Source organism: Bubalus bubalis, chromosome 9 (assembly GCF_019923935.1).
Source record: "Bubalus bubalis isolate 160015118507 breed Murrah chromosome 9, NDDB_SH_1, whole genome shotgun sequence".
In the NCBI taxonomy this organism is placed as follows: Eukaryota; Metazoa; Chordata; class Mammalia; order Artiodactyla; family Bovidae; genus Bubalus; species Bubalus bubalis.
The window spans coordinates 97,484,591-97,544,022 of NC_059165.1; the positions used below are offsets into that span (position 1 = coordinate 97,484,591).

The following is a 59,432-nucleotide window of genomic DNA, read 5'->3' on the forward strand; positions in this document are numbered from 1 at the left end:
ATAAGCAGGGTGACAATATACAATCTTGACGTACTCTTTTTCCTATTTGGAACCAGTCTGTTGTTCCATGTCCAGTTCTAACTGTTGCTTCTTGACCTGCATGCAGGTTTCTCAAGAGGCAGGTCAGGTAGTCTGGTATTCCCATCTCTTTCAGAATTTTCCACAGTTTATTGTGATCCACAGAGTCAAAGGCTTTGGCATAGTCAATAAAACAGAAATAGATGTTTTTCTGGAACTCTCTTGCTTTTTCAATGATCCAGCGGATGTTAGCAATTTGATCTCTGGTTCCTCTGCCTTTTCTAAAACCAGCTTGAACATCTGGAAGTTCATGGTTCACGTATTGCTGAAGCCTGGCTTGAAGAATTTTGAGCATTACTGTACTAGCATGTGAGATGAGTGCAATTGTGTGGTAGTTTGAGCATTCTTTGGCATTGCCTTTCTTTGGGATTGGAATGAAAACTGACCTTTTTCAGTCCTGTGGCCACTGCTGAGTTTTCCAGATTTGCTGCCATATTGAGTGCAGCACTTTCACAGCATCATCTTTCAGGATTTGGAATAGCTCAACTGGAATTCCATCACCTCCACTAGCTTTGTTCGTAGTGATGCTTTCTAAAGCCCATTTGACTTCACATTCCAGGATGTCTGGCTCTAGGTCAGTGATCACACCATCGTGATTATCTAGGTCGTAAAGATCTTTTTCGTACAGTTCTTCTGTGTATTCTTGCCACCTCTTCTTAATATCTTCTGCTTTTGCTAGGTCCATACCATTTCTGTCCTTTATTGAGCCCATCTTTGCATGAAATATTCCCTTGGTATCTCTAATTTTCTTGAACATATCTTTAGTCTTTACCATTCTATTGTTTTCCTCTATTTCTTTGCATTGATTGCTGAGGCAGGCTTTCTTATCTCTCCTTGCTATTCTTTGGAACTCTGCATTCAGATGCTTATATCTTTCCTTTTCTCCTTTGCTTTTCGCTTCTCTTGTTTAGGATCATCAAATCTAAAAAGTTAGTGCAGGACTTCCCTGGTGGTCCAGTTGATAAGAATTCACCTGCCAATGCAGGGAACATGGGTTTGATCTCTGGTCCAAGAAGATCCCACATGTTTCAGCACAACTAAGCCCATATGTCACAACTGCTGAAGCCCTCATGCCCTAGAGCTCATGCTCCACAAAAGAAGCCACCGCAATGAGAATTCCACTCACTGCTACTAAAGAAAGCTCCGTGAAGCACCAAATACCTAGTGTAGAGAAAAACAAACAAGTACATTTTCTAAAAAAAAATAATTAAAAGTTAAAAGCAACTTTGAAACTTAGAGATAAATGGTTCATTCTCGCTCTAAAGCAAAAGTGGAACATGAGGCCCAGTGAAATACAGTAACTTGTTCTAGATTATTTACCTTGTCTGGCACCAGAAATGAGTCAGTTAACCATGCCTCAGAGGTGAGAAAATTTGAGAGAATATCTCAACCATCTAGACAGAGTACTGTGGGATGAGTAGAATTAAGGTTTATTTCTTATGTAAAAATAAAGAAAATATTTTCACTAAATAATAAAACACATTTACAAATGTTTAGGGGCTTCCCTGATAGTTCAGTTGGTAAAGAATCTGCCTGCGATGCAGGAGACCCTGATTCAATTCCTAGGTCAAAAAGATCCGCTGGAGAAGGGATAGGCTACCCACTCCAGTATTCTTGGGCTTACATTGTGGCTCAGCTGGTAAAGAATCTGCCTGCAATGAGGGAGACCTGGGTTCGATCCCTGGGTTGGGAAGACACTCTGGAGAAGGGAAAACCTACCACTCTAGTTTTCTGTCCTGGAGAATTCCGTGGGCTGTATAGTCCATGGTGTTGCAGAGTCAGACACGACTGAGCAAGTTTCACCTACAAATGTTTAATGCCTGGTATGACAAGGACATTGAGAGCAGGAGGAGAAAGGAGTGGTAAAGGATGAAATTGTTAGATAGCATTATTGACTCAATGGACATGAGTTTGAGAAAATTCCAGGAGATGGTGAAGGACAAGGAAGCCTGGCATGCTGCAGTCCATGGGGTCACAAAGAGCTGGACATGACTGTCCAAACAACAACAAATACCAAGATGATCATTATCTCGTAGAAACAGGGCTATATGCTTCCTGGACATTTGTCACGTGATGAAACACCCTTCACCTGGGAAGTTAAGGGACTGATTTAAATGTCCAAGGAAGCTTTTCCGGTAAGCGGCCTGAGGTGACCCCTAAAAATGGTGCGCTATTCACTTGACCCAGAAAACCCCACAAAATCATGCAAATCAAGAGGTTCAAATCTTCGTGTTCACTTTAAGAACACTCGTGAAACTGCCCAGGCCATAAAGGGTATGCATATCCGAAAAGCCACCAAGTATCTGAAGGATGTCACTTTAAAGAAACAATGTGTACCATTCCGTCGTTACAACGGTGGAGTTGGTAGGTGTGCACAGGCCAAACAGTGGGGCTGGACGCAGGGTCGGTGGCCCAAAAAGAGTGCTGAATTTTTACTACACATGCTCAAAAATGCAGAGAGTAATGCTGAACTTAAGGGCTTAGATGTAGATTCTCTGGTCATTGAGCACATCCAAGTGAACAAAGCCCCCAAGATGCGGCGCAGGACTTACAGAGCTCACGGTCGGATCAACCCCTACATGAGCTCTCCCTGCCACATTGAGATGATCCTTACTGAAAAAGAACAGATTGTTCCTAAACCAGAAGAGGAGGTTGCACAGAAGAAAAAGATATCCCAGAAGAAACTGAAGAAACAAAAACTTATGGCCCGGGAATAAATGCCGCAAAAAATAAATGCAAATAAAAGTAAAAAAAATAAAAAAATAAAAAAAATAAATGTCCAAGGAAAATGTGTCCATCAAGTCTTAAACCATTTCAGTACCATTAGATACTAGAATGGTCACAAACAAAATTTTGTTCTCTATGCTGCTGCTGCTGCTGCTAAGTCGCTTCAGTCGTGTCCAACTCTGTGAAACCCCATAGGTGGCAGCCCACCAGGCTCCCCCGTCCCTGGGATTCTCCAGGCAAGAACACTGGAATGGGTTGTCATTTCCTTCTCCAATGCATGAAAGTGAAAAGGGAAAGTGAAGTCGCTCAGTCGTGTCTGACTCCTAGCGACCCCATGGACTGCAGCCTACCAGGCTCCTCTGTCCATGGGATTTGCCAGGCAAGAGTACTGGAGTATGGTGCTCATTAAATATTGGGAGGAAAGAAATTGCACCAAGATATTTACACATGAACCTGAAAGGATGAGTTGTATGTGGCACCCACATTACAGTGATGCTTAGAATGGAGCTAAGAAGATGAGGACACTCATCTAGAGTCCGCCTGCCCTGATTCTCACCACCCCTGGTCCTGAGGGTCTTTTACCCAAAGTAATAGATCCTATAACCAGCAATTAGGGATAACATAAGATCATACAATGATTGATACTGAAGGACAGGGAAGCCTGGCATTCTGCAGTCCATGGGGTCACAAAGAGTCTGACACAACAGTGACTGAACAATATAATGACTGTCAGTGTTCTGTTTGCCTTTTACAAGTCTTTCTGCATACTTGCTATTCTGTAATGCACCTAATTACAAAGGAGAAAGACTACCATTGGCTATCATCACTGTCAGTCTCCTTTGGTATTAAAATCCAAGTCCCCTAAGTTTCCTTAGGAGGATGAAGGATGGGTCAAATGGGTGAAGGGGGGTCCAAATGCGCAAACTTCCAGTTATGAAATAAATAAGCCATGGGGTTTTACTGTATAACATGGGGACTATTTGCATATTTGAAAGCTGCTAAGAGAGTAGAATTTAAAAGTTCTCATCACAAGAAAAAACTTTGTAATCTTTTTCTTGAGTTTGTGATCTTGTGACTTGGTCTTAACTGGCTTCTTGCAATCATTTTGAAATATTGAGTATTGAATGTCTTCAAATATTGAATCATTTTGGTATACATCTGAAAATAATATAGTGTTATATGTCCATTGTCAGTCAACAATTTAAAATAACTCAAGGCAGATAGTGTCTTTGGAAAGATAAAAATGACCATATCATATGCAAATTGTTTAACTACACATGAGTATCTTCATTCTATCTGACTTTGGGGAAGATGGGCAGTTTGTAATTGTCTATAAGGGCTTCTGATCAACTGAAAGGCAGTCCAAATTCCATGACTCATATTTGAAGTATGATAGTTCGTAAAAGAGTCCCATGATTTTTAATAAATGTAGATTGTTCTCTTGCATTCTGACTTGCTTTATTCAGCAAAGTAGTAGAGAGTATATGAGAATGCCTGAGATTCTAGGTATTCCCTGGAGTGTGCTGTGTAAGTTAATGGATCAACTGCCTTGAAAGAGAGGAAAGTAATTTTGTCTCCTACTGATCTGTTGTGGGCTTCCCAGGTGGCATTGGTGATAAAGAACCTGCCTGCCAACACAGTATATGTAAGAGACCAGGGTTCAATCCCTGGGTGGGGATCGCAGATCTATCGCAGACTTCTTGGCACACAGAAACCCTTCAAATGACTACAATGAGTGAATTAATAAGCAGATGAGTGTACAAACCAGTATTTCTCCATTTTTGCTCATCAAAATCTCTGGGTGTCTATGACTCCCAAACCTTCAGCAACTCTTGTCCTCAAGGAAGTTACTATGTGGAAAGAAGATAAAAGAAATAAGATGTTAATATTAATAGAAGAGAGATAGAAAGAGAGGCAGAAAAGGAATATAAACTTTCTGCACATTAAATAACCAAGTCCAGACTTCCCTGCTGGCTCAGTCGTAATCAATCTGCCTGCCAGTGCAGGAGACAAGAGTTCTATCCCTGGTCTGGGAAGATTCCACATGCAGTGGAGCAACTAAGCCCATGCACCACAACTACAGAGCCCATACTGTAGAACCTGGAAATAGCAGCTACTGAGCACCTAGAGCTCATGTTCTGCAACAGAAGAAGCCACCACATTGAGAAACCCATACACCACAACTAGAGGATACCTGCTGCTCTTTGCAATCAGAGAAAAAAGCCTGCACAGCAACAAAGACCCACATAGCCAAAAATAAATTAAACGGGCAACATGCTCACTCCCAATGTTGAACCATCCCTAGTTCCAACAATTTAGCCTATTTGCTCTAGCCATGATATTTACTTATTCTTTCACTTTGGATCTTTCTTCCTTTCAGTTTTCATTTTTTATTGAAGTAGAGTTGATTTAAAATGTTGTGTAATCTCTGCTGAAGAGTGAAATAATTCATTTACACATATACATTGTTTTCTATATCCTTCTCCATTATGATTTATCACAGGATGTTGAATATAGTTCTCTGTGCTATACAGTAGGACCTTGTGGTTTGTCCATTCTGTCACCTGGGGTCTTTATCCAGGAAAGTATCAGCAATTGCTCTTCTAGTCCTTCTCTGAAATACCATCATACGTGTCTCTGACTTCCTGTCCTAATCATCTAAAGGTACAAACTTAAGGTAACTGAGAGACTAAATAGGGAAATTCCACATTTGCAAGAAATTTCACAAAGGATGAATTATCACACAGCTATTTTTCTGTGATGATAAGTAAAGATACTCAGCATCTTCTGATTTCCCTTTCTGGAATTTCTTCAACATTTATATTCCGAGTTCTTTCACTTCTGCTAAATACCTTTAATCTCTGAATGAGGAGATCCTTCCTTTTTTGTGCTCTCCCTTCAAACACTTGAAGACCTCCTTCCAGGACAGAGCAATGGGGTGTGTGTGTGAGCTTAGTCTTTTGACTGTTTGTGACCCCGTGGACTGTAGCCTTCCAGGCTTCTCTGCAAATGGGATGTTTTCCCAGCAAGAATACTGAAGTGGCTTGCCGTTTCCTCCTCCAGGGGATCTTGCCAACTCAGGGATCGATCCCTCATCTCCTGTGTTTCCTGCATTACAAGTGGATTCTTGACCACTGAGCTATCTGAGCAATGGCAGGTAAGAGGATAAAGACACTCATTCCTTTACCTCTGGTTACAGGGCCTAAGAAACTGGAAAGGAAAGAGTCAGGGAGTAGGCAGACACTAGACAAATGCCCCCTCTCTCCGTCTTCTCAGCATCACCTCATGGGTGACCCTCATCCTTTCAGGATCATACACAAACATCCTGGTGCAATTTTTCTCTTCTTATAAGTATTTATGAACACCAGGGAGGATAGTACTTTCCCAGGTAATGCTAGTGGTAAACAGCCTGCCTGCCAATGAAATGTGGGTTCGATCCCTGGGTTGGGAAGATCCCCTGGAGGAGGGCATGGGATCCACTCTAGTATTCTTGCCTAGAGAATCCCATGGACAGAGCAACCTGGCAGGCTGTATATATAACTGTATATAAATATATATAAACTCCATATATATAAATAACTGAGGTGAAATCTCACTCTGTTGTGGTAACTTCACACAAGTAGTGTAGCCATTCACCTTCCCAAGCAATTATCCTCTAGAGCTTTTTCTCCATAGACATCATAGGATTTTCTTTGCCTTGTGCTTAATAAGTCAATGCCCTTTCCACTCAATCACCTGTTTTTTCTACTTCCCACAACACTTACTGGGATATGCAGGCTTGCCAATATGGGATCACCACAGGGGCCAACTTCCCTGAACCCTGTTCTCTCATGGAGTGTGGGTGATGAAGGCAGAAGGTCTCTCCCACCAAAAAACAAGGATATAGGGCCAGACACATGGTTTGGGGTCTGTTGATTTCTCCTGGAGAAGGTATTAAGTGTCTTTGGTCTCGCACATGGAGGCCTTGGTGACTATAAGTTGATGTGTTACAGCTTTTGTGCCCCTAGAGACTGAATGCCTTCTGAAGCTTGTTAGACAAATTGATCAATGGATCTTCCATTCCCTGTTCAGTTTGACTCCTTAAGGACAAGGAGCACACAGGAAAGTATCTCTGACCTGCCCAGTTCCTTGTCCCTGTGAGACTTACAGAGGGTCTACCTGTGATTCCTCTATTTTGGGTCTGTTTACTCTGGGAAGAATTACTCTGGTCTCCCTTCAATCTCCTCTTTGAGACAAGTGTCAGCATTTTGGATTTGTATTTTCCACATTAGAAAGATTGCAGAGTACCAGAGGGCCCCAGGATTCACTAGGGTAGTTCTCAAACTTAAGCCTGCATCAAAATTATCTTGAGAATGTGTTACATCACACACTGCTGAGTCCTACCTGAAATTTCTGCCTCAGTAGATTTGGGGTTGAGTTTTTTGGGTGGCACTTAGTGATAAGGTATCCACCTGCCAACACAGGAGACTCGAGTTCAGTCCCTGGGTTAGGAAGAGCCACTGGAGAAGGAAATGCCAATCCACTCCAGTACTGTTTCCTGGGAAATCCCATGGACAGAGAAGCCTGGTGGGCTAAAGTCCATGGAGTTACACGAGAGTTGGACACAACTTAGGGACTAAACAACAACAACGTTTGGGGCTTAGCTCTAATAGTTTAGATTTTTTTTAAGTTTCCAAATTTTTCCAGTCCCCACGACAATCTTTTGAGAACCACTGTCCTGGGGTTCAGTTCAGTTCAGTTGCTCAGTCGTGTCCGACACTTTGTGACCCTATGAACCTCCAGCACGCCAGGCCTCCCTGTCCATCACCAACTTCTGGAGTCCACCCAAACTCATGTCCATTGAGTCGGTGATGCCATCCAACCATATCATCCTCTGTCGTCCCCTTCTCCTCCTACCCTCAATCTTTCCCAGCATCGGGGTCTTTTCCAATGTGTCAGCTCTTCACATCAGGTGGCCAAAGTATTGGAGTTTCAGCTTCAACATCAGTCCTTTCAATGAACACCCAGGACTGATATTCTTTAGGATGGACTGATTGAATCTCCTTGCTGTCCAAGGGACTCTCAAGAGTCTTCTCCAACACCACAGTTCAAAAGCATCAATTCTTCTGTGCTCAGCTTTCTTTATAGTCCAACTGTCACATCCATACATGACCACAGGAAAAGCCATAGCCTTGACTACATGGACCTTTGTTGGCAAATTCACATCTCTGCTTTCTAATATGCTGTTTAGTTTAGTCATAAGTTTCCTTCCAAGGAGTAAGCATCTTTTAATTTCATGGCTGCAGTCACCATCTGCAGTGATCTGGGAGCCCAGAAAAATAAAGTCAGACACTGTTTCCACTGTTTCCCCATCTATTTGCCATGAAGTGATGGGACCAGATGCTATGATCTTCGTTTTCTGAATGTTGAGCTTTATGCCAACTTTTTCACTCTCCTCTTTCACCTTCATCAAGAGGCTCTTTAGTTCTTCACTTTCTGCCATAAGGGTGGTGTCATCTGCATATCTGAGGTTATTGATATTTCTCCTGGCAATCTTGATTCCAGCTTATGCGTCATCCAGCCCAGCGTTTCTCACGATGTACTCTGCATATAAGTTAAATAAACAGGGTGACAATATACAGCCTTGATGTACTACTTTTCCTATTTGGAACCAGTCTGTTGTTCCATATCCAGTTCTAACTGTTGCTTCCTGACCCGCATACAGATTTCTCAAGAGGTAGGTCAGGTGGTCTGGGATTCCCATCTCTTTCAGAATTTTCCACAGTTTATTGTGATCCACACAGTCAAATAATTTGAGTATTATCCAAACTACCATAAAACTAATGGAAAAGAAGAAAACTTACACAAACATATACTTACATATATAATTTTTGTAAGAAAACTTACACAAAATTATATTAATTGTGGGTATATGTGTGTGTATGTATGTGTGTGTGTGTAAAAAATATGTATGTATAGAGAAGAGACTGGTAGAAAATGAAATGAAGTGTTGACAGTGAAAAATAATCCAATTGACTGAGGTTTTTCTTAATATATAGCTTCCCATCTTATCCCAGACTTACCTACTCAACATCTCCAGGAGAAGAGTTTGAGAATTTACTTTTTAAAAATATTTATTTATTTGCTTGCATAGAGTCTTAGCTGTGGCACACAGGATCTTCGTTGCAGCCTACAGATGCTCTAGTTGTAGCGAGAGGGCTCCGGACCTCAAGGGCTCAGTAGTTGTGGCATGGGGGCTTAGTTGCACCCACATGACACATGCATCATAGTTCCCCTTCCAGGGATACATCCTGTATTCCCTGAATTGCAAAGTGGATTCTTAATCACTGAACCACCAGAGAAGTCCTAACTGAGGGGTTACTTTTGAAAGAAAATACAATACATGTGAGAGTTGAATGGCAAAGAAGGCTGAGTGCCAAAGAATTGATGCTTTTGAACTGTGGTGCTGGATAAGACTCTTGAGAGTCCCTTGGACAGGAAGGATATCAAACCAGTCAATCCTAAAGGAAATCAACCCTGAATATTCACTGGAAGGACTGATGTTGAAGCTGGAGCTCCAATAATTTGGCCACCTGATGGGAAGAACTGACTCATTGGAAAAGATCCTGATCCTGGGAAAGATTGAGGGCAGAAGGAGAAGGGGATAACAGAGGATGAGATGGTTGGATGGTATCACTGAATCAGTGGACATAAGTTTGAGTAAACGCCACGAGATAGTGAAGGAAAGGAAAGCCTGGCATGCTGCAGTCTATGGTGTCACAAAGGGTCAAACACTATTTAATGGCTGAGCAACAACAGTTTTACTTTATTTTATGTTTATTGCATATAGACTCACAAGCTGGATCAAGATTGCCAGGAGAAATATCAACAACCTCAGATATGCAGATGATACCACTTTTGTGGCAGAAAGTGAACAAGAACGAAAGAGCCTCTTGATGATGGTGAAAGAGGAGAGTAAAAAAGCTGGCTCAAAACTCAATATTCAAAAAACTGGGATCATGGCATCCGGTCCCATCACTTTATAGCAAATAGATGGGGGAAAAGTGGAAACAGTTGCAGATTTTATTTTCTTGGGCTCCAAAATGACTGTGGATAGTTACTGCAGACATGAAATTAAAATACACTTGCTTCTTGGTAGGAAAGCTATGACAAACCTAGACAGTGTATTAAAAAGAGGAGACATCACTTTGCCAGCAAATGTCCATACAGTCAAAGCTATGGTTTTTCCAGTAGTCATGTACAGATGTGAGATTTGGACCATAAAGAAGACTGAGAGCTGAAAAATTGATGCTTTTGAACTGTGGTGCTGGAGAAGACTCTTGAGAGTCCGTTGGACAACAAGGAGATCAAACCAGTCCATACAAAAAGAAATCAATCCTGAATATTCACTGGAAGGACTGATGCTGAAGCTTCAATACTTTGGCCACCTGATGGGAACCACCAACTCATTGGAAAAGACCCTGATGCTGGGAAAGAGTGAGGGCAGGAGGAGAAGAGGCCAACAGAGGATGAGATGGTTGGATGGCATCACAAATTCAATGGATACGAGTTTAAGGAAACCCCGAGAGATAGTGAAGGACAGGGAAGCCTGGAATGTTGCAGTTCATGGAGTTGCAGTCAGAAACCACTTAGCAACTGAACAACAACAACATATAATATAAACAATATTCATGTTGCATATTTTATATTGTATATGTGTATATATAATTAAATTCATCATTTTAACCATTTTTATGTATAAAAGTTCTGTGGCATTGAGTACATTCACAATGTTGTGCAACCATTATCTCCATCTATTTCCATAACATTTTCATCATTCAAACAGAAGCTTTAAATCCATTAAACAGCGACTCCCCATTCTTCTCTCTGATTAGACCCCGAAAACCTCCTTTCTACCTTTTGTCTCTGTGAACTTGCGTATTCTAGATATATCATGTAAATGAAATCATATAACATTTATCCTTTTATGTCTGACATTAAAATACTTAATGGTAAACATTTCATTTAGTAAAATGTTTTCAAAATTCAACCATGCTGCAACATCTATCAAAATTTCACTCTGTTTTAAGATTGAATAATATTCCATTGGGTGTATATATCCCATTTTGTTTATTCTTACATTATTGATGGACACATGGCTTGTTTTTATCTTTTGGCCCCTGTGATTAATGCTGCTCTGAACACTGGTGTGAAAGAATCTGTTTGAATTCCTGCCTTCAATACTTTGGGGCATATACATACACAGAATTGATGAATCCTGAAAATATACCTTTAAAAGGATTTCAAGGGGCCTGAGCAGCTGTGGGGGCAACATTATTTAGCAGCAATGCCAGCAGTTCCAGCCTACTGCTTTACTTTTTAGCTGCATGAGCATAGGAACATAGTCATTATGCCAAAGAGAAAATCCCCAGAGAATACATAGGGGAAGGATGGATCCAAAGTAACTGAATAGGGGCCCACTAGGCAGTTTGCCAGGTTTTCAGCAAAACCTGCTTCTTCAAACCCTGAACCTAAACCAAGAAAAAAAATCTGCAAAGAAAGAACCTGGAACAAAGAGTAATATAGGGGCTGATTGTTGTTGTGTAGTTGCTAAGTCATGTTTGAATCTTTTTCAACCCCATGGACTGTAGCCCATCAGGCTTCTCTGCCCATGGGATTTCCCAGGCAATAATACTGGAGTAGGTTGCCATTTCCTTCTTCAGGAGATCTTCCTGACCCAGGGATTGAACCTGAGTCTCCTGCATTGGCAGGTAGATTCTTTACCACTGAGCCACCTGGGCAACCCAATGCTGGCTATAACCTGAGCCATATGCTTGAGTTGTTTTGAACATATTTGAACCCCCACCAGATGGTAGAATTTAAATGCATGCCAACTACAAGCACAAAGAGCCCAGAAGACTGGTTGGAACCAGAAGGTTGATGATGCTGACCCTCAATTACTCCATCACCAACCAATCAGAGAATTGTGTACCAGCTGATCATGCACTCCACAATCCTCTTCCTCACCCTGTCTTTAGAAACATTTCCTGGAAAGCCATCAGGGAGGTCTAAGCCATTTGAGCATTAGCTGCCTATACTCTTTGTTTGGCCTTGCAAATAAAGTCTGCACTTTCCTTTACCTGAACCTGAAGTTAGTAGATTGGCTTTTCTGGATGCAAGCAAGAGAACCCAGGTTTGGTTCAGTAACAGGATGGCTACCCTGAACACTGTTATATCTACTACTGAGAGATCTGTATGTAAGTTAAGAATAACAGCTAGAACTGGACATGGAACAACAGACTGATTCCAAATAGGAAAAGGAGTACGTCAAGGCTGTATATTGTCACCCTGCTTATTTAACTTACATGCAGAGTACATCATGCAAAACACCAGAGTGGATGAAGCACAAGCTGGAATCAAGATATCTGGGAGAAATATCCATAATCTCAGATATGCAGATGACACCACCCTTGTGGCAGAAAGTGAAAAGCAACTGAAGAGCCTCTTGATGAAAGTGAAAGAGGAGAGTGAAAAAATTGACCTAAAACTCAACATTCAAGAAATAAAGATCATGGCATCCAGTATGACCACTTCATGGCAAGTAGATGGGGAAACAATGGAAACAGTGACAGACTTTATTTTGGGGGGCTCCAAAATCACTGCAGATGGTGACTGCAGTCATGAAATTAAAAAACTTGCTTCTTGGAAGAAAAGCTATGACCAACATAGACAGCATATTAAAAAGCAGAGACATGACTTTGTCAACTGTCTAGTCGAAGCGATGGTTTTTCCAGTAGTCATGTATGAATGTGAGAGTTGAACTATAAAGAAAACTGAGTGCTGAAGAATTGATGCTTTTGAACTGTGATGTTGGAGAAGACTCTTGAGAGTCCCTTGGACTACAAGGAGATCAAATCAGTTCATCCTAAAGGAAATCTATCCTGAATATTCATTGGAAGAACTGATGCTGAAGCTGAAGCTCCAGTACTTTGGCCACCTGATGAAAAGAACTGACTCATTGGAAAACACCCTGATGCCAGGAAAGACTGAAGGCAGGAGGAGAAGGGGATGACAGAGGATAGGATGGTTTGATGGCATCACCAACTCAATGGACATGAGTTTGAGCAAGCTCTGGGAGTTGGTGATGGACTAGGGGGCCTGGTATGCTGCAGTCCATGGGGTTGCAAAGAGTGGGACATGACTGAGTGATTGAACTGAAATGAACCCTGAACACCCTTCCTTCCAGCATGCAGAACCTATGGAAAGTACAAATTGGTCTCAAGCAGAGGCTAAGTTCCATTTCCTATCTCTCTCCAAGAGTTTAATCTCTTAGGACTGGGCAGAGAGAAGGGGTAACTAAATATCTTTTTTTTTTTTCATTTAGTACTGGGGTGTGGCCAATTACAAATGTTGGGATCATGAAAGGTGAACAGAGAAGGCATTTAGCCATACAGATACATGTATTCATTCTCCCTCCAAACTCTCCTAGGATGCCACATAACATTGAGCAGAGTTCCATGTACTATACAGTAAGTCCTTGTTGGTAACCCTTTGAAATATAGCACTGTGTACGTGTCTATACCAAACTCCCAAAGTATCCCTTCCCTTCTTCTCTGGCAACCATGCATGACTGGTTTCAGTTGTGTCTGACTCTTTGCCACTCTATGGACAGCAGTCCACCAGGTTCCTCTGTCCATAGGATTCTCCAGGCAAGAATACTGCCATGCCCTCTTCCTGACAACCATAAGGGAACTGAATATCTTGAGTCATGGAGATTGTATCTTTCTCTAAGTCAATGCCTTCAAAATGGCAGGACCTTCAATTGGAGTAACTTGATGCCAGTTGGGACAAGAATAAAATCAAGCCCTGTGGTCTTGGAGACAGTTGCAGTCACACTTGGAAGGGATGGATGCATGTTCAGGGGAGCCGCAGGTGCCATAATGCACAGAAACATGGAACACCATCTGCTTCATGGATTGAAAATAAGGAGAGTGGAACTGGGTGAGTGCCTTGCAAAAGAGGTGAACAGTTTACCACCTTCTTTCTCTCTGTGTCTTTCCATGTCTTACTGATCTAAGAGCTTTGCAGGAACTCTGCTATTCTCCATGTAGCTCCTTCAGTAAACCCATATTTGACACAATTTGTGGCAGTTTTAAGACACGGTTTGCAAATTCTTTTATATTCCTCTCCCTGGTGGCTCAGCAGTGAGGGAGGTCTCACTTCAATCCCTGGGTCAGAAAGATCCCCTGGAGGAGGAAATAGCAACACACTCCAGTATTCATGCCTGGGGAATTCCATGGACAGAGGAGTCTGGTGGGCTACAGTCCATAGTATCACAAAGAGTTGGACATGACTAAAGCGACTGAGCACATGTGAAAGTGAAGTCCATAACCCCTCTCTTGAATCAACTTGTAATTCTAAGTATGAATTGTAGTTAAAACTATTAATATCTACTGTCTCTAAAGAGTTTGTTGCTCAGTCTATTGAAATGTCAGTTTCTTAGTTTTAAAATAGGGCCAGTAAGAATCACAATTTTCCATAATACTTTTAGAATCAAGAATCAAAGATCCCAGCTCTGTGTTCTCACATGCTCCTACATTCAATGGCACAGGTATAAATCTCTTTCCTTATCTCTGTTGACTCTACCCAATTTAATTTTTATTTCATGCAAGCAGTTTCTCCAGGGACTAAGGGTGCAGCAAAGGGGGAGATACTGGTCAAAGGATCCAAACTTCCAGATAGAAGATGAATAAATTCTGGAGATCTAACTAGAGTCAGGGCTTCCCTAGTGACTCTGACAGTAGAGAATCTGCCTATTTAGAGAATCTGAAACTGCCTATGCAGAAGACCCAAGTTTTATCCCTGGGTCAGGAAGATCCCCTGGAGAAGGAAATGGCTACCTAAGCCAGTGTTCTTGACTGAAGAAGTGCATGGACAGGATTACAGTCCATGAGGTCACAGAGAATCAGACACAACTGAGGGACTAACACTTTCACTTTTTCAAATGGGAAGGGAATTCAAAAAGAGGATATATGTACGTATGTGTGTGTGTATATATATATATATATATATATATATATATATATATGTCAGATTCTATATCCGATTCACTTTGCTATATAGTGAAAACTAACACATTGAAAAGCAACTATACTCCAATAAAAATTAATTTTTAAAATGTATTTATTCATGTATAACAGCCGTTGCTGCAAAGGGCAATGTGTACATGAATATGTGGAAGGGAAGGTTGCAGGATCTCAAGCTAGAAAAATAAAGATGTATCTTTAAAATAATAAATTTTGATCTTTAAATGAGAGATAACATTCCATGGCAGGTGGAAGCTTTGCTGCTGCTGCTGCTGCTAAGTCGCTTCAGTTGTGTCCGACTCTGTGCGACCCCACAGACGGCAGCCCACCAGGCTCCGCTGTCCCTGGGATTCTTCAAGCATGAACACTGGTGTGGGTTGCCATTTCCTTCTCCAATGCATGAAAGTGAAAAGTGAAAGTGAAGTCGCTAAGTCGTGTCCAACCCTCAGCGACCCCATGGACTGCAGCCTTCCAGGCTCCTCCATCCATGGGATTTTCCAGGCAAGAGTACTGGAGTGGGGTGCCATGTGGAAGCTTTAAGAAATGGCAATTAGCAAACATGCAAAAATTAACTGCTATAAACCACAGTATTTAATATTATTTTGAGAATTCAAACAAATGCATAAAATGAAAACAAGAAAGGGAGATAAACATTTTAAAGTGACAACAAATGTATCATCATTTGTTGATCAGATGTTGGAGGTAAAGATCTTTCAAATCTCTGAAGATGCAGCTTTGTGAGGGTCCTTCATCACTCATTTCAACAAATCCCTTAAGGCAGTTGTTTTCAAATTTTAGTCACCCATAGGATCCACTTGGGCGGCTTGTTAAACACAAGTAGCTAGGGCTGACTCTGGAGTTTCTGACTTAGCATCAATAGATCTAGAATGAAAGCCAAAAATGTGCATGTCTAACAAGCTCCCAGGTGATGTTGATGCTGCTGGTCTGGAGACAAAACTATGAGAAACACTATTCTTCTTTGTGTCCCTAGGACTCTGTCTAATAAGTTTTCCCTCCATTGCTTACATCTCCCTCCTCTATACCACCCCCAACCTTTACTTTGGTACCCTGCCTCTTTCAGAGGACATCATGGAAACCCCTAGTTGTCTTGATTGTTTTCCTATAGCACACATTTTCTTCCAGAAAGTACAGAGAGATTATCCAAGAAGGGAATTCACACCATATGTCTGGGAAGCCCAAGATGCTTTGCCTTGGGGACACAGAAAGCTTATTTCAAAAGTTTCGAGAACTTTGGTAGCTGAATTCTCAGGCTGTCTCATTAAATAAATTGGCCTGTTGTCACTCTACTCTTTAAACAATTAAGCTCCCTTGGGGTAGAAGGAGAATAATAGAAAAGAAACTTTCTGCCACTGCTGTTTCCCTGAAGATCGTAGTAAAGAGAGGCAAATTTCTTTGTTCCAATTATTCTTAATTTATCTGGCTATGCTCAAACATTACAGTCCAGATTATTCCCCTGGAGATTAAAAAGCTTTCTTCATGAAGAAGTCTCCCAGGGCTCCTTAAGATTCTGCCCTAATTCTTGCTTCCCCTTTATAGGATTTGATTTCAAAGTTAGAAGTTTCTCCCTCAGGGATGTGTTAATGCTGCAAGTTGCCCAGTGGACTTGAATCTGTGAATCCCCTTGTAACAGAAACAAAATGCTTTAGAAAGGTTCCTATTTCAAGAAAGAGAATGCAGCCATTAGTGATATTGCTACTGAGACATCAAGCATTTTGACAAAAGGAAATATCCCTTAAAACTTATTTACTCAGCCATTAAAAAGAATACATTTGAATCAGTTCTAATGAGGTGGATGAAACTGGAGCCGATTATACAGAGTGAAGTAAGCCAGAAAGAAAAACACCAATTCAGTATACTAACGCATATATATAGAATTTAGAAAGATGGTAACGATAACCCTGTATGCGAGACAGCAAAAGAGACACATATGTATAGAACAGTCTTTTGGACTCTGTGGGAGAGGGAGAGGGTGGGATGATTTGGGAGAATGGCATTGAAACATGTATAATATCATATAAGAAACGAATCGCCAGTCTAGGTTTGATGTAGGATACAGGATGCTTGGGGCTGGTGCAATGGGATGACCCAGAGGGATGGTATGGGGAGGGAGGTGGGAGGGGGGTTCAGGATTGGGAACACGCGTACACCCATGGAGGATTCATGTTGATGTATGGCAAAACCAATACAGTATTGTAAAGTGATTGGCCTCCAGTTAAAATAAATAAATTTAAATTTTTTAAAAAAGAAAAAAAAAACTTATTTGGCATGTGAGGTCACTGCAGACCTTAGGAAAGGCAGTTGTGATGGAGGTAGAAATACTCCTGATGAGTTGGTTGAGAAGAAAGTAAATATTGTGAAAATGGAAGTAACAAATACTGACCAAATTCTTTAAAAGTTTGGAGCGATACCCAAAGGGGAGTATGGGTCTGTGAGTGTTTTATTTCCCTTGAAAGAAATGGGAATGTGGATGATTGGATATTATAACGGGTCAAATGAGATCATATATCCAGATGAAGCTCTACAACTGAAAACTGAAGCATCATGGGTAGGATTCATTCAAGCATGGGCTTCTATTTCTATTAATAACTCCTGAATCTCTCAGCAGGAACTTCTTCTGTCTGTATGATTAATTAACTTATACTGTCACTTATGCAGATTAATGATATCCAAACCAATACCACTTACCTCTCAGATAATAGTGGGGTGTTCTGAAGGCCGTCAACTCAACCTTTACAAGATAACCTGACGTTTTATCCTCCCCAAAATGTTGCTTTTTCTACGATCCCATCTCTTTGAAAGCATACACCATCAATTCTGGTACCCACAGAATTTTATTTTATTCCAGTGTTCTCAACCAGACTGATTTTGCCCTCTCTGGAACAACTGGCAAAATCAGTCTGGTTGAGAACACTGGAATAGCCAGTTTCTGCTTATCACAACTCAGTGCTGGTATCTCACGAGTAGAGACCAGGGATCCTGATAAACATCAGACAATATACAAGATAGACTCTATGACAAATATTAATGAGATCAGATCAGATCAGGCACTTAGTCGTGTCCAACTCTTTGCGACCCCACGAATCGCAGCATGCCAAGCCTCCCGGTCCATCACCAACTCCCGGAGTTCACTCAGACTCATGTCCATCGAGCCAGTGATGCCATCCAGCCATCTCATCCTCTGTCGTCCCCTTTTCCTCCTGCCTCCAATCCCTCCCAGCATCAGAGTCTTCTCCAATGAGTCAGCTCTTTGCATGAGGTGGCCAAAGTACTGGAGTTTCAGATTTAGCATCATTCCTTCCAAAGAAATCCCAGAGCTGATCTCCTTCAGAATGGACTGGTTGGATCTCCTTGCAGTCCAAGGGACTCTCAAGAGTCTTCTCCAACACCACAGTTCAAAAGCATCAATTCTTCGGCGCTCAGCCTTCTTCACAGTCCAACTCTCACATCTATACATGATACACAGGAAAAACCATAGCCTTGACTAGACGGATCTTTGTTGGCAAAGTAATGTCTCTGCTTTTGAATATGCTGTCAAGGTTGGTCATAACTTTCCTTCCAAGGAGTAAGTGTCTTTTAATTTCATGGCTGCAGTCACCATCTGCAGTGATTTTGGAGCCCAGAAAAATAAAGTCTGACACTGTTTCCACTGTTTCCCCATCTATTTTCCATGAAGTGATGGGACCGGATGCCATGATCTTCGTTTTCTGAATGTTGAGCTTTAAGCCAACTTTTTCACTCTCCACTTTCACTTTCATCAAGAGGCTTTTTAGTTCCTCTTCACTTTCTGCCCTAAGGGTGGTGTCATCTGCATCTCTGAGGTTATTGATATTTCTCCCGGCAATCTTGATTCCAACTTGTGTTTCTTCCAGTCCAGCATTTCTCATGATGTACTCTGCATATAAGTTAAATAAACAGGGTGACAATATACAGCCTTGATGTACTCCTTTTCCTATTTGGAACCAGTCTGTTGTTCCATGTCCAGTTCTAACTGTTGCTTCCTGACCTGCATACAAATTTCTCAAGAGGCAGATCAGGTGGTCTGGTATTCCCATCTCTTGAAGAATTTTCCACGGTTTATTGTGATCCACACAGTCAAAAGCTTTGGCATAGTCAATAAAGCTGAAATAGATGTGTTTCTGGAACTCTCTTGCTTTTTCCATGATCCAGCGGATGTTGGCAATTTGATCTCAGGTTCCTCTGCCTTTTCTAAAACCAGCTTGAACATCAGGAAGTTCACGGTTCACGTATTGCTGAAGCCTGGCTTGGAGAATTTTGAGCATTACTTTACTAGCGTGTGAGATGAGTGCAATTGTGTGATAGTTTGAGCATTCTTTGGCATTGCCTTTCTTTGGGATTGGAATGAAAACTGACCTTTTCCAGTCCTGTGGCCACTGCTGAGTTTTCCAGATTTGCTGGCATATTGAGTGCAGCACTTTCACAGCATCATCTTTCAGGATTTGGAATAGCTCAACTGGAATTCCATCACCTCCACTAGCTTTGTTCGTAGTGATGCTTTCTAAGGCCCACTTGACTTCACATTCCAGGATGTCTGGCTCTAGGTCAGTGATCACACCATCGTGATTATCTGGTTCGTGAAGATCTTTTTTGTACAGTTCTTCTGTGTATTCTTGCCATCTCTTCTTAATATCTTCTGCTTCTGTTAGGTCCATACCATTTCTGTCCTTTATCGAGCCCATCTTTGCATGAAATGTTCCCTTAGTATCTCTGATTTTCTTGAAGAGATCTTTAATCTTTCCCATTCTGTTGTTTTCCTCTATTTCCCTGCATTGATCGCTGAAGAAGGCTTTCTTATCTCTTCTTGCTATTCTTTGGAACTCTGCATTCAGATTTTGTATCTTTCCTTTTCTCCTTTGCTTTTCACTTCTCTTCTTTTCACAGCTATTTGCAAGGCCTCCCCAGACAGTCATCTTGCTTTTTTGCATTTCTTTTCCATGAGGATGGTCTTGATCCCTGTCTCCTGTACAATGTCACGAACCTCATTCCATAGTTCATCAGGCACTCTATCTATCAGATCTAGGCCCTTAAATATATTTCTCACTTCCACTGTATAATCATAAGGGGTTTGATTTAGGTCATACCTGAATGGTCTAGTGGTTTTCCCTACTTTCTTCAACTTAAGTCTGAATTTGGCAATAAGGAGTTCACGGTCTGAACCACAGTCAGCTCCTGGTCTTGTTTTTGCTGACTGTATAGAGCTTCTCCATCTTTGGCTGCAAAGAATATAATCAATCTGATTTTGATGTTGACCATCTGGTGATGTCCATGTATAGAGTCTTCTCTTGTGTTGTTGGAAGAGAGTGTTTGTTATGACCAGTGCATTTTCTTGGCAAAACTCTATTAGTCTTTGCCATGCTTCATTCCGTATTCCAAGGCCAAATTTGCCTGTTACTCCAGGTGTTTCTTCACTTCCTAATTCTGCATTCCAGTCCCCTATAATGAAAAGGACATCTTTTTTTGGGTGTTAGTTCTAAAAGGTCTTGTAAGTCTTCATAGAACTGTTTAACTTCAGCTTCTTCATTGTTACTGGTTGGGGCATAGACTTGGATTACTGTGATATTGAATGGTTTGCCTTGGAAACAAACAGAGATCTTTCTGTCGTTTTTGAGATTGCATCCAAGTACTGCATTTCAGACTCTTTTGTTGACCATGATGGCTACTCCATTTCTTCTGAGGGATTCCTGCCCACAGTAGTAGATATAATGGTCATCTGAGTTAAATTCACCCATTCCAGTCCATTTCAGTTCGCTGATTCCTAGAATGTTGACATTCACTCTTGCCATCTCTTGTTTGACCAGTTCCAATTTGCCTTGATTCATGGACCTGACATTCCAGGTTCCTATGCAATATTGCTCTTTACAGCATTGGACCTTGCTTCTATCACCAGTCACATCCACAGCTGGGTATTCTTTTTGCTTTGGCTCCATCCCTTCATTCTTTCTGGAGTTATTTCTCCACTGATCTCCAGCAGCATATTGGGCACCTACTGACCTGGGGAGTTTCTCTTTCAGTATCCTATCATTTTGCCTTTTCATACTGTTCATGGGGTTCTCAAGGCAAGAATACTGAAGTGCTTTGCCATTCCCTTCTCCAGTGGACCACATTCTGTCAGATCTCTCCACCATGACCCGCCCATCTTGGGTTGCCCCACGGGCATGGCTTAGTTTCATTGAGTTAGACAAGGCTGTGGTCCTAGTGTGATTAGATTGACTAGTTTTCTGTGAGTATGGTTTCAGTGTGTTTGCCCTCTGATGCCCTCTTGCAACACCTACCAACTTACTTGGGTTTCTCTTACCTTGGGCATGGGGTATCTCTTCACGGCTGCTCCAGCAAAGCGCAGCCATTGCTCCTTACCTTGGACGAGGGCTATCTCCTCACCACCACCCTTCCTGACCTTCAACGTGGGATAGCTCCTCTAGGCCCTCCTGCATCCGTGCAGCCATGGCTCCTTGGACTTGGGGTTGGTTCTCCTGGCAAATGTCACTATTATTGAGGTTGAGAACCCTCGTCTATTGTTGTTGAGGAAAAATATTAAAATTTTTATCTTGGAACTTCCCTAATTTTCCAGTGGTTAAGACCACACTTTCACTGCAGATGGCATAGGTCTGACCTCTAGTTGGGGAACTAAGATCTTGCAAACTGTGTGGTGTGGTCAAAAAATAAATAAAAATAAAATTTTTATCCAAAAAATCCTAACTAAGCTCTATTATTTTATAATGATGTTGAAAATATTATCAGCTTCAATCTTTCTCCATTATTTTGTGCTACTTAATGCTTTTATTGTGATTACATTTACATAACATACATGTAAAAGAATGAAAGTAGAACATTCTTTAACACCATATACAAAAATAAACTCAAAATAGATTAAAGACCTAAATGTAAGATTGAATACTATAAAACTCTTAGAGGGAAACATAGAAGTGAAGTGAAGTGAAAGTCACTTAGTCATGTCTGACTCTTTGACCCCATGGACTGTACAATCCATGAAATTCTCCAGGCCAGACTACTGGAGTGGGTAGCCTTTCCCATCAAACCCAGGTCTCCCACACTGTAGGCAGATTCTGTACCAGCTGAGCCACAAGGGAAGCCCAAGAATACTGGAGTGGTTAGCCTATCCCTTCTCCAGTGGATCTTTCAGACCCAAGAATTGAACCAGGGTCTCCTGGATTGCACGCAGATTCTTTACCAACTGAGCTATCAGGGAAGCCCAGAGGGAAACAAAGGCAGAATACTGTTTGAAATACATCACAGCAATATTTTTTTGGATCCATCTCTCCATGATAATCATTTTTATGTGTACAGTTCTATACACTTGGCACTAAGTATATTCATATTGTTAGACAATAATTGCCATCATCCATCTCCAAATCTTTTTCACCTTTCCCAAATTTAAACTCTAGACCCGGTAAACACTAATCGTATTTCCTCCCTTCCTCTATCCCCTGGAAACCACCATTCTATTTTGTCTCTATGAATTTGACTACTGTTCGTACTTCTTATATGTGGACTCATAGAATATATATCCATTTGAAATATCTCACTTTTGAGATATTTCTGAATCTCCTATATCCTCTTTCGTTCTCAAATTTGCTCCATTCTCACCCTCTCTGTCTCAATGGATGTGTGCTGTTGTGCTGAGTGGCTCAGTAGTGTCTGACTCTTTGCAGACTGGTCTATAATCATCCCAGCTCCCCTGTTGATGGGATTTGCCAGGCAAGAATACTGGAGTGGGTTGCCACTTTCTTCTCCAAGGGATCTTCCTGACACAGGGATCAAACCCTTGTCTCCTGCATTGCAGGTGGATTCTTTTTCACTGCACCACCTGGGAAACCCATCTTAATGAATTCAATTCTATTTTTTCAGTTGTTCAGACCCCAATCCTGGAGTCATTCTTGTCTTTTCTCTTTCTCTCACACATGTATCCTTCCTGGAAGCAGATCCTTTTAGTTCTGCCTTCAAAATACAACTCAACTGACTGCTTCCCAATACTTACACTGCTATCCTCCCCTTGGTCCGAGGTACCTATATCTCACCAGGCTTGCCTGCAGGTAAGTCCAAACAGGCTACCTTACACCCTACAACCCATGCTCAACCCAGCAGCCAGAATGATTTTTAAAATCTTACCAGATCATGTTACATGTCTGCTCAAATCCCTGCAACGACTCCCCATCTCACTCAGAGTAAATGAAAGTGTGAGTCATTCAGCAGCAGAGAAAGGCTCAGAGGATCGGCCCTGATACTGTCCTCCTGTTCTACTGTGCTCCCCCTCACTCACTGTGCTCCAGCTAACCCCCACCTCCACCCCCATGCAGTCTCCTACCGCAGGATCTTTGCATTAACCTTAACTTCTGCCTGGGGCACTCTTTCCCCAGATACCACTGGCCTAAGTCATTTGCCATCTTCACCTATATCTCTGCACCAACACTGTACTATTGAGTCTTTTTTTTTCAGTTATTTTTTAAAATTTATTCATTTATTTTAATTGGATGATAATTACTTTGCAATATTGTGATGGTTTTTGCCAAACATCAACATGTGTTAGCTGTAAGTATACATGCATTTCCCACCCATCTTAAACCCCGCTCCCACTTCCCTCCTCATACTATCCCTCTAAGTTGTATCAGACACTGGCTTTGGGTGCCCTGCTTCATGCATCAAACTCACACTGGTCATCTATTTTACATGTGCAGCGCTGTGCTTAGTCACTCAGGTGTGTCCAACTCTACGACCCCATGCATTGTAGCTCAGTAGGATCCTCTGTCCATGGCGGTTCTCCAGGCAAGAATATTGAAGCGGGTTGCCCTGCCCTCCTTCAGGGGATCTTCCCAACCCAGGGACCAAACCCAGGTCTCCCACATTGCAGGAAGATTCTCTACCATATGAGCCACTAGGGAAGCCCCTATTTTACAGTGATAATGTACATGTTGGATGATTTAAGAATTGCACTATTGCTTCTTGACTGTTCCTCTTTTGTCTCTGTATCCCCTCCGTAACTGTTTGAACCTGCCCTTGGAATTCAGGGAAGATCTTGGAGGCTGAATGCAGCTGCTTTCCTGTAATCAAAAAATTTTTGTTGTTGTTGCTTCATCCTAAGTCATGTCTCACTCTTTGCGACCCCATGGACTGTAGCCTGCCAGGCTCCTCTGTCCAAGGGATTCCCCAGGCAAGAATACTGGAGTAGGTTGCCATTTCCTTTTCCAAGGGATCTTCCTGACCTAGGGATTGAACCCATGTCTCCTGCCAATGCAGGCTGATTCTTTACTGTCTGAACCATCAGGGAAGCCACTTCTTTTGAAAAGTGGGGTGAATAAGAGAAAATATCTCAAAGAAGTGTTTTCAAGAAGATATAAAGTCACACATGTGAGGAAACAAGCACAATCCTGATATGAGAAACTCTGTTATGTCTATTGTATGATTTCTATCCCAATTCTTTTGGAGATAACAAGCCCACAACCAAATGAATGTGAAGAACACCAATGTTTGAGAGGCTAATTTGGGGACTACCAGGTCAGCACTTGATAAAGTGCTCTAAATCTGAAGTTAGACATTGTTAGAATGGCTACAAGAAAGCATGTAAAACCATGAAATTTTATGGACAGCCTATAAAGAAAAATGTCAAAAAAAATTACTGACAACAGTAGAGAAACTAATACAAAAACAGAAGTGGGAACTTCTCTGGCAGCCCAGTGGTAAGACTTGCCCTTCCAGTGCAGGGGGTGCTTCTTTATTACCTGGTCGGGGAGCTAAGATCTCACATGCCTTGTGGCCAAAAACCCAAAACATAAAAGCAGAGGCAATGTTTTAACAAATTCAATAAAGACTTTAAAAAATGGTCTGAATTAAAAAAAAAAAAAAAAACCTTAAAAGACAATCCCAAAACAGTGAAGTCACAGGTGCTTTAGGAATAGAAGAAATGAGCATGTCCTTTAAGGGAGAAAAGGAGCCAGGAGAGTTAAATCTACAACATTTGTCTTTGGGGTTCACAATGTCCACTTAGTTCTGAGGTCAGTGACTCATCACAGACAAGGGGTGCCTAGACTCAGGAGCCTTGCCAGGGCTGCCTTCACATCCTTGTTCCTCAGGCTATAGATGAAGGGGTTCTGCATCGGGGTGATCACAGTGTACCTCACTGAGGCAATGGAGCTTCTCTGGGAAGACTGGGTCACAGCAGAAGTAAGGTAAACCCCCAGGCCTGTCCCATAGCACAAGGAATCCACAGTGCAGTGACAACCACAGGGGGAAAATGCTTTGTACTTGCCTTCAGTGGAGGCCATCTTTATTAACGAAGAGACAATCTGAGAGTAAGAAAAGAGGATCCCAATCAGAGGAAACATACACAGCAGGGCAGTGGCCACATACAAAGAGATGTTATCGAGAGGGTGTCTGAGCATGCTGCCTTGAGAGTCTGAGTCAGTTCACAGAAGAAATGTGGAATTTCAGTTCCAGTACAGAAAGTCAGCCGCATCATTAGTAGCACATGAAACAGGGAGCTGAATAAAATGATAAACACATGAGAACCAGGAGACCATAGGAGCAGGGGTTCATTATGACCATGTAGTGCAGGGGGTGGCAGATGGTCACAAACCAGTCATAGGCCATCACAGTCAGGAGGAAATTGTCCATTCCAGCAAAAACCATAAAGAAATACACCTGAGTGAAGCAGCCTATGTAGGAGATGTCTTTTCTCTCTATCTGAATATTCACTAGCATACTTGGGACAGTGGTGTAGACAAAAGAGATGTCAACAAAGGACAGGTAAGAGAGGAAAAAGTACATGGGAGTGTGAAGTAATTAATTGGAAGTTAATTACTTTATAATACTGTGGTGGGTTTGCCATACATTGACATGAACCAGCCATGGGTGTACATATGTCCCCCATCCTGAACCCCCCTCCCACCTCCCTTCCCATCCTATCCCTCTGGGTTGTCTCGGTGTACTGGCATAAAAGGGGATTCTTAATGGTATTTATTCCATAGGACTGTTGACAGGAATAAATGAGTTTAAAGAAGAGTTCCTGACACGCTATGGAAACCTAAAGAAATCATGGCTCAATAAACTTTAAAAGTTGGGAGATATAGTCTGCAGAAATGAAGGCAGTAAGGCAAGTACTTAGAATGAGACATCAGATCACTTGGCATGATAGAATACGGGAAGGAGAGGAAAAAAGGAAAGAGATAGAGATGATGACATTGGTTCTGAGGCTTTCTGGGTTGGAGACCAGCCCTTCAACACTTCTGGTTACCTTCTTGCCCTGCATTCTGTTTAAATATGCATAGATTTTCTGATAATCTTCCCTTTTCTACGGTTTAACTGTGTTTATAAAACTTGTATTGAAGAGAACGTTCACATGTATTTCTATAGAAAATGCATCCTCTTCCTATTGATATAGCATCCTCATTGGTAGTTATTTTTTTTTTAATTTTATTTTATTTTTAAACTTTACATAATTGTATTAGTTTTGCCAAATATCAAAATGAATCCGCCACAGGTATACATGTGTTCCCCATCCTGAACCCTCCTCCCTCCTCCCTCCCCATACCATCACTCTGGGTCGTCCCAGTACACCAGCCCCAAGCATCCAGTATCGTGCATCGAACCTGGACTGGCAACTCGTTTCATACATGATATTTTACATGTTTCAATGCCATTCTCCCAAATCTTCCCACCCTCTCCCTCTACCACAGAGTCCATAAGACTGTTCTATACATCAGTGTCTCTTTTGCTCTCTCGTACACAGGGTTATTGTTACAATCTTTCTAAATTCCATATATATGGGTTAGTATACTGTATTGGTGTTTTTCTTTCTGGCTTACTTCACTCTGTATAATAGGCTCCAGTTTCATCCACCTCATTAGAACGGATTCAAATGTATTCTTTTTAATGGCTGAGTAATACCCCATTGTGTATATGTACCACTGCTTTCTTATCCATTCGTCTGCTGATGGACATCTAGGTTGCTTCCATGTCCTGGCTATTATAAACAGTGCTGCGGTGAACATTGGGGTACACGTGTCTCTTTCCCTTCTGGTTTCCTCAGTGTGTATGCCCAGCAGTGGGATTGCTGGATTATAAGGCAGGTCTATTTCCAGTTTTTTAAGGAATCTCCACACTGTTCTCCATAGTAGCTGTACTAGTTTGCATTCCCACCAACAGTGTAAGAGGGTTCCCTTTTCTCCACACCCTCTCCAGCATTTATTACTCATAGACTTTGGATCGCAGCCATTCTGACTGGTGTGAAATGGTACCTCATAGTGGTTTTGATTTGCATTTCTCTGATAATGAGTGGTGTTGAGCATCTTTTCATGTGTTTGTTAGCCATCTGTATGTCTTCTTTGGAGAAATGTCTATTTAGTTCTTTGGCCCATTTTTTGATTAGGTCATTTATTTTTCTGGAGTTGAGCTGTAGGAGTTGCTTGTATATTCTTGAGATTAGTTGTTTGTCAGTTGCTTCATTTGCTATTATCTTCTCCCATTCTGAAGGCTGTCTTTTCACCTTGCTAATAGTTTCCTTTGATGTGCAGAAGCTTTTAAGGTTAATTAGGTCCCATTTGTTTATTTTTGCTTTTATTTCCAGTATTCTGGGAGGTGGGTCATAGAGGATCCTGCTGTGATGTATGTCAGAGAGTGTTTTGCCTATGTTCTCCTCTAGGAGTTTTATAGTTTCTGGTCTTATGTTTAGATCTTTAATCCATTTTGAGTTTATTTTTGTGTATGGTGTTAGAAAGTGTTCTAGTTTCATTCTTTCACAAGTGGTTGACCAGAGTTCCCAGCACCACTTGTTAAAGAGATTGTCTTTAATCCATTGTATATTCTTGCCTCCTTTGTCAAAGATAAGGTGTCCATATGTGCGTGGATTTATCTCTGGGCTTTCTATTTTGTTCCATTGATCTATATTTCTGTCTTTGTGCCAGTACCATACTGTCTTGATAACTGTGGCTTTGTAGTAGAGCCTGAAGTCAGGTAGGTTGATTCCTCCTGTTCCATTCTTCTTTCTCAAGATCGCTTTGGCTATTCGAGGTTTCTTGTATTTCCATACAAATTGTGAAATTATTTGTTCTAGCTCTGTGAAGAATACTGTTGGTAGCTTGATAGGGATTGCATTGAATCTACAAATTGCTTTGGGTAGTATACTCATTTTCACTATATTGATTCTTCCAATCCATGAACATGGTATATTTCTCCATCTGTTAGTGTCCTCTTTGATTTCTTTTACCAGTGTTTTATAGTTTTCTATATATAGGTCTTTAGTTTCTTTAGGTAGATATATTCCTAAGTATTTTATTCTTTCCATTGCAATGGTGAATGGAATTGTTTCCTTAATTTCTCTGTTTTCTCATTATTAGTGTATAGGAATGCAAGGGATTTCTGCGTGTTGATTTTATATCCTGCAACTTTACTATAGTCACTGATTAGTTCTAGTAATTTTCTGGTGGAGTCTTTAGGGTTTTCTATGTAGAGGATCATGTCATCTGCAAATAGTGAGAGCTTTACTTCTTCTTTTCCAATTTGGATTCCTTTTATTTCTTTTTCTGCTCTGATTGCTGTGGCCCAAACTTCCAAACCTATGTTGAATAGTAATGGTGAAAGTGGGCACCCTTGTCTTGTTCCTGACTTTAGAGGAAATGCTTTCAATTTTTCACCATTGAGGATAATGTTTGCTGTGGGTTTGTCATATATAGCTTTTAGTATGTTGAGGTATGTTCCTTCTATTCCTGCTTTCTGGAGAGTTTTTATCATAAATGGATGTTGACATTTGTCAAAGGCTTTCTCTGCATCTATTGAGATGATCATATGGTTTTTATTTTTCAATTTGTTAATGTGGTATATTACATTGATTGATTTGCGGATATTGAAGAATCCTTGCATCCCTGGGATAAAGCCCACTTGGTCATGGTGTATGATCTTTTTAATGTGTTGTTGGATTCTGATTGCTAGAATTTTGTTAAGGATTTTTGCATCTATGTTCATCAGTGATATTGGCCTGTAGTTTTCTTTTTTTGTGGGATCTTTGTCAGGTTTTGGTATTAGGGTGATGGTGGCCTCGTAGAATGAGTTTGGAAGTTTACCATCCTCTGCAATTTTCTGGAAGAGTTTGAGCAGGATAGGTGTTAGCTCTTCTCTACATTTTTGGTAGAATTCAGCTGTGAAGCCGTCTGGGCCTGGGCTTTTGTTTGCTGGAAGATTTTTGATTACAGTTTCAATTTCCGTGCTTGTGATGGGTCTGTTAAGATTTTCTATTTCTTCCTGGTTCAGTTTTGGAAAGTTTTACTTTTCTAAGAATTTGTCCATTTCTTCCACATTGTCCATTTTATTGGCATATAATTGTTGATAGTACTCTCTTATGATCCTTTGTATTTCTGTGTTGTCTGTTGTGATCTCTCCATTTTCATTTCTAATTTTATTGATTTGATTTTTCTCCCTTTGTTTCTTGATGAGTCTGGCTAATGGTTTTTCAATTTTATTTATCCTTTCAAAAAACCAGCTTTTGGTTTTGTTGATTTTGGCTATGATCTCTTTTGTTTCTTTTGCATTTATTTCTGCTCTAATTTTTAAGATTTCTTTCCTTCTACTAACCCTGGGGTTCTTCATTTCTTCCTTTTCTAGTTGCTTTAGGTGTAGAGTTAGGTTATTTATTTGACTTTTTTCTTGTTTCTTGAGGTGTGCCTGTATTGCTATGAACTTTCCCCTTAGGACTGCTTTTACCATGTCCCACAGGTTTTGGGTTGTTGTGTTTTCATTTTCATTCGTTTCTATGCAAATTTTGACTTCTTTTTTGATTTCTTCTGTGATTTGTTGGTTATTCAGCAGCGGTAGTTATTTTAAAATATTCCTCCAGGGAGACAAGGTTGACACTGCAGTTAAGACAACTGTTTTACGAGGCAGACAGACATAGATTTGAGTTTTTGGAATTTTACTGTAGCTCATATGGTAAACAATCTGCTTGCAATGCAGGAGAGCCAGGTTTGATCCCTGGGTCGGGAAGATGCCCTGGAGAAGGAAAAGGCAACTCACTCCAGTATTCTTGCCTGGAGAATCCCATGGACAGAGGAGCCTGGTAGGCTAAGTCCATGGGCTCTCAAGGAGTCGGACAGAACGGAGCGACTGAGCACATCTATCTCTTTTTAGCTGTGTGACTGAAGAACTATATGATCCATCTGAGTTCTTAGTTAAGAGGGTTATAATGATGCAATGCCATAATGAATGTAAAAAGACTGGCACGTAGTAGGTGTCCAATAAAACATATTACTATTATGATTTACATGCTTCTCTAACAACCCATTCCAGTATTCTTGCCTGGAAAATCCCATGGACAGAGGAGCCTGGTAGGCTAAGTCCATGGGCTCTCAAGGAGTCGGACAGAACGGAGCGACTGAGCACATCTATCTCTTTTTAGCTGTGTGACTGAAGAACTATATGATCCATCTGAGTTCTTAGTTAAGAGGGTTATAATGATGCAATGCCATAATGAATGTAAAAAGACTGGCACGTAGTAGGTGTCCAATAAAACATATTACTATTATGATTTACATGCTTCTCTAACAACCCATTCCAGTATTCTTGCCTGGAGAATCCCATGGACAGAGGAGCCTGGTAGGCTAAGTCCATGGGCTCTCAAGGAGTCGGACAGAACGGAGCGACTGAGCACATCTATCTCTTTTTAGCTGTGTGACTGAAGAACTATATGATCCATCTGAGTTCTTAGTTAAGAGGGTTATAATGATGCAATGCCATAATGAATGTAAAAAGACTGGCACGTAGTAGGTGTCCAATAAAACATATTACTATTATGATTTACATGCTTCTCTAACAACCCATTCCAGTATTCTTGCCTGGAAAATCCCATGGACAGAGGAGCCTGGTAGGCTACAGTCCATGGGGTCTCAAAGAATTGGACCTGACTGAACGACTTCACTTTCACTTGACTTCACTTTCTAATGACAGAGTTTTTAATTTAGCAGCCCATCTCTCATCTCCAGATTCAGTATTCTTCCCTGATCTCCCTCTTACTTTGAGGAAAACAAAAGGACTAGAGAAAAACACAATTGATCTGATCATTAGAGATCAGAAAGGGTAAATTACCTCCTTTGTTTTTCCACTTGGGGTTTCTGTTAATGAAGATACTACTGACATATTTCAAACCCAACTAACATTTCAAACCCAACTAACGTTGTTAATGGACAAGCTCTTGGCACGACTACTCACAGTGGCCCAGAAACTTTGAACCTCCCCCAGGTTTCTCCACCCTCGTGAACAGAAATAAACTGAGATCTTTGTCAACAGGAAGAGATTCAAAGACTTAGAGAATGAACTTGTGGTTGCTAGGGTGGAAGGCTGAGGGGGAAGAATAGTTAGGGAGTTTGGGATGGACATGTACACACTGCTATGTTTAAAATGGACAACCAGCAAGGACTTACTGTAAAGCACATGGAACTCTGCTCAATGTTATGTGGCAACCTGGAGGGGAGGGAGTTTGGGGGAGAATGGATACATGTATATGTATGGCTGAGGCCCTTTCCAAAGAAAGGCAATGCCAAAGAATGTTCAAACTACCACAGAATTGTACTCATCTCACATGCTAGCAAAGTAATGCTCAAAATTCTCCAAGCCAGGCTTCAACATGAACTTCCAGATGTTCAAGCTGGATTTAGAAAAAGCAGAGGAACTAGAGATCAAGTTGTCAACATCCGTTGAATTATAGAAAAAGCAAGAGAATTCTAGAAAATCCACTTCTGCTTCATTGACTATGCTAAAGCCTTTGACTGTGTGGATCACACAAACTGTGGAAAATTCTGAAAGAGATGGGAATACCAGTCCACCTGATCTGCCTCCTGAGAAATCTGTATGCAGGTCAAGAAGCAACAGTTAGAACCGGACATGGAACAACAGACCGGTTCCAAATTGGAAAAGGAGTACGTCGAGGCTGTGTATGGTCACCCTGCTTATTTAACTTACATGCAGAGTATATTATGCAAAATGCCAAGCTGGACAAAGCTGGAATCGAGATTGCAGGGAGAAATATCAAATAGGCAAATGACTCCACACTCATGGCAGAAAGCAAAGAAGAACTAAAGAGTTTCTTGATGAAAGTAAAAGAGGAGAATGAAAAAATTGGCAAAACTCAACATTCACCAGACTAAGATTGTCGCATCCGGTCCCATCAGTTCATGGCAAATAGATGGGGAAACAGTGATAGACTTTATTTGGGGGGGGGGGCTCCCAAATCACTGGAAATGGTGACAGCAGCCATGAAATTAAGACGCTTGCTCCTTGGAAGAAAAGCTATGACCAACCTAGACAGCATAATAAAAAGCAGAGACATTACTTTGCCAACAAATGTCCATCTAGTCAAAGCTATGGTTTTTTCCAGTAGTCATGTATCGATATGAGAGTTGGACTATAAAGAAAGCTGAGCACTGAAGAATTGATGCTTTTGAACTGTGGTGTTGGAGAAGACTCTCGAGAATCCCTTGGACTGCAAGGAGATCAAACCAGTCAATCCTAAAGGAAATCAGTCCTGAATATTCATTGGAAGGACTGATGCTGAAGCTGAAGCTCCAATCCTTTGGCCATCTGATGCAAAGAATTAACTCATTGGAAAAGACCCTGATGCTGGGAAAGATTGAAGGCAGGAGGAGAAGGGGACGACAGAGGATGAGATGATTGGATGGCATCACCGACCCGATGGACATGAGTTTGAGCAAGCTCTGGGAGTTGGTGACGGACAGGGAAGCCTGATGTGCTACAGTCCATGGGGTCACAAACAGTCAGATACAACTAAGCGACTTAACTGAACTAAACTGAGTTCCTTCACTGTTCATCTGAAATTTTACAAGCATTGTGAATTGGCTATGCATGTTAAGTTGCTTCAGTCATGTCTGACTCTTTGCAACCCTCTAGACTGTAGCCCACCAGTATCCTCTGTCCATAGGATTTCCCAGGGAAGGGTACTGGCATAGGATGCCATTTCCGACTTCAGGGGACCTTCCTGACCCAGGGATCAAACCTGCATCTCTTTTGTCTCCTGCATTGGCAGGCGGGTTCTTTATCACTAGCGCCACCTGGGAAGCCCAATAGCTCAATATAAAATTAAAAGTTTTTTAAAAAGAAAAAAATTAGGAAAAAAAAAAAAAGAGATTTTGTCAAGACCCTGTGGTATAAAGATAAATAAGAATTAATCTCAAAAATATACAAGCAGCTCCTGCAGCTCAATTCCAGAAAAATAAGCGACCCAATAAAAAAATGGGCCAAAGAACTAAACAGACATTTCTCCAAAGAAGACATACAAATGGCTAACAAACACATAAAAAAATGCTCAACATTACTTATTATCAGAGAAATGCAAATCAAAACCACAATGAGGTACCATCTCATGCCAGTCCAGAATGGGTGCTATCAAAAAGTCTACAAACGATAAATGCTGGAGAGTGTGTGGAGAAAAAGGAACCCTCTTACAGTGTTGGGGGGAATGCAAACTAGTACAGCCACTATGGAGAACAGTGTAGAGTTTCCTCAAAAAGCCGGAAATGGAACTGCCATACGACCCAGCAATCCGAATGCTGGGCATACACACCAAGGAAACCAGAATTGACCTTTTTCCTGGAGCCGGTGGTGGGGCTTGGCGTCTCGCTTCTCTCCTTCCCCCGTTCACCCGGCCTTCCGAGGGGCACCTGTGCAGGAGTCTGAAAAATCCTTTTCCAGAGTTCTAGGATGGAGACTGAAGCAAAGAGATGGAGAAGTCCAGAATGATGAAATAAGGTCACCACCAAATGAGAGGATGGCTGAGGAGCCAGAAGGCATCCTGATAGCACTGCCCTAGGTCCAGGTTCCACCAGAGAGCCTGGATGAAGACTCTGAAGATGACCTGGAGACCGTGCCCCGAAGGAGTCCTCTCAACCCTGCAGCCTCCAGGCAGAGGTTCCGGGAGTTCCGCTATGAAGATGCAGCTGGGCCCAGGGATGTCCTGAGACATCTCCAGCAGCTTGCTGGACAGTGGCTGCGACCTGATATTCACACGAAGGAGAAGCTTGTGGAAATACTGGTGCAGGAGCAATTCCAGGCCGTCCTCCCTGAGGAGCTCAGAGCTTGGGCACTGAGGTGTCGGCCTGGGGTCAGAATCACTGGCTAAAATCTCACTGCTTCTTTTTCAACCTACATATGGGAAGTGACCAAAGGCTCTCTTTGTTGCAAATCCAACTACAGTCATGAGAAATCTGAACCTTGATTTTCTTTGAGCTTGCCTTTGCTAGCGGTAATAAGAATCAATGAAAACCTTTTTTTTTTTTTTTTTTTTTTTTGCCTGAAGCAGCTCTATTTCCTGGCACTGTGAACTCCAAAATGAGTTTCCGTGCCCTCTTGTAAAGACAATCACTCTGCTGCTTGTTTTTGCTCTATTGAATGCCTCCCTTTTTCCACTTTGTGACATGCTTTAATATATAGTTTTTATGTATCCAAAGAGATGACTGCTTCAACTTCAATATTCTTGATTCTCGCTGTGGTGGCTTGAATGGAAGCTTCTGTAACCCCACCAGTAACTCATTTGGGGTGTCCTTGAAATATTAAAGTTTGATTCTTAATTTAAAAAAAAGGAAACCAGAATTGAGACACGTGTACCCCAATGTTCATTGCAGCACTGTTTACAATAGCCAGGACATGGAAGCAACCTAGATGTCCATCAGCAGAGGAATTGATAAGAAAGCTGTGGTACATATACACAATGCAATATCACTCAGCCATTAAAAAGAATGCATTTGAATCAGTTCTAATGAGGTGGATGAAACTGGAGTCTATTATACAGAGCGAAGTAAGTCAGAAAGAAAAGCACCAATACAATATACTAACGCATATATATGGAATTTAGAAAAATGGTAACGATGACCCTATATCAGTTCACTCAGTTGTGTCCAACTCCTTGGGACCCCATGAACCGCAGCACGCCAGGCCTCCCTGTCCATCACCAACTCCCGGAGTTCACCCAAACTCACGTCCATCGAGTCAGTGATGCCATCCAACCGTCTCATCCTCTGTCGTCCCCTTCTCCTCTTGCCCCCAACCCCTCCCAGCATCAGAGTCTTTCCCAATGAGTCAAATCTTTGCATAAGGTGGCCAAAGTACTGGAGTTTCAGCTTTGGTCATAACTTTTCTCCCAAGGAATAAGCATCTTTTAATTTCATGGCTGCAATCACCATCTGCAGTGATTTTGGAGCCCAGAAAAATAAAGTCTGACACCATTTCCACTGTTTCCCCATCTATTTCCCATGAAGTGATAGGACCAGATGCCATGATCTTCATTTTCTGAATGTTGAGCTTTAAGCCAACTTTTTCACTCTCCTCTTTCACTTTCATCAAGAGGCTCTTTAGTTCCTCTTCACTTCCTGCCCTAAGGGTGGTGTCATCTGCATATCTAAGGTTATTGATATTTCTCCCAGCAATCTTGATTTCAGTTTGTGCTTCTTCCAGCCCAGCATTTCTCGTGATGTACTCTGCATAGAAGTTAAATAAGCAGGGTGACAATATACAGTCTTGACGTACTCCTTTTCCTATTTGGAACCAGTCTGTTGTTCCATGTCCAGTTCTAACTGTTGCTTCCTGACCTGCATACAGGTTTCTCAAGAGGCAGGTCAGGTGGTCTGGGATTCCCATCTCTTTCAGAATTTTCCACAGTTTATTGTGATCCACACAAAGGCTTTGGCATAGTCAATGAAGCAGAAATAGATGTTTTTTCTGGAACTGTCTTGCTTTTTTGATGATCCAGTGGATGTTGGCAATTTGACCTCTGGTTCCTCTGCCTTTTCTAAAATCAGCTTGAACATCTGGAAGTTCACGGTTCATGTATTGCTGAAGTCTGGCTTGGAGAATTTTAAGCCTTACTTACTTTACTAGTGTGTGAGATGAATGCAATTGTGCGATAGTTTGAGCATTCTTTGGCACTACCCTATATGTAAGACAGCAAAAGAGACACAGAGGTAAAGAACAGACTGTTGGACTCTGTGGGAGAAGGCTAGGGTGGGATGATTTGAGAGAATAGCATTGAAACATGTATATTAACATATGTGAAATAGATCACCAGTCCAGGTTTGATGCATGAGGCAGGGTGCTCAGGGCTGGTGCCTGGGATGACCCAGAGGGATGGGATGGGGAGGGAGATGGGAGGGGGGTTCAGGATAGGGAACACATGTATACCCATGGCTGATTCATGTGAATGTATGGCAAAAACCACCACAATATTGTAAAGTAATTAGCCTCCAACTAAAAAAAAAGAAAAAGAAAATAAGTGACTAGAAATAGGAAAAAAAGATAAATCATTGTTTTGCCTAATTAGGGCTTTTCTGATAGCCCAATTGGTAAAGAATATGCCTGCATTGCAGGAGACCCCACTTCAATTCCTGGGTCAGAAAGATCCGCTGGAAAAAGGATAGGCTACCCACTCCAGTATTCTTGGGCTTCCCTTGTGGCTCAGCTGGTTTAAAATCTGCCTGCAACGCGGGAGACGTGGGTTTGATCCCTGGGTTGGGAAGATCCCCTGGAGAAGAGAAAGGCTACCCACTTCAGTATTCTGGCCTGGAGAATTCCATGGACTATATAGTCCACTGGGTCTAATAAAGATATGAAGAAAGGAAATAAAGGTAGTTCAAAGTACACCATTCTCCATGGGGTAAAACAAGCTTTTAACAGTCATTACTTTCTCATGTAAGAATTGATCCACATGTTTAATCATTTACTTCATATCACCACAAGATGCATATCACCACAGTGAAGCCATTTACGATTTATAACTGCTTCATGCTTTTCCCTCTTTTAGAAAATGGTCCAAGCTTAGACCATTTCTATTCAAACCCTCCTCTGTTCAAAAAATGTGTTTCAACAAACTTTCAAATTTTTATGTGCTCTAGGTGATAAACTGTTCAAATCCAAAGTGATTTCAAGTAGTGAAATGCTTTTATTGTTTTCTCTTCACCTCTTTTTATTAGTTTGCTGTCACTGACCAATATAATATTAAATATTATATGCTATATGGTAAAATCTTTTTTTTTTTTTTTCAAATAATGCAGAAACTTTAAAGTAAAAGTCAAGGGAATTCCCTGGCAATCCAGTGACTATGACTCGGTGCTTTAACTGTCATGCAAGCTTGTGCACTAAGTCACTTCAATCGTGTCCAACTCTTTGCAGCCCTATGGACCATAGCCCAGCAGGCTCCTCTGTTCCATTTCCTTCTCCAGGGGATCTTCCCAACCCAGGGATTGAACACGCATCTCTTCTGTCTTCTGCATTGGGAGGTGGGTTCTTTACCACTAGTGCCACCTGGGAAGCCCGTTAGCTGCCATGGATCATGTACAGTCCCTGCTTGGGAAACTAAGATCCTGCAAGTCACATTTTTAAAAAAAGTCAAGTGTCCACCTCATTTTTTCCTCTCATTTCTATTTGGTAAATAGTGTTAACATTTTGGTGAGTTTATTTCTAGATTATTCTTTCTAACTAGGCATTTCCTGCCATAAGGGATTAGAAACAAACAAACCTGAGTGGCATTCATCTGGTGTGGAAAAGCACAGCTTCCCTGTGCACCATAACACTTCCGTATCTTTGGCAGATAGCAGCTGCCTGATGTACCCCATGTATTCCCAATGATCCAGAAACTAGAGGATTATTACCTGCAGCCTTCAGATCTTGGGTAAGCCTGTGTCCATGCCGCATTGTTAACTCATTGAATATCATACCTTCTCTTAGTTTGGCACTTTGCTTTCTTGTGCTCCTCAGTGTAAATCCCAGATCACCACCAGCATGTTGAATGCCTCAAAGTCCTGCTTCTCAGGTTCTGCCTTAATAGAGAGTATTTGGCAGGTCTGAGCAGAGTGGTGACCATAGATCCTAAAAGGAGAAGCACTTTCTCACTGAGTGCTTCTGCCTCCCTCACCACCCCGTGGTGAGTGGAGAGATGGAAGGAAAAGGGAAGCTTGGAGGCTGCACTTCCAGGGCCACCTCTATGTGGCCAGGAAACAGCTCCTGAGGCTTCCTCTTGGCTGTATCCCCTCAGGGATGCTCTAAGATGCTTTTTTCCCCTTTTCCAACCCCCTACCATAGTACTCTTGGCATTTCAGCACTTCTGGTCTCTAAATAATGGACAACTTGCTTCTTGTCTGACAACGACGATGGCTGTTGAATATATAATAGTATCAGGCACTCTTATTCACTTTCCTGATAGTACCTCATTTAATCCTTACCACAGCTCTAGGCAGCAGGTACCACTTTATCCTCTACTTTAATTGAGGTACAGGGAGGCCAGATTAATTCTCTAAGGTCACACAGCTGGTATGATACAGACTGGGGATCTGATGCCCAGCACCCTGACTTGCACCTCTCATGAGTGGACATTCCAAAGTTCCACAAGTACTAAAACTTGAGCAGTTTTACTAAAAATAACGGTGAATATATGGGCTTCCCAGGTGACTCAATGATAAAGAATCCACCTACCAAGCAGGAGATGTGGGTTCTATCCCTGGGTTGGGAAGATCCCCTGGAGAAGGAAATGGCAACCCAGTCCAGTACTCTTGCCTGGAAAATCCCATGGACGGAGGAGCCTGGTAAGCTGCAGTCCATGGGGTCTCTGAGAGTCAGACATGAATGAGTGACTTCACTTTCACTTTCATGCATTGGAGAAGGACATGGCAACCCACTCCAGTGTTCTTGCCTGGAGAATCCCAGGGACGGGGGAGCCCGGTGGGCTGTCCTCTATGGAGTCGCACAGAGTCTGACACAACTAAAGTGACTTAGCAGCAGCAGCAGCAAGAAGAAATAAGCCAGGAGAAAATTTCCAGCCATATGTTAAAATACATTCCATTGTTCATAATGTTTCATTTGAAGAGATTTTGTCCTTAGGGATGCAACATTATCTAGAAGAAAGGAAATCTTGGCCTTTGGAAACAATAACACTTTTCAGTTCAGTTCGGTTCAGTTCAGTTGCTCAGTCATGTCCGACTCTTTGCAACCCCATGAATCACAGCACGCCAGGCCTCCCTGTCCATCACCAACTCCCGGAGTTCATCCAGACCCACACCCATCAAGTCAGTGATGCCATCCAGCCATCTCATCCTCTGTCGTCCCCTTCTCCTCCTACCCCCAATCCCTTCCAGCATCAATGTCTTTTCCAATGAGTCAACTCTTCGCATGAGGTGGCCAAAGTACTGGAATTTCAGCTTTAGCATCATTCCTTCCAAAGAAATCCCAGGGCTGATCTCCTTTAGAATGGACTGGTTGGATCTCCTTGCAGTCCAAGGGACTCTCAAGAGTCTTCTCCAACACCACAGTTCAAAAGCATCAATTCTTTGGCGCTCAGCCTTCTTCACAGTCCAACTCTCACATCCATACATGACCACTGGAAAACCCATAGCCTTGACTAGATGGATCTTTGTTGGCAAAGTAATGTCTCTGCTTTTGAATATGCTATCTAGGTTGGTCATAACTTTCCTTCCAAGAAGTAAGCGTCTTTTAATTTCATGGCTGCAGTCACCATCTGCAGTGATTTTGGAGCCCCAAAAAATAAAGTCTGACACTGTTTCCACTGTTTTCCCATCTATTTCCCATGAAGTGATGGGACCAGGTGCCATGATCTTCATTTTCTGAATGTTGAGTTTTAAGCCAACTTTTTCACTCTCCTCTTTCACCTTCATCAAGAGGTTTTTTAGTTCCCTTTTAGGTTATTCAAAATTACCAATGCATCTGATTAAAAGTATTACTTGTTACACTTCTTGGGAGCACCTACCACCACCTGACAGGTGTTTTCTGGCTGGTTATTTCACTGACTAGTAGTGAAAGGCTACACACTCCATGAATGATTTTTTAATGCAATAATGTAACATTATAATGTCTTTATATGAATATAAAGTACAAGTTACAGTGATACCATGTACACTGCAGTTGGTAATTACACTGAAATTATTATTTTAATTATAGTACAATTATTTTTCTAGTTTAGAAAATAAGTATGGGACTTCCCTGGTGGTCCAGTGGTTAAGAATTTGCCTGCTTAAAGAAATAAAAAATAAAATAAAATATTTTTTTTAAGTAAAAAAAAAAATTACCTGCTAATGTGGGGGGTACTAGTTCAATCTCCAGTCCAGGAAGATCCCACATGCCTTGGGGCAACAAAGCCTGTATGCCACAACCACTGAAGCCCACGTGCCCTAGAGTCCATGTTCTGCAACAAGAGAAGCCACCTCATTGAGAAGCCTGAACACGACTGAAACTAGAGACTGGCCTGCTCACCAAAACAATGAAGACCCAGCAGAACCAAAAACAAAATAAATACATTTTAAAACAAAACAAAAACATACAGAGTGATGGCAAAGATATTTTTGAATCTTGCCATAATGGAATTGTTGCTGTCTAAGACTATTTACTGAAAGGAATGAAGAATTTCCCTACACAATATTGACATCTTGTATTTCAGTTCCAGTGGCTCTTGGGTTATACCATTGAGTTTATCTTTGTCAAGTGATATATATTGGGTTGGCCAATACGTTCATTCAGGTTCTTCCATTACAATCTTACAGAATAAAGATCCTAAAACCCAATACATAGTAGAAAACTGATAATTTAATGATGTTATTCTTGGTGATGGGAGGTTACTTTAACCCATGAAACTTGTGATAACACCACATCCTTGATTTCACTGTTCTAGTTCTGTTATCAACTAATTAAAGATGACCGATTACTTAAAACTAAGAATAATTTATAAAATAAATGATTCATTCATTTAGAAATATATCAGATATCATTTTCATTAAATGACACAGTACTAATTTAATTTGCTACAGCCAAGTGAAGCATTTCTTTTGCCATCTAAATATTTTCTCATGTCTGAAATGGAAAAACAAACAAACAAACAAACATATGAAACGATTGTCTCTTTCTTTCCCTTCACCACCAAAATTCTTGGCAGAATGTTTTAAACTCACAGGGTCAAATTCCTCATTGCTACATCACTCCCAAGCTCTGCAAATAGACCCCTCTCCAGCACTCTACCAAAATTGCTCTTTCCACTGTTTCCATGTCACTAAATCTACAGGCTATCATTCAGCCTTTTTTCCTTGACCTCATAGCATCATTTAACACAGTTGATGACCCTCTCTTGAAACAAGACTCTTGTCTACATTACAAATATCCAGTGTTATGAGGAATTCACTGAGACAGATGTGTCTCTTTTCTTCTGTATTACTTTGTGACCCTAAGTGGTGTGTTTATGGGGAGATGAGTCTTTACATCAGAGACACATTCCTGAGGGGGAACTTCTTTACCTTGAAGCCAAATCAAAAATGATGAAAGCTTTTCCAGGAAGGAAGAGGGTGGTAATGGGAGAGAGACCCATCTAGCCCCAAAGCTGCCTTCCTGGAGCACACACCATTCTGTCCTGCCATTTCCTCTCCACCCAAAGGGAGCTGAATAACTTGAAGAGCAGGGCACCAAAGGAACAATTTATTTAATGATGAGTGGTGAGAATTCTTCCCCCTAGGGCTGGAGAAACTGTAAATACCTCCCTAGCAGCCTCACCCTAGTTCAGTGATGCCTGACCAGGAGGAGACCACACAGGTAACTCCCACAGTCATGGCTTTGTGACAGGTTCCATCTCCCTGGGAGAATCTGTCTTCAACATCCAAGAGACAGAGGTGAAGAGGCTGAACAAGCATTTTGTTAAGCAATCCCAGCCAAGGGGATCATGCTGTATGAGTGAGTGCTGTGTATAAAAAGGAGAATCAAAAGAGTGATGGTTCTCAGAAGGAGGTAACATAATAGATAATAACCCAAGATGGTTTCCTGTTAAATTTCTAGAATTTATTTTCCTGGCTATTTATGTCTTATTTTATTCCATTACAATTGTTTTCTGTCTGCCTCAGCCCCTCTAGAAACTAGTGACTTTCTCAGTATCAAGAATTGCCACTCTCTCAGATGTAATAAGTGTTTTCAATCCACCTGCTAATACCTTTCTTATTCTTCTCTAGTACAGTACCTCTCAGGCTTCCCTGATAGCTCAGTTGGTAAAGAATCTGCCTGCAATGCAGAAGACCCCGGTTTGACCCCTGGGTCGGGAAGATCTGCTGGGGAAGGGATAGGCTACCTATTCCAGTATTCTTGGGCTTCCTTTGTGGCTTAAAGTGAAGTGAAGTCCCTCAGTCATGTCTGACTCTTTGCAACCCCATGGACTGTAGCCCACGGCTCATCCATCCATGGACTTTTCCAGGCAAGAGTACTGGAGTGGGTTGTCATTTCCTTCTCCAGGGGATCTTCCTGACCCCGGGATCAAACCCAGGTCTCCTGCATTGCAGGCAGACACTTTACTGTCTGAGCCACCAGGGAAGCCCTTGTGGCTTAGCTGGTAAAGAATCCACCTACAGTGCGGGAAACCTAGGTTCAATCCCTGGGTTCTATCCCTGGGATACAAAGATCCCCTGGAGAAGGGAAAGGCTGTCCACTCCAGAATTCTGGCCTGGAGAATTCCATGACCGTATAGTCCATGGGGTTGTGACTTTCACTCACAGTAGTTCTGAAAGTGGGGCTCCTGGAGGAGCAGAATATCCCCAGGAATATGACAGAAATGCAGATTCTCAGACCCTGCTCAATCATAATGACAGGAACTCATGGGAAGGGACCAACAGTCCATTTTAACAAGGCCTCCAGGTGATTCTGATGCAGGCTCTCATTGAAGAATCTCTGCTTCAGCAAATATCTGCTTCTCTACCTCCCCCCATGGTCACTTGCTTTCTACTAGGTTGTGTACATTCTTTAGGGCTTCCCAGGTAGCTCAGTGGTAAAGAATCCCAATGCAGGAGACACAGGAGACCTGCATTCAATCTCTGGGTTGGGAAGATCCCCTGGAGAAGGAAATGGTAACCCACTCCAGTATTCTTGCCTAGGAAATCCCATGGGCAGAGGAGCCTGGCGGGTTACTGTCCAAGGGGTCACAAAGAGTCGGATACGACTGAGCGACTAAACAGCAGCAGCAGCATACACTCTGGTTCAACAAACATGCATCAAACCCCCTTTCTGTGCCAGGTGTACCTATATGTCACTGCAATTATGAACAGTCCCTCTTTTTCTCTTATCTTTTGTAATGATTATTTGCAAATCCAAGAAAGCTGATGACACTAATTAGTTCAAATTCTATTTAAATTGACCTTCTTTGGTGTCTCAAGTAGGCAATCATATCAGCAACTGATAGTGACCAATTTTGTTTTGATTTCCTAATATTATATCTCATTTACTTTTTTATGATGTCTCTTTTGAATTAATAGAAACAATGTTAAATAGTTATAACAGCTGGCACAATTTCCCCTTCCTGCATTTTACTGGTTGGTTTTGGTTTTTTTAAGTTTTAATGATGACTCTCAGACTTCCGTGGCGGCTCAAACAGTAAAGAATCTGCCTGCAATAGAGGAGACCCAGTTTCAATCCCTGGGTCAGGAAGATCCTCTGGAGAAGGGATGGCAACTCATTCCAGTATTCCTTCCTGGAGAATTCCAAGGACAGAGGAGCTTGGTGGGCTATGGTCCATGGGGTCGCAAAGAGTCAGACATGACTGAGCGACTAACACTTTCACTTTCTTTCACACTCAGTTAACATAGCTGTACTTTATCATCTGTGGGCAGTACTCTTCTGTTCTTAGGTGACTGAAGTTTTGCTCTGTTCCCTTCCCATCAATGACTTAAATTTTATTAAATGAAACTTAGTTTGAAACTTATCATTATTTTGTGCATTGATCTATTGACATAAATATGTTGTTATCTGACTTACTAATATAAATATTTTTTTGCACTCGTCAGATGGATATTAACTCATAATGGGCTATGTTGGATTTTTTCAGATTAATTTTTAATGTATTTATTGTAATTGGAGGATAGTTACTTTACAATATTGTGGTGGTTTTTATCAGATAACTTCATACTACTCCTTTTTTTTAATTTAAATTTATTTATTTTAATTGGAGGCTAATTACTTTACAATATTGTATTGGTTTTGCCATACATCAACATGTATCCGCCACGGGTGTACACGTGCTCCCCATCCTGAACCCCCCTCCCACTCTCCCTCCCCGTACCATCCCTCTGGGTCATCCCAGTGCACCAGCCCCAAGCATCTTGTATCCTGCATTGAACCTGGACTGGCGATTTGTTTCTTATATGATATTATACATGTTTCAATGCCATTCTCCCAAATCATCCCACCCTCTCCCTCTCCCACAGAGTCCACAAGACTGTTCTATACATCTGGGTCTCTTTTGCTGTCTCGCATACAGAGTTGTCATTACCATCTTTCTAAATTCCATCTATATGCATTAGTATACTGTATTGGTGTTTTTCTTTCTGGCTTACTTCGCTCTGTATAATAGGCTCCAGTTTCATCCACCTCATTAGAACTGATTCAAATGTATTCTTTTTAATGGCTGAGTAATACTCCATTGCGTATATGTACCACTGCTTTCTTATCCATTCATCTGCTGATGGACATCTAGGTTGCTTCCATGTCCTGGCTATTATAAACAGTGCTGTGATGAACATTGGGGTACATGTGTCTCTTTCAATTCTGGTTTCCTCGGTGTGTATGCCCAGCAGTGGGATTGCTGGGTCATATGGCAGTTCTATTTCCAGTTTTTTAAGGAATCTCCACACTGTTCTCCATAGTGGCTGTACTAGTTTGCATTCCCACCAACAGTGTAAGAGGGTTCCCTTTTCTCCACACCTTCTCCAGAATTTATTGCTTGTAGACTTTTGGATTGCAGCCATTCTGACTGGCATGAAATGGTACCTCATTGTGGTTTCGATTTGCATTTCTCTGACAATAAGTGATGTTGAGCATCTTCTCATGCATTTGTTAGCTATCTGTATGTCTTCTTTGGAGAAATGTCTATTTAGTTCTTTGGCCCATTTTTTGATTGGATCATTTATTTTTCTGGAATTGAGCTGCAAGAGTTGCTTGTATATTTTTGAGATTAGTTGTTTGTCAGTTGCTTCATTTGCTATTATTTTCTCCCATTCTGAAGGCTGTCTTTTCACCTTGCTTTGAGTTTCCTTTGTTGTGCAGAAGCTTTTAATTTTAATTAGGTCCCATTTGTTTATTTTTTAGTGGTTTTTTAAAATTATTATTATTTTTGCTTTTATTTCCAATATTCTGGGAGGTGGGTCATAGAGGATCCTGCTGTGATTTATGTCGGAGAGTGTTTTGCCTATGTTCTCCTCTAGCAGTTTTATAGTTTCTGGTCTTCCATTTAGATCTTTAATCCATTTTGAGTTTATTTTTGTGTATGGTGTTAGAAAGTGTTCTAGTTTCATTCTTTTACAAGCGGTTGACCAGTTTTCCCAGCACAACTTGTTAAAGAGATTGTCTTTTCTCCATTGTATATTCTTGCTTCTTTTGTCAAAGATAAGGTATCCACTACTCCTTTTTTACCTTGGTGCATCTACAGTCAATGTGAGGTTAACTTGTAGATTTCCCATTTCTGTTACATATAATGATATTTATTTTCAACCTTCATTCAGCTTTCCATATTCTTTGATAACACAGCACTGGGGATACAAAGGTGAGTAATGTGTCATCTGAACTTGCGTGATTTATGATTCAGTAAGAGGGACAACTCAATTAATTCCATAAGTAAATGCAAAAACATAACTATGATTTGTTTAATGGAGAAAAATAGAAAGGGTTATAAAGGCATGGACTAGTGAACTGCAGTTGGTGGGCAGGGAGGGTTCATCTGAGAGATGAGGGCAGGAGTCACCACAAGATGACTAAAGCAGGAGAGGGCAGGACTTCCACAGGCATGGCTGGGGGAAGAATCCTAGCATTTTTAGGACTTCTAAAGGCAAACATGTTGGGGCTTTGAGAGTGAAAGGCTGGTATGATGCTAAATAAGACTGGGAGGTAGGGAGGAGCAATGTGTACAGGTAAACCTGAAAAGAGTGTTAAAAGAAAGAAAAACTGCAGACCTTCTCCCTTCTGGAGACTGCAAAACTGTCTCCCTTCTAGACATTGAGGAGAAGATCCTGGGATGAAAGCACCTTCCAGAGCAGATGTGCTTGCTTCTGCTTGGGACCTAGGGTACTGTTCATCGGGGACCATTTTAGACTAAGTTCCTCAGGCTGAGCTTTCTAGGAGAGTGTGACTGTGGGCTCTAAAATCTGTGAGTGGTGACCCCAGCTGCAGTGTTCTTTGAAAGGTGAAAGTGTTAGTTGCTCGGTTGTGTCTGACTGTTTGCAACCCCTTGGACTATAGCCTGACAGGCTCCTCTGTCCATGGAATTCTCCAGGCAAGAATACTGGAGTGGGTTGCCATTCCATTCCCTTCTCTAGGGGATCTTCCCCACCCAGAGATTGAAGCCTAGTCTCCTGCATTGCAGGCAGATTCTTTACCATCTGAGCTACCAGGGAGTCTAACTCTTTTCTGACAGCATCTCACAAAGGATTTTCTTCTTGTTTTTCTGCCCTGTACTACTGGGCATAATGTGAAGGGGATACTTTTTAACTTTTGATTTTAACCGCATTTCAGATTTACAGAAAAGTTAAAAGAACAAATAGTTCTTATGTATATCTTCTATTGGATCTCCCCAATTTTAACACTTTACCATCTTTACTTTTTTTAATCCACTTTTCCTTCTTCCTTTTGTAAGTGTGTGTGTATGCCTGTGTCTTTTGGTGAAAATTTTCAGAACCACTTAAGAGAAAATAGAACTGTATATATGGGATCTCTTTATCTCTAAGTCTTCGAAATTCGCTAGAAACAAGGGCATTGCCTCACACAGCCATAGTCCAATTATCAAAATAATAAAATTAACATCTATATACTATTATTAAATTTACAGAACTCATGTCTATGTTGACAGTTATCCTAATAATTTCATCTGCAGCAAAAGAACATCTATGATTACATTCAGCTGACATGTCTTTTTAATCTCCTTTAATCCAGAACAATTGCTAGAATTTATTTGAATTTGTTGGCATTTACATTTTTGGTTTTTTTTTTTTTCTCTCTTTTTTTTTAAATTTTTTTAAAATTTTTTTATTTTTTAAAATTTTATTTTATTTTTAAACTTTACATAACTGTATTAGTTTTGCCAAATATCAAAATGAATCTGCCACAGGTATACATGTGTTCCCCATCCTGAGCCCTCCTCCCTCCTCCCTCCCCATTCCATCCCTCTGGGTCGTCCCAGTGCACCAGCCCCAAGCATCCAGTATCATGCATCAAACCTGGACTGGCAACTCATTTCATACATGATATTTTACATGTTTCAATGCCATTCTCCCAAAATTTTTGAAAGGGGCAGGTCAGGCATGGTGTAAAATGTCCTTCGACTTGAGTGTGTCTGATGTTCCCTAGTCCTTATATTTTTATTTCTGGTTGTGTTGGGTCTTTGTTGCTATGTGCAGGCTTTTCTGTTATGGTGCGCTGGGCCTACTCTCTAGTTGCAGTGCATGGGCTTCTGCTTGCAGTGGCTTCTCTTGTTGCAGAGCATGGGCTCTAGGATATCCAGGTTTCAGTAGTTGCAGCTCCTGGGCTTTAGAGCACAGGCTCAGTAGTTGTGGTGCTGGAGCTTAGTTGCTCTGCGGCATGTGGGATCGTCCCAGGCCAGGAATCAAACCCATGTCTCCTGTGTTGGCAGGTGGATTCTTTACCACTGAGCCACAGGGAAGCCCTGATGCTCCCTAGTCTTTAGACTGAAGTTCTGCACTTTTGGCAGGATCCCAACTGTGCAGGATTTCAATCCCACAGAAGCAACATTATTTCCATCGTGTTGATTTGTCCCCATTGTGAAGATCCATAACCATCTGACAGGGTTGTTATAAAACAGATCCTTCAGATAAGTGGTCAGGAATGCCAGATTCCATTTTATAGAATTCTATTTTCATTTTGTTGTCATAAAATGGATACTTAATACAAGAAATTAGGATAAGCTATAAGATAAAAACAGGTTTTCACTTTTGAGTGAACAAAGCTCCAATGCTTAGACAAAATGGCAAACTTCATAAACATTAAAACTTGAGTGAAAGGCATGATCAATATTTTTAATATGTGGAGGATGCCAGTTAGCTGCTAATTCCTGCTGCTCTTATCTCTTCCTTCATAGGTATATCAGCTACATGGAAGCAGGAAACAGAACAGGAGTTTCAGAGTTTATTCTCCTTGGGTTCTCTGAGGACCCAGAACTGCAGCCCCTCATATTTGGGCTGTTCCTGTCCATGTACTTGGTCACTGTGCTTGGCAACCTGCTCATCATCTTGGCCATCATTTTTGACTCCCACCTCCACACCCCCATGTACTTCTTCCTCTCAAACCTGTCCTTGGTTGACATCTGTTTCAGCACCAGCATAGTCCCCAAGATGCTACTGAGCATCCACACAGAGAACAAAGCCATCTCCTACATGGACTGCCTCACTCAGGTGTATTTTTCCATGCTTTTTCCTATCCTGGACACTCTGCTCCTGACTGCCATGGCCTATGACCGCTTTGTGGCCATCTGTCACCCCCTGCACTACTCGGTCATCATGAGCCCACACCTCTGTGGTTGTCTGGTTTTTATTACCTGGCTCATTGGTGTCCTGACATCCCTCCTTCACATTTGTCTGATGAAGCACCTGACCTTCTGTAGAGATCTTGAAATTCCACATTTCTTCTGTGAACTGACACATATTCTTGAATTGGCCTGCTCTGATACCTTCCTGAACTGGACTTTGATATATTTTATGACTGGTGTTCTGGGTGTTTTCCCCCTCGTTGGGATTCTTTCCTCCTACTCACGAATTGCTTCATCCATAAGGAAGATGTCCTCATCTGGGGGAAAGCAAAAAGCATTTTCCACCTGTGGGTCTCATCTCTCAGTCGTTTCTTTATTTTATGGGACAGGTGTGGGTGTCCATTTCACTTCTGCAGTGACTCACTCCCCCCAGAAAGTCTCAGTGGCCTCTGTGATGTACAGCGTGGTGACCCCCATGTTGAACCCCTTCATCTACAGCCTGAGGAACAAGGATGTGAAGGGAGCCCTCAGAAGGCTCCTCAACAGAACAACCTCTTGTTTGTGATAATTCCAATGGCTTCAGGACTAAGAGGTTCTGTGGGTTGTTGTTGTTCAGTCGTTAAGTCCTATCCAACTCTTTGCGACCTCATGAACTGCAGCACACCAGGCTTCCCTGTCCTCCACTATCTCCCAGAGTTTGCTCAAACTCATGTCCATTGAGTCAGAGATGACATTCTTACTCTTGGAACTTCCCTGGTGGACCAGTGGTTAAGAATCCACCTTGCAATGCAGGGGACATGGGTTTAATTCCTGGCCCAGGAACCAAGATCCCACAAGCCATGGGGCAACTCAGCCCATGCATCATAACTACTTTCAAGCCCAGATGCCCTAGAGCCTGTGCTCCAAAACAAAAGAAGCCTGAGCACAGCAACTAGAGAGTAGCCTCCGCTTGCTGCAACTAGAGAAAAGCTCACGTGCAGCAAAAAAGACCCAGCACAGCCAACAAAAAAGGAAAGAATTACTCTTGCATGTCTCAGATCATCTTGTTTTTTTCACCCAATCTTGTAAGATCTGTGATTTTTTTTTTCCTCCCCTAGTTTTTTTGTTTGTTTGTTTGTTTGCTTGCTTGTTTGTTTTTTTGGCTGTGTCTCATGGCTTGCAGGATCCTAGTTCCCTTACCAGGGATTGAACCTGAGCCATGGCAGTGAAAGTGATGAGTCCCAACCACTGGACCACCAGGGAATTCCCTCTTCCAGGTTTTAACCCACATTCAAACAATCTCCCAGTAATTTCTGCCCCATCTGCTATCCAAAAAATTATGTCTTTGGTCTTCTTACTTCCACACTGGTGAGTTCAAAACTTCAATTTGAAATTTACTATAGCTTTGTTATCTCCAATGTTGGCATAGCATGTTTAAACTCTGGATTGTTCACTTTATTTCTATGTGTTTCACTGTGGATTTGTGTTGTGTATATGTTTGTACCACCATCAGTGTTTTTTAAATTGGATAAAGTATGATTGAATACATATGAAAATATAATTGATGTTTGAGTGCTTATTTTATGGTAAGCCTATGCTAACTGCTCTCTGTTATCTCATGTAATCTTTCCAATAGGAATGAATCTATTCCCATTTTAAATGTGAGACAGTTAAGATTCTAACAGCCAACAAAACACACACACACACACATGAAACGGGATATACACAAACACCAAACAGTTGTACCAACTAGATGACATGCAAGACACAGACACTACAATACAACCGTTTCAATACTATGAAAGTGAAATGGAATCTCAACAAGAAAATAAAGTTGTGTGTGTGTGTGTTGTTGTTCAGTTAGTCATGTCCAACTCCTTGTGACCCCATGGACTGCAGCATGCCAAGCTTCTCTGTCCTTCACTGTCTCCCAGAATTTGCCCATTGACTCCATTGAGTCAATGATACCATCCAACTATCTCATTCTCTGTCACCCCTTTCTCTGCCTGCCTTCAATCTTTCCCAGAATCAGGGTCTTTTCCAATGAATTGGCTCTTTGCATCTGGTGGCCAAAGTATTGAAGATTCAGTCCTTACAATGAATATCCATGGTATGTACATTACACATTTTCTTTGTCCATTCATATGTTTATGGACAGTTGGGTTCTTTCCATCTTTTGGCTACTCTGAATAATGCTGCTATGAACATGGGTTTACCACCTACAGAAGTTTTAAAACCTTTTTTAAAACAGATCTACATTTATAACTTTTGTCAGCTATAAAATGACTAGGATTCTTGCACAAAAAATAAACAAAAACATTTTCCCATCCATGATAAACTCAATTTTTGTCAACTGAACAACACTTCCCATGCTCTCTGCCTGTGATCACAGCAATTCCTCTTTAGTTGATGCATCAGGTGCCATCCACAGCTCCCCACTGTGGTCTCCCAGGAACCCCCAAAGGGAAAGCAGAGTGAGCAGGCAATCTCTTCCTGGAGTGTCCAGGAAGTGAAATGTCTAGTTGACAGAGGGAGAATACCATTAAGCTGCCCTGTGTTGGGAGTCAGACAGCCTGATTTAAACTTGGCTTCACACCTTTCTACTTCATGACTGGTACAAATTACATAAAAATTCATAGCTCCTTCTCTCTTCTATAAAATAATAATAAAGCAGAAAAATAGGATCATAATATCACTTATACATGGAATCTTTAAAAAATGAAGTTATTTTCAGAGCAGAGATAAAGTCACAGAACAAACTTATGGATATCAAAGGGAGAAAGGGTGGGATGAATTGGGAGATTGGTATTGATACATATACACTACTGATACTCTTTTTAAAATAGAGAACCTAGTGCAAAGCACAGGGAACTCTATTCAGTGCTCTGTGGACCTAAATGAGAAAGAAATCTAAAAGAGTGGATATATGTATATGTATAGTTGAATCACTTTGCTGCACAGCAGAAATCAACACAACATTGTAAATAACTATACACCAAGAAAAAGTTTAACAATAATAATAACAGAGCATGCACCTAGATTTTGAAGGTGATTACGCAGATGAAATGAAACAAGCTATATAAGCTCTGACTTGGGACATAGGATGCCCTCCACAAAGGTTCATAACACAGTTGCTGTCCTCCTTGTCTTCATTCTAATTATCACATTCACCATCTTTTTGGAACACTTAGAGGACACTTGAGAGGCACCCATTTGCTGCTTATAGCTAAGACACCTATGGGAGCTCAAATAGGTGTGGGAGAAAAGCAGAACTCTGAGGGAGACTCCTTGGACCCCTGTCAAAACAAAGAACACAACTGCAGTTCTCAGAGCAGAAATCTTGCATATTGTTACCCTAGCATCTGTCTGTCCCAGCTGTCCTGTTTGTCTTGATGAGGAGGAAATACTGCTCCCAGCAGTCCTTCCCATTCACCCCATGGACCTCCAGACCCACACAAATCCAATGGACCTCTTTAAAGATGCATTGTGGACTTCCCTCATGGTCCAATGGTTAAGAATCCATTTGCCAATGCAGGGGACACGGGTTCAATACTTGATCTGGGAAGATTCCACACACCAAGGGGCAACTAAGGCCATGCACCACACTACTGAGCTCACGTGCTGCAGCTACTGAAGCCTGTGTGTCATAGAGCCTGTGATCTACAATAACAGGAGCCCCTGAAGTGAGAAGCCTGCACACTGCAACTAGAGAGTAGCCTCTGCTCGCTGCAACTAGGGAAAGTCTGCACACAGCAACAAAGACCCAGTACAGCCAAATAAAAATAATAATTAAAAAGGTGCATTGTTTCCCACCATGAAAACCTGATATCAGACCTAGAAGGAAGAGAAAGGTTACTATGGGGTGACAGGTTGATCAGTTGGCACTTCCATCTTTTTCTGTAGGTGGTTGGCATTTTCTTGTGACCTAGGCATTTCATACTGTTCAAGGGGTTCTCTAGGCAAGAACACTGGAGTGGGTTGCCATTTCCTCCTCTGTTACTGAAGTTGAAGCTCCAATACTTTGGCCAGATGATGTGAGGTGTCAACTCATTGGAACAGACCCTGATGCAAAAAAATTAAAGGCAAAAGGAGAAGATGGCAGTAGAGCATGAGATGGTTGGACAGTGTCACTGACTCAATGGACATGAGTTTGAGCAAATTCTGATAGTGGAGGACAGTGGAGCCTGGCGTGCTACAGTCCCTGAAGTCACAAAAGAATTGGGCATGACTGAGTGATTAAACAACAACAAGGCATTTCATAATCTTGGAAAATTTTTTGTGCTCCCTTTCGGATGATCAGGTGAGAATTAAACTAACTGAAAATATATAAGACAGATAGACTGATCAGAATAAAAACCTCCTAAAGAGTAATGATAATTGTTGCCATTGCTCCCCCAGATGGTCTCCATGTCTCTTCATTGGTCTCCCTAATTCCAGTCTGGCCCACCTACAGCCCAATCTCTACACAGCAGCCAGAGAAAATTTAGAAATCAAAAAAGGACATCACATCACATCATTTTTGCTACAAAGCATTGCAGTGTCTTCCTATCTCTCTAAGATTAAAACCCTAACTTCTGAAATGGGTCTATAAAGCTCTGAATGACCATGGCCCTAACATTTGGCCACACCCATCTCACATATTTTCCATGTTGGCTTCTGAAACACTGGCCTGTGGCAAAAATATCAAGCCAGTTGCTGCCTCAGGGCTTTTGCACATGTGCTTTCCTCTCCCGAGAGTACCAAGTATGCTTTTTCCCCCTTGCCTTTTGCCTGGCTCCAGGTCTTTTATGAATATTTCCATCTTAGCTCCAAATGTCACCTTCTCTGAGAAGCCTCAGGCTCACTCTAGCCCATAGCCCTACTTCATTAATATTTTAAATCATATACATCATTATCTATTTATGTAATTACATCATTATCTATATACATTATTTTCTATTTACCTGTTTATTTATCCTTTGTCTCCTTGGATAACCTCAATGGATTGTACAAGCACAAGGAAATCCCATGAGGCTTACTCTGACTTATTTATCACATTATCAAAAATGGAAGGTGCTCCAGGGAACCCCTCTCAGTGCCATGTGGCAGCCTGCATAGGAGGGCAGTTTGGAGGAGGATGGATACGTGTATATCTATGGCTGAATCCCTTCACTGTCCTCTTGAAAGTATCACCACATTGTTAATCGGGTATACTCCAATATAAAATAAAAAGTTTAAAAAAAAGGAAGGGGCTTTAAAAGGGTTTATAAGTTGAATGAACAGGAGACATCTGCTAGGCCGACTACAAAGCAGACCACAGTGCTCTGTGAAGGTCCTGACATCCCCATCACTCAGTTACCCCTGACTTCTGACTTAACTCTCCAGACACACAGTATGAAGTTGCCTCATGCCTGTTTGGGCCTGGGAATGGTCAAGGTCATTGTCCTGTTACTGCGGTGACCCTTGAAAGCTTGTCTTCCTGTCCACTGCTTTTCTTTTTTTCTTTTTGGCTGCACCCAAATAGTTGTGAAAAAAAGAGAAGCGAAAAGCAAAGGAGAAAGGGAAAGATATTCCCATTTGAATTCAGAGTTCCAAAGAATAACAAGGAGAGATAAGAAAGCCTTCCTCGAGGAAAACAACAGGATGGGAATGACTAGAGATCACTTCAAGAAAATTAGAGATACCAAGGGAACATTTCATGCAAAGATGGGCTTGATAAAGGACAGAAATAGTATGGACCTAACAGAAGCAGAAGATATTAAGAAGAGGTGGCAAGAATACACAGAAGAACTGTATAAAAAAGATCTTCATGACCCAGATAATCACAGAGGTGTGATCACTGACCTAGAGCCAGACATCCTGGAATGTGAAGTCAAGTGGGCCTTGGAAAGCATCACTATGAACAAAGCTAGTGGAGGTGATGGAATTCCAGTTGAGCTATTCCAAATCCTGAAAGATGATGCTGTGAAAGTGCTGCACTCAATATGCCAGCAAATTTGGAAAACTCAGCAGTGGCCACAGGACTGGAAAAAGTCAGTTTTCATTCCAATCCCAAAGAAAGGCAGTGCCAAAGAATGCTCAAACTACTGCACAATTGCACTCATCTCACACGCTAGTAAGGTAATGCTCAAAATTCTCCAAGCCAGGCTTCAGCAATAAGTGAACCGTGAACTTCCAGATATTGAAGCTGGATTTAGAAAAGGCAGAGGAACCAGAGATCAAATTGCCAACATCTGCTGGATCATCGAAAAAGCAAGAGAGTTTCAGAAAAGCATCTATTTCTGCTTTATTGACTATGCCAAAGCCTTTGACTGTGGAAAATTCTGAAAGAGATGGGAATACCAGACCACCTGAGATGCCTCTTGAGAAACCTATATGCAGGTCAGGAAGCAACAGTTAGAAGTGGACATGGAACAACAGACTGGTTCCAAATAGGAAAAGGAGTACGTCAAGGCTGTATATTGTCACCCTGCTTATTTAACTTCTATGCAGAGTACATCATGAGAAACGCTGGGCTGGAAGAAGCACAAGCTGGAATCAAGATTTCCGGGATAAATATCAATAACCTCAGATATGCAGATTACACCCTTATGGCAGAAACTGAAGAATTAAAAAGCCTCTTGATGAAAGTAAAAGAGGAGAGTGGAAAAAGTTGGCTTAAAGCTCAACATTCAGAAAACAAAGATCATGGCATCCGGTCCCATCACTTCATGGGAAATAGATGGGGAAACTGTTGAAACAGTGTCAGACTTTATTTTTCTGGGCTCCAAATCACTGCAGATGGTGATTGCAGCAATGAAATTAAAAGATGCTTACTCCTTGGAAGGAAAATTATGACCAAGCTAGACAGCATATTAGAAAGCAGAGATGTGAATTTGCCAACAAAGGACCATCTAGTCAAGGCTATGGTTTTTCCAGTGGTCATGTATGGATGTGAAAGTTGGACTGTGAAGAAAGCTGAGCGCCAAAGAATTGATGCTTTTGAACTGTGGTGTTGGAGAAGACTCTTGAGAGTCCCTTGGACTGCAAGGAGATCCAACCAGTCCATTCTAAAGGAGATCAGTCCTGGGTGTTCTTTGGAAGGAATGATGCTAAAGCTGAAACTCCAATACTTTGGCCACCTCATAGGAAGAGTTGACTCATTGGAAAAGACTCTGGTGCTGGGAGGGATTGGGGGCAGTAGGAGAAGGGCACGACAGAGGATGAGATAGCTGGATGGCATCATGGACTCAATGGACATGAGTTTGGGTGAACTCTGGGAGTTGGTGATCAACAGAGAAGCCTGGCATGCTGCAATTCATGGGGTCACAAAGAGTAGGACACGACTGAGCGACTGAACCGAAATGAACTGAACTAAATCTTAGTTGCAGCACATGGATCTTTGATCTTTTTGAAGCATGTGGAATCTGTAGCTGCAACATGCAAACTCTCAGTTGCAGCTCATGAGATCTTTTAGTTGGTCATGTGAACTCAGTTTGCAGCATGTGGGCTCTAGCTCCCTGACCAGAGATTGAATCCAGGCACCCCGCATTGGGAGCATGGAGTCTTAGCCACTGGACCACCAGGGAAATCCCTCTACTGGTTTCATATCTGTTCCAAAGCGTGGTCCGCAGGTGTCCCCAGGATCTTGAAGAAGACTTCACCCAAGATATTTCTTAATCTTTAGACTTGTAATTGAACTGGAGGTGGAGTAAGATGCTCCCTAAGGGAAGCTGGGTACCCTAGAGGCCACACCCAAAGAGAAAAACTGCTTCAGGAAGAAAAGGGGCTAATGAGGGCTGAGGTATGGGGTTGTAGGACTTGGGGATGAGGGGATAGCAGACCCCACGTGTGGCTCCAGCTCTGCTCCCAGTGGGTGGATGTGGCAGAGCAGGTCACTGCCCGGACCCTCAAGGGGGGAACTCTCCAGAAACAGACCACAAAAGCAGCTAATCATTCAGTAGGAAGTGAGGAGATTCAGCCCCACGTAATCCTCCTGTGCTCTTCTCTGGCTCACCTATCCCACAGCAGGAGGAAACGCCCTGTGCCACGCCAGGTATCATTCTAGCCCTGAGTCCCAGACTCAGCTCTTTGTCTCTGATCTCTGTCCTTGTTTGTCCTCCACTGAGAGAAGCAAAGATCATAGAGCCCAGACCTTTAGAAATTGCACTGTGATGCCTTATGTTGCTCAAAGACAGCTGTGGTAAAGAGGTAAGAAGGACCCAAATATTTTCCTTGCACATTTTCCTGGCACACAGGTAGGTATGTACGGGGAAGAGGTGTTAGTCGCTCAGCTGTGTCTCTTTGCAACCCCATGGACTGTAGCCCACCAGCCTCATCTGTCCATGCGATTCCCCAGGCAAGAATACTGGAGTGGGTTGCCATTCCCTTCTCCAGGGGATCTTCCCCACCCAGGGATCAAACCCAGGTCTCCTGAGTTGCAGACAGATTTTTTTTTTCTCGACTGAGCCACCAGGGGAAGAAAAGCCCACCAAAATCAAGGAAAAGTCCCTGGTGCTGGACAGAGCTCTCCAAGCCCCACTACAATCTGTGTTCTCTTACCTCTATTTCTAGGTCAACTCTAAATGTCCCTCAGTTTTGGCCCACGCCCCTCATAACCCACTGTATATGTGTATGTGTTAGTCCTCTGGTTGTGTTCAACTCTTTTCAACCCCATGAGTCAACCATAGACTGCCAGGCTCCTCTTTCCATGGAATTCCCCAGGCAAGAATACTGGAGTGGGCAGCCATTCCCTTCTCCAGGGGATCTTCCCAAACCAGGATTGTACCTGGGTCTCTTGCACAGCAGGTTGATTCTTTGCCATCTGAACCACCAGGGAAGACTACTCTGTACCCACCTGAATAATTTTCCACCATTTTTTCCTTCCAAAGGACATTTTTACATCTACAGAGCTTCTTCTCTATGCCTAACACTGAGCTGGGTACTGCACATAAAGAGGTAACTATAATGTGTTGCTCTCCAGGTAGGATGTAAAAACCCAGAAATAAACACATGGATGCAGTGTGATAGCTTGCTTCAGGTGTGGTCCAGTTTCAACAAGGTACAGAGAAGGTCCAAAGAGAGTATGCCCATTGCTGCCTGGCAATGCCAATGAAGATCTCAGGACAGAGTATGGAAGGGGGGATACGACTTTTCCAGGTGAGAGGGGACTCCCAATGAGAGGGGCAAAGGTCGAAAGCTATGAAATTGTACAGGATGTTCCTAGAATTATAAAATGTAGAGTAGTTGAGTATCTAATATCAAAGCATTATTTTCCAACAAATGAAAGTGTGACTCTCATATATAGTGTTTCTCATGCTCACTTGTTCAGTCACATCAAACTCTTTGTGACCCCATGGACTGCAGCCCACCAGGGTCCTCTGTCCCTGGAATTTTGGGGGCAAGAATACTGGAGTCGAAAGCCAGGCTCTTCTCCAGAGGATCTTCCAGGTCCAGGGATCGAACCCAGATCTCCTGCATTGGCAGGCAGATTCTTTAATCACCACCAGGGAAGCCCAATATTATGTATATTACAAACTAAATTCTCACGTTGGCTAATAACTGTTTCATGACTGTCTAGTCTGTCCCACTGATATTTCTGTATTTATGTCATCTCACTGTTTTAAAAGTTGCCTGTCCTCATTCATCTTTCACAAACTTTCTTGGATTTTCAACTAAGTTCCTTACATTTGACCAGTTAATACTCCTACTAATCACTTTCTTTGAATGGCTGGATCATCAGAGTCTTAATCAGAATAATGACCTCAGAGGAGTCAAGTTCAGTTCAGTTCAGTCACTCAGTCATGTCCGACTCTTTGCGACCCCATGAATCACAGCACGCCAGGCCTCCCTGTCCATCACCAACTCCCGGAGTTCACTCAGACTCACGTCCATCCAGTCAGTGATGCCATCCAGCCATCTCATCCTCTGTCGTCCCCTTCTCCTCCTGCCCCCAATCCCTCCCAGCATCAGAGTCTTTTCCAATGAGTCAACTCTTCGCATGAGGTAGTCAAAGTACTGGAGTTTCAGCTTTAGCATCATTCCTTCCAAAGAAATCCCAGGGCTGATCTCCTTTAGAATGGATTGGTTGGATCTCCTTGCAGTCCAAGGGACTCTCAAGAGTCTTCTCCAACACCACAGTTCAAAAGCATCAATTCTTCGGCGCTCAGCTTTCTTCACAGTCCAACTCTCACATCCATACATGACCACTGGAAAAACCATAGCCTTGACTAGACGGACCTTTGCTGGCAAAGTAATGTCTCTGCTTTTCAATATGCTATCTAGGTTGGTCATAACTTTTCTTCCAGAACAGTAACATTTCCGTAACACTCAATGCTACAGAATAGGAGAGCCCATGTCTCTTACCTTTCATACTTGGCTCTAACCCAGTGCCTGGCATACAGTAAGCACTCGAATAACTGTGAAATCAATGAAAGATGAGGAGACTTAGAGAATCATTTAAATGTCTGCAAACATCTAAAGTTATCATGGCAAAGAGAAATGATCTTCAGAGAGGGGAATTAAAACCATGTAACTTATAAAGACATTTCAGCTCAAAGGAAGAAAGTGAAAGTGAAAGTGAAGTCGCTCAGTCATGTCCGACTCTTTGCAGCCCCGTGGACAGTAGCCTACCAGGCTCCTACATCCATGGGATTTTCCAGGCAAGAATACTGGAGTGGGGTACCATTTCCTTCTCCAGGGGATCTTCCCAACCCAGGGATCGAACCCGGGTCTCCCGCATTGTAGGCAGATGCTTTACCGTCTGAGCCACAGGGAAGTCTCCTTGGTTCAGGAAGGAACCTTTGCTTAAATGCATATAAAATTGAGGACAATTGTTCTCAGTTTAGAAATTCCTTCCTGTGGCAGATGTGCAACATTCAAAGAGAAACCAAGGCTTTTTTTTTTTTTTTTTTAAGGAATGCAATAAAAGACAGGAGGCTCTCATTCTCTTTATTTTCAATTGAAAAAAGTTCATGATAAATAGTCTCTTTGTTCTTAGTCAAAAGATTTTATGATAGGGAATTGCCTCTACTCTACCCTGACAATTTCTTTTATTCATTCAACAAATATTTATAGAGCATCTATTATAT

The 59,432-nt window shown here is 41.8% G+C and overlaps 2 protein-coding genes and 2 pseudogenes across 2 annotated transcripts; 3 read left to right on the forward strand and 1 right to left on the reverse strand.

The window, feature by feature from the left end:
• Positions 1 to 2,191: 2,191 nt before the first annotated feature.
• LOC123466183 (60S ribosomal protein L17) lies at positions 2,192 to 2,812 on the forward strand. Its single transcript, XM_045166719.1, has one exon. It carries the CDS (start codon positions 2,241 to 2,243, stop codon positions 2,793 to 2,795), a length of 555 nt encoding a protein of 184 aa, XP_045022654.1. The 5' UTR covers positions 2,192 to 2,240; the 3' UTR covers positions 2,796 to 2,812.
• A 21,850-nt stretch (positions 2,813 to 24,662) lies between these two features.
• LOC102406708 lies at positions 24,663 to 25,745 on the reverse strand (annotated as a pseudogene).
• A 7,762-nt stretch (positions 25,746 to 33,507) lies between these two features.
• Positions 33,508 to 34,486, forward strand: LOC102403125 (annotated as a pseudogene).
• A 13,545-nt stretch (positions 34,487 to 48,031) lies between these two features.
• Positions 48,032 to 48,970, forward strand: LOC102402791 (olfactory receptor 7D2). The gene has a single exon (XM_006057443.4). The coding sequence runs from the start codon at positions 48,032 to 48,034 to the stop codon at positions 48,968 to 48,970; it is 939 nt and encodes a 312-aa protein (XP_006057505.1).
• Positions 48,971 to 59,432: the final 10,462 nt, after the last annotated feature.

Excerpts from the sequence above, each read along its gene's own strand:
- LOC123466183 (XM_045166719.1), top strand. The coding sequence starts at position 2,241 with ATGGTGCGCTATTCACTTGACCCAGAAAACCCCACAAAATCATGCAAA.
- LOC102402791 (XM_006057443.4), top strand. The coding sequence starts at position 48,032 with ATGGAAGCAGGAAACAGAACAGGAGTTTCAGAGTTTATTCTCCTTGGG.